We start from the raw sequence: 72,089 nt of genomic DNA, 5'->3' as shown, positions 1-72,089 counted from the left end.
GTATGCCATGTATGTGCACTGTGGACTGTTGTGTATACTTTGTATTCATACTGTGGACTGTTGTGTATACCGTGTATGTGGATTTATACCGTGGATTGTTATGTATATACCTTGTATTCATAATGTGAACTATTATGTGGACTGTTGTGTGCACTGGACTATTATGTGGACTGTGTGTGGACTGTTATGTATATTGTGGATGTATACCGTGGACTGCTGTGTGCACTGTTATGTATACTTTGTATTCATACTGTGGACTATTATGTATACCGTGTATGTGGATTTATACCGTGGACTGTTATGTATATACCTTGTATTAATACTGTGAACTATTATGTGGACTGTTGTGTATACTTTGTATTCCTACTGTGAACTATTATGTGGACTGTTATGTATGCCGTGTGTGCACTGTGGACTATTATGTAGACTGTGTGTGGACTATTATGTGGACTGTGTGTGGACTGTTGTGTATACTGTGGACTATTATATGGACTGTTGTGTATATTGTGGATTTATACCGTGGACTGTTATGTAGACTGTTGTGTGCACTGTTATGTATGCCATGTATGTGCACTGTGGACTGTTGTGTATACTTTGTATTCATACTGTGAACTATTATGTGGACTGTTATGTATGCCATGTGTGTGCACTGTGGACTGTTGTGTGCACTGTGGACTATTGTGTGCACTGTGTGTGGACTATTATGTGGACTGTGGACTGTGTGTGGACTGTTGTGTATACTGTGGACTATTATGTGGACTGTTGTGTATATTGTGGATTTATACCGTGCACTGTTATGTATGCGCACTGTGGACTGTTGTGTATACTTTATATTCATACTGTGAACTATTATGTGGACTGTTGTGTATACTTTGTATTCCTACTGTGAACTATTATGTGGACTTATGTATGCCATGTGTGTGCACTGTGGACTGTTATGTGGACTGTGGACTGGTGTGTATACTGTGGACTATTATGTGGACTATTGTGGATTTATACCGTGCACTGTTATGTATGCCATGTATGTGCACTGTGGACTGTTGTGTATACTTTGTATTCCTACTGTGAACTATTATGTGGACTGTTATGTATGCCATGTGTGTGCACTGTGGACTGTTGTGTGGACTATTGTGTGCACTGTGGACTATTGTGTATATTGTGGATTTATACCGTGGACTGTTGTGTAGACTGTTATGTATGCGCACTGTGGACTGTTGTGTATACTTTGTATTCATACTGTGGACTGTTGTATGCACTGTTATGTATGCCATGTATGTGCACTGTGGACTATTATGTAGACTGTGTGTGGACTATTATGTATACTGTGGACTGTTATGTGGACTATTGTGGATTTATACCGTGCACTGTTATGTATGCCATGTATGTGCACTGTGGACTGTTGTGTATACTTTGTATTCATACTGTGGACTGTTGTATGCACTCTTATGTATGCCATGTATGTGCACTGTTGTGTATACTTTGTATTCATACTGTGGACTATTATGTATAATGTGGATTTATACCGTGGACTGTTATGTATATACCTTGTATTCATACTGTGGACTATTATGTGGACTGTGTGTACCGTGGATTCATATTGTGGACTGTTATGTATATACCTTGTATTCATACCGTGGACTGTTATGTGCACTGTTGTGTATACTTTGTATTCATACTGTGGACTATTATGTGGACTGTGTGGACTGTTATGTATATTGTATGTGGACTGTTATGTATACCCTGTATGTGGATTTATACCGTGGACTGTTATGTATATACCTTGTATTCATACTGTGGACTGTTATGTATATTGTGGAGTTATACCGTGGACTGTTATGTATACTTTGTATTCATACTGTGCACTTTTGTGTATGTGGACTGTTGTGTATACTTTGTATTCATACTGTGGACTATTATGTGTACTGTGGATTCATATTGTGGACTGTTATGTATATACCTTGTATTCATACTGTGGACTGTTGTGTGCACGGTTATGTGTACCGTGTCTGTGCACTGTGGACTCTTGTGTATACCGTGGACTGTTATGTATATTGTGGATTTATACTGTGGACTGTATGTATTCTGTGGGCTGTTGTGTATACCGTGTATGTGCACTTCGGATTGATACGTATACCGTGGACTGTTTTGTATACCGTGGATTTTTACTGTGGTCTGTGTGTATGCTGTATACTATGTACTGTGGTCTGTGTACTCTATTCTGTGTATTCGGTGTACGTACTGTGGTCTGTGTATGCGGCATTTGTACTGGGTACTCGTTCTGTGGTCTGTGTATTTCACGCTGCAGGTCGTACTTTCGTCGCCGGCTTCCAGAGGGTCCGTGTCTTGGCCGCCGGCCTCCAGTGGGTTCCAGAGAGTTCTAGCCTTGGCCGCTGGCTTCCAGAGGTTTCTAGCCGCCCTCGCCGCCGGCTTCCAGAGGGTCCAAGCCTTCGCCGTCGGCCTCCAGTGGGTTCCAGCTGCCTTCACCGCCGGCTCCTAGAGAGTCCGATCATTGGCCGCCGGCTTCCAGAGGGTTCTAGCCGCCCTTGCCGCCAGCTTCCAGTGGGTTCCAGCCGCCCTTGCTGCCAGCTTCCATTGGGTTCCAGCCCCCTTCACCGCCGGCTTCCAGAGGGTCCAAGCCTTCGCCGTCGGCCTCCAGTGGGTTCCAGCTGCCTTCACCGCCGGCTCCCAGAGAGTCTGAGCCTTGGCTGCCGACCTCCAGCCGCCTTTCGCTGCCGGCTTCCAGAGGGTTCTAGCCACCTTCGCCTCCGGCTTCAGAGGGTCCGAGCCTTCGCCGCCGGCGGTCCGTGCCTTTGCCGGGGGCTTCCAGATGGTCAAAGCCTTCGCTATTATTTCTGTTGTTTATTTCCTTTTATAGGAAAACCACACCTAATTAAGTTTGCAATCATGCTCAATCACCAATAAAGAATTTAATTGAAACTGAAATACTGGACTATGAATCTGACGGATCATCTATGGTGGGTTCGTTTCCCCACACCGGCAACAGTCTCTTCAGGATAGCCACAGTCAGCCAATCCTTCTTTTCATATCCTGTGGACTGTATACGTATACTGTGTATGTGGACTGTGTGTATACAGTTTATATATACAAAGAGTGCTGTGGGTGGGACATTTAGGGAGACTTTATAGGTATATATCATTGCTTGTATGTATTACAGTATACTATACAGTATAGTGCAGCGAGCAACATCTACAGATTAAAGTTAATTTGTGTGTATCTGTATCTGACCCAACACATGAAAAGGGACACACACTGGACCTCATATTGTCATTCGGTCTGGAGTTAAATGTCATTGAGATTGTTGACACACACATCTCCGACCACTTTGCTGTTTTATTCAATATCACACTGCCTCATCCCCCGGTTAAATTGTGCACCACGGAGCTCCGTGTGCGCACAATTAACCCTTACAACTGCCTGCGAATTCTCTGCAGCCTTTTGCGACTCTGTACTGCAGGATCACGACTGTGGTCTCACTCTTAATGAGCTCTTGGACATGTTTAATGGTACCTGTATTGACATATTGGAGTCAGTGGCTCCCTTTAGGTGCAAACGCTCTAAGCGAGTAGGAGAGCCTTGGCTTAATGACACCACTCGCACGTTAAGACGCACATGCAGACCTGCTGAGAGAAAGTGGAAAAAAGATCATCTACAAGTTTCCATAGAAATCTTAAATGAGTGTCTGATCAAATATCAAAATGCTGTCAAATTTGCTAAAAGTCAGTTTCTATCCAATCTTGTGTCAGCTAACAACCATAAGCCTCAGTTTCTCTTTAGTACTTTGAATAATATTTTGAACCCCTGTGATCACAGTGCTATTATTCCTTCATCCAAACTGTGTGAAGATTTCTTGAATTTCTTTATTGATAAAATTTTCTGTTATTAGGTCCTCTCTTTTGCCGTCTGCATCAGATCCTGCTGTCCCTCCTATATGCCCTGCTGTCTTTGAGAATTTTGAGCAAGTCTCCCTCCCATCTTTAACTGATATTGTACAGCACCTCAGGCCTTCCTATTGTCCTCTTGACAGCACCCCCCCCCCCCCCCCCCCGCCTTTTTAAGGAGGTTTTCCATATCATTGGCCCTCGTGTTATGGACCTGATGAATTTATCTTTGATGACCGGCTGTGTTCCAGCTGCTTTAAAACATGCTGTGGTCCAGCCCCTCATCAAAAAGCATAACCTTGACCAAACAGTTTTATCAAACTTTAGGGCCCATCTCCAAGCTTCCTTTTCTTTCTAAGGTCTTGGAGAAGGTGGTATATGAACAGCTTCAGTCTTTTATTGATCAAAATGGTATCTCAGAGAAGTTCCAGTCTGGGTTTAAGTCACGCCACAGCACAGAAACAGCGCTTTTAAAAATGTTTAATGACCTCCTTTTGACAGCTGACTCTGGTAACTCTGCTGTCCTGGTCCTTTTAGATCTGACAGCTGCCTTTGACACAGTGGATCATAAAATTCTTCTGTCACGTTTGAACACCTGTGTGGGCATTAGGGGCACTGTTTTTAAGTGGTTTCAGTCCTACCTCTCAGACCGGAGCTTCTCTGTTCAGCTTGGCCAGCATTTTTCAGCCACTTCCCCTCTAAGTTGTGGAGTGCCCCAAGGTTCTGTTTTGGACCCACTCCTTTTCTCGATATATATGTTGCCTCTGGGATCCATATTTAGAAATTACAACATCTCTTTTCATTGTTTTGCCAATGATGTACAAATCTATTTACCCCTAAAGATAAATGGGCAAGCCTCTGTTCAGACTCTACTAGACTGCCTTAAAGATATCCAAACTTGGATGGAAGTTAATTTTCTGTCTTTAAACAAAAACAAAACTGAAATCATTTTATTTGGTCAACAAAATCTGCTTGATGGATGTGACGGCGCCATTGGCTCCCTTAAGTTTTACTGTCATCCTTTTGCAAGGAACCTTGGTGTTATTTTAGAGAGTGACTTTAGGTTTGACAAGCAGATATCCTCCATAGTCAAAACAAAGCTTCTTCCAACTAAGGCTGTTGGCAAAAGCAAATGTTTATCTCCCAAAAAATGTATTTGAGAGATTAATTCACACCTTTATTACATCACGTTTAGATTATTGTAATTCCTTGTTTGTTGGCCTGGACCAGAAAGCACTGCGCCGCTTGCAGGTTGTTCAAAATGCGGCTGCCCGCCTGCTGACTGGAAAGAAAAAACGCGAGCGCATTACTCCTGTCCTTGCATCTTTGCACTGGCTGCCTATTAATTTTAGGATTCAGTTTAAAATTTTATTAATTGCTTTTAAATGTATGAATGGTCTGGCACCACCTTATTTATCTGAGCTTTTACAGTTGCACACCACTGCTAGGGCACTTAGGTGCTCCTGGCAGTACCCAGGTCCAGACTCTCCACTCGTGGAGACAGAGCCTTCTCAGTCGCGGCTCCTAAGCTGTGGAACAGCCTACCTCTCCATGTTAGAGCTGCACAGTCCGTTGAACATTTTAAAACACTCCTAAAAACGTATCTTTTCTCCTTGGCGTTCACTCCCAGCTAAGCAAGCAATCTTGGCTCTCTCTTTTTCTTTCCCTCTCTCTCTCTTTTTTACTCCTTTTTTATTCTCTCTTTTTAATCTAAATTTGTTTTAAATTGACTACTATCCCTTGTGTTGTTTTAATTATTTGTTGTAGTGTTTGTGATTAACTTTGTTGTGCTTTTGCAATTGTACAGCACTTTGGTCAACTGAGGTTGTTTTAAATGTGCTTTATAAATAAATTGTGACTTATCTTGTGACTTGACTTGACAATAAAACTGTGTACAGGAGAGTGAGAACAGAAGTATCGATAACAGCATTCAAAAATGACCTAATGGTGCAAAACTGGGATATTGTATACAATAGCAATAATATAAATAGTGCATATGATGAATTCTTAAAAATATTTAAAACACTATGATAAAAATTAATAGGAAACTAAAATATGCTGATCATCCTTGGATCACAAAGGGTTTGCAGAATGCCTGCAAAAAGAGAAATACACTGTACAGAGAAAGTATGAGACAGAGAATCAAGGAGGCAGAAAAAATATATAATATTAGTTAACTTGTTTTTATATTTTTTATAAGAATAGCTCCGAAAGAATAGTATACAAACTATTAGATGATAAGAATAACATTAAAGGTATATGGAACATACTGAAGACTGTAATAAAAAATAGCTCTAAACAATTAAGTTATCCTAAGTATTTTACGATATGAATGAAGTAGTTAACAGCTTTAATACATTTTTTGTTAGTGTTGGACCTGACCTAGCAGAACAAATCTTGACCCAGTGCAGGTGGTGGGAGACAGCAGGATGATGGCCAAGCTATCATCGCTGCTGGTGGAGGAGTCCCACCCCCTACAGGCCACTATCACAGCACTGGTCAGCTCCTTCAGTGACAGGCTGATACACCCCAAGTGTGTGAAGGAGAGGTATCGCAGGTCCTTCCTTCCTGCTGCTGTCAGAGTCTACAACCAGCACTGCTCCCAGTAGACCTCACTGTGCACTGTACAATAAAAAACTCTGCACATATCCACACACTTTCTGGTTTGCACAAATTGGACAATTTTTAATATCCATATTTATTATTTATTGTTTGTAAATAAAAATACCAACTGTTTAAACTTACACTGTCCATATTATAAATAATAAATACTATGTCATAATGTAAATACCAATTTCATATTGTAGATATTATGTATATACCAGTTAAATTCTATTTCTTATGTCTTATTATATTGTTTATGTTTTACTTTTATTACTGTTTAAGTGTGATACTGTCCTTTGGCTGCTGTGACAAAGAAATGTCCCCATTTGCGGGACAAATAAAGGAATTCTGATTCTGATTCTGATTCTGAAATCCCAGATCCAGACATTTCCAGACAAAATGACAATAGCAAAGATCATACCTCTGTACAAAACTGGGAACAAACACCAATTCACAAACTACAGACCTGTGTCATTACTATAGATTCTCTTAAATTCTAGAAAAACATTTCAATAACCGACTGGACAGTTTCATAAATAACACAAATTACTCACTAAAAGTCAATATGGATTTAGATCGAACAGAGCAACATCACTGGCATTAATCGATTCAGTTGAGGAACTAACAAATTCAATAGACCAAAAAGAGTATACAGTTGAGATATTCATAGACCTAAAAAAAAAAAGCTTTTGACACAATAAACCATGATATATTATTCAAGAAACTAGAACGGTATGGAACAGTCTGGAGGGGACGCTCAGGGAATGTCCAAACATAAACCAGTTTTTAAAAAAAAATAAGGAGATGATTTTTACAAGGTACAGAAATGAGGCAGGTGTTTGATAATCAATAGGGGTATATTGTTTTTAAGTATTTCAGTGGTATTATTTATTAAAAGGGGGTGGAATAAAATAAGTTTATCCTTCCTCCCATTCCTTTTCGGATATGTAAACAGAATTTATAGTTTTCAGTTTATGTTTACTTTGTACATGATAATTTTGGTTTTTACATGTTCGAAATAAACTATCTATCTACACGGTACACTGTGGTCTGTGTGTGTATGCTGTGTACTGTATACTGTGCTCTCGTTCTGTGGTCTGTCCACTCGTACTGTGGTCTGTGTATTTCGTGCTGCGTGCTTGGTGCTGTGGTCCGTGCCTTCAAACGTAAATAAGTGTACATCATGCATGGTGTTACGGCCCCGCATGTGTGTGTATGTTATGTCTTTTTTTTGGTCTCCCTCTCCTGCTCAGTCGCTCCCCGGCACCGGATCAGGCTCCTCCGTTCTCCCCGATTTCAATTCATATTCGTACAGCTGCCATTCCGTCAAATTAATATCCGAGTAATTATAATGTAAACTAACGTCAGTTCAAGAGATTATACTTAGCCTAGCCAAATGTTTAACGACCTGTATTTTGGTTGATTTTTGTATTGTTTTAACTTCAATCAAGGGACAACTGACGAAACCGCAGCTCTCATAAAATGGAGAGCCGCTAACGAAGCCCTCTTCACCAGATGGAGGAATTCGTCTAAAACCGGATGGGAGTGAGTAAGCTTTTTATGTGTTTTTATACGAGGAGCAGTGGTCCGGTGGTGTGTTTGTTTGTGCCAGACTTCACAGCCTCTTAAAATAGTTTGATGCAACCTAAATGAATAAAAGGAAAATATAGTATAAAGCTAAACTAAATGTTTATAATACTACAAATCAAATAAGTAGTGTGAATTGTAACCTGGTGAACAAAAATGACTTAAAGTGCCACAAAGTACAAGTGAAGGGCAACAGCAATAGTACAGGTGTAGTTATCAACCTAAGTGATATACTAGTTTGTACTAACAATATTAACTATATATTATCAATATAACTATTGATGAAGTATTTGTATTTACACAGACATTCACTATATAATATGATTGCACTTACATGCATGCAAGGAAGAGAATAGAGAATCCCTATTCTACATCACATTCAGTAGTCTCTGTCAGCTTGTGTGTTAGTCACTGTAATATCTTTGATAACGTGTTCTCAATGTGTAATAAATAATAAATGTTTAAGTTGTCCTTTTTTGTGTGAATGTGTGTGCTTTATCCAGAGTCTTTGTGAGAGACAGTGCTGTGCCTGTCACCCCCAAACAGGCGCAAAAGAAGTGGAATAACCTGAAAGAAAAGTACAAGGTACCACCATTCTATCTACTTTTCAGTAAACAAGTTGGACATGGCAACATTCATTCAGTGAATTTTTATTTTTTTAGGAGCTTAGGGACCCACCAACGGGGAAAGGGGTGGAGGCAGGAGGGGTGACAGCTGCCACCTGGCCATGGTATGGTCAGATGGATGCCGCACTCCAGGGGCAGCACTCCATTAGTCCGCCCCTGGTAGTTGCGGCCAATCTGACCCCCGCTACAGGTGGTGTTGTCACCCTCCCGTCCTCTGCCCCTCCCAGAGAAGGGGAAAAGCCACCAGGTCCCAAGAGGGCCAGGGCCAGTGGGCAGCTGATGGACTTTCTGAGAGAGCAGGCAGAAAAAGAGGAAGAGAGGGAGAAGAGGGCAGAGGCGAGGGAAGAAGAGAGGGAGAGGGCAGCAAGTCAGAGAGCTGACAAGTATTTGTCTCTCTTTGAGAGGCTTGTGGAGAAAATGTAAATAGTGTATATACGTAGTAGTTGTAGGTAATTTTTAAATGTAGTTCTTTGTTGTTGTTTTATTGTTATTCTGTCAATTAAATAGTGTGAGTATTGAGTTGTGAATGAAGTGGTCTCAAAGAAATTCGAAACGCAACTGGACTTGGTTATCTGTCAGTTATTTGCCAGTTCATGTTCGCATCTGACCAGGCTGAGACTGGTCCTCGGACCTTGGACCAGTCTCAGCCTGGTCAGCGAACATGAACTGATGAAGCCTCTTGGATGAGAGGTAAAACGTCTTCCTAGACAAATCGAGGCACCAAGGCTTGTAACGGTGGTCACAACAAACGCTTCTGAAACTGAAATCTGATTGGGAGGTTGACTTTACTTACAGGTGTTTTTTCAAACCATTGTTATATGTTTAACTATACACATAATATAATCATTTTTAATTGAGATAAACTATACAATCATTTTTAATTAATCAACAAAACAATATTTACAATTAACCATTGTTATATGTTTAACTAACTGTTATATGTTTAATTAATCAACAAAACAATATTTACAATTAACCATTGTTATATGTTTAATTAATCAGCAAAACAATATTTACAATTAACATTAATTAAAATTACAAATAATTATTGAACTGATTATGAATTTGGGGTTTTTCTTTAGTAATCATGCTCCCTCAGAAATGCCGGGAGCTCTTGAGGGGCAGACTCTTCGGCAGCAAGTCTGCCTCTGAGATTGACTCCCGACAGCTCCTGACCTTGGGCAGCATTCCCCCCAGCTTCCTCATCCTCCCAGTCATCCTCCTCTGCCTCCTCCTCTTCCTGGATGTCACCAGCTAACAGGCAAAGGTTGTGGAGGATGCAGCATGCTCCAACAACCTTGGGGGCGAACAGAGCCCGGATCTCCAAAGCCCGGAGGAAGATGGCTCTCCAGCGGGTTTTGAGCAACCCGAAGGTGCGCTCAATAATGTTGCGGGCCTTGGCGTGATGCCTGTTGAAACGGGCCTCAACTTGGCCTGTTGATTAAAATACAGGTAATGTAGAATACATCCAGGAATTCAAATTCAAAGTAACAACTGTAATAAATAATTTATTCTCTCACCTGCTACAGGTTGACGGTAGGGAGTCATGAGGGCCACCGGATGCTGCAGGCAAGGGTACCCCCCGTCTCACAGGAGGAAGAAGCCAGCTGGTGAGTAGAGGGACTGTTTGTACATAGGAGACCTCTGGAGGACAAGGGCATCGTGGACTGACCCCGTGTTGCCGATGTAAACATCCAAAAATGCAAAAATCCCCTGTTGCTCTTCTTCTGCTCCGCAGGTGGGACAAGCCGGATGTGGCATCCATCTATGGCTCCAACTGCACGCCGGAAAAGCCTCATGCCCAGCCAGCCGAGCAAAACCTGCTCCCACCTCCTCCATCTCCTCAGGCTTGGGGAAATGGATAGCCTTGTGGAGGATGCCCATCATGGCCTCCAAATATGTCTGCCGTGACCCTGTAGGAAGTGCCACATGCCAGCCAGTACAGAGAGACAGCCACCTCAATTTCGTGGCTCCAGCCATGTGGCTTTAGCCGGGGCAACATCTGGACCAACAGATTGATGGTCTCCCTTGACAGCCTGAAGGCTGGTTTGAGGTCAGCCTCCTCAGAGAAGAAGGCGCAGAGGATGGGCACAGTGTTGTTAACTTGTGCATACATTCGAGGAGAATGATCCTGTAGTAAAATAAAAAATATTTTTTAATTAGTAAAACTATGAAATAATATTTGAATTTATTTATTTATTTATTACTTTATGAAATAATATTTGAATGTATTTATTTATTTATTAATGACTTGCTTTTAACTATCAACTATGAATATTTGAATAGACTGATGAATTTAAACACATGCTGTAAAAATGTATTTATAGTTCTCTCATGAAACTTAATGTATGTTTTGTGTTCTATACAAATGAGCTTCACTTGATTCATTACACAAGACTTATCAGACTTGTATCAGATATCAGAAATAAAGAAATTATACAACTTAATATGCTCCTCTATTTCACCTGTAATTGTTGGGTCCCCCCATGATTTCACCAGTAGGTGGTGATAGGTATCACATATCAAGTATAGTAGCATAGTAGGAAATTTATGAATGAAAGGGGTGGGTCTATAGCGTTACTATTACTAAACAGTTTGGGGCGGACCCTGTTAATCCTGTTTCATACATTAATATTTATAATAATACTTCTAAACCGTACCATATTTATTTTGTTAACTTTAATATGAATGGAAAACCAAGTGCTCCCGAAGAAAAGATAACTTACGAATCCAGCAAAGGCTAGGATAGCGCGAGGTCTCTCCAGACTCCTCCTCCTCATCCTGGCTCTCCTCCGCTGAAGACGCCCCCTCAGCTCAGCAGCTTCCCCCTCAGCCTCCCAGTAAAGAATACCGACCGCGACAGCTAGCAACACTTGCCGGTCCATATTTAACGGTGGTAATACTCTACTAACTACACAATCCACAAATCCACAATGGCGATCATCTACAAACAACAGCCTTTTCGCGGGTTTTTTTTCCCGCTGTTGGCTCGTGAGATTGAGAAGCACTTAAAAATAAAATAACATACTTATGTACAACGAATGAAGGTTGTTGCTGCTTTATGTACGTGTGTATTTATTTATTTACATGTCACATACACGAGAGAGAGAGAGAGAGAGAGAGAGAGAGAGCACTTGTTTTGGATGATAACGCCCAGCTGTTTAATCAGTGCAGGCTGCATTTGGCTCCACAAGAATGCATCGTCTCAAAACTGAAAACGGAGCATTCTGTATTCTTGTGATCTCCGGAGTTCATTCTTCGGAGAACGACTAGCAAGAACATTCTCCTCAAGAACACAAGTCCATTCTTTGCATTCTTGGTATTGAGAAATGCTCATAGTCTGTTAGAAAAGAATGTTACAACAAAACTGTTAATAATGAAGTAACACTGGATATTGGAGTGGGGCTTTAAAAGTAACACTGCTCGTAGTATCTGCTACTAGGGATGTACATTTTAAACAATTTCTTTAATTGATACTTTGCTGATTATCAATTAATCATTAATAATATATGAAATATGAACATTGTTTTATGGAAAACACTTTAAACATAAGTGTTGTGCTCACAACACACGAGCCACCATAATGTAGTGCTTCATGCAACAGTAATAGGGAGTTTGGGGTTAAATTTGGCTATCAATAATAATTAATGATTATCAGGGATAATTATAAATTATGATTACTAATAAGTTCCAATTTACATTAGATCACCTCGGGGCACCACCCTTGAAGAAGGGAAAAAAAGCCAATTCACCAAATCAGTCTCAGAAAAGGTACTAAACTGTTTGTAACTCTGATTAATAATGAACTTAATAACTACAACCAATTACCATAACAGCTAGTAATGGTTGAAGGATTTTGGAGCTCTTGACAAAGTAGAAGTTGGCAACAATCACTCTTGTACAATATTAAATAGACAACATGTGGGTTCAAAAGTATTTTATTTACAAAGATGAAACACACTAACTTCCATGTACTATATACAGGTTTGTGTGTGTATGTGTGTGTGTGTGTGTGTGTGAGTGTGTGTCTGGCAGAACAAAGAAACAATGGTGGTCACTGATATCACATGTGGGTTTGATATGCTCCAGGAATGTGTGTGTGTGTGTGTGTGTGTGTGTGTGTGACGGGATGCCAGGTTATAGAAGATGGTTAGTTGCATGCAAAGACCCTGAGTCTGTGTGAAGCATCAATCGACTAATGTAGAATTAGCCGTCTAGGAAAGCAAACTACCAATAACCTGACCTGAGATTACAATAACACTCAAACAGTGGACACACATAAATTGAACACACATGCATTACATCAATCAGAGTTTAAAGTCCTGTGCTTAGCTGTGCTATGCTATGCTATCTAAGCCCAGTTCAATGTTACCAGTCTTTAAGGAAAAGGTGTCGGTGGTTGCAGGAGAACGTTGGGATTCCAATGAATGCTGTTCTTGCTGTGCAAGGACCGATGAAAGTCAGCAGAGGAGGAAAAGGTTCGCTCCTGTCCTTTGCGAGGGTAGCAGCTCAGTGCTAACCTGCTTGGTGTTCCTCAGATGGTGAAGTTAGCTGGCAAGCTTTGTGTCGCAGCTGCTGGTGCTAACTGATCAGGAATACTGGCAGGACCTCGTGCCGCTGCAGTGAGGAGAAGTTCTTTGGGCCTGCTGCAAATGAAGCTTGCAGCTCTCCGCAGCTGTTAAGCCCGGAAGAAGAGATCTTGAGGGCAGGCAGCCCGGTGGGGGGGGGATGGAGAGGAGCCCTTGAGGATAAGAAGTCAAAGGAGCGGAGAGGCTTGAGGAGAAGAGAGAGAACAAAGGAAGGCGCTGGAGTTTTGACTCTCTGATCAGAGGGGGGTTTGTCACCCTGACCAATAGTAGCTCAAAGCTAAATATTGCACCTAGGTGTGAAGAATGGGGAATTCTGGGACACTGAGTTCAGTTCAGAGTCCATTTTGAAATCCACAATGAATGACTTCATCTGTGGGTCCCAACATAAGGCTACATTATGAGTTAAAGGAACAGACAAGGTATACACCAAGTTACATGAAAAATAAACTAAATACGACAAAAAATTCTTAACGGTGTTTCGATCAGTGATTGATAATCAGCATCCCTATCTGCTATCCTACCGCTCAATATCCCTTGCTAGCCTACTGTATGTTGGTAAGGTAATTGTTTGTGTATCAACTTTAGCATGTAACCACCTTCTCAAATAGCTCTTAAGTTGTCAGTTGTAAATTCAAAGCTGGGAGTTTTTCCTTATCCAAATCGTATCTTCCTTATCCTCTACTGTATCTTGAGGGAAATTGTGATTTGTGTATTTTGAACACATCTATTAAGGCAATCATCAGACTGTTAATGAAATTTCTTGTCACGATCCTGTGATTTTAGTTTTATTGTGTGTGTTTATGTTTTTTAAACCATATTTATTTATTGTGAATTACCTTCACAGCCCACCAGGGGCCACAGCCTGCTGCTGCCCACACTTTGGGAATCACTGTACAATGGGATAGAGGGGTAACTACAGTGTCGTACTCAGAAGCATAGGACAACTGACCAGGCTGCTGTATTTGACTCACTGGTAGTGAGAACGGCACAACATACCTGGAATATATCAAACTTAGAAAAGTATCAGTAAAATATCTTTACTTACTTTTAGCTAGCGCTAATTTCAAAATTTATTTTGGTCACTACTATTATATTATATTATATTATATTATTTAGACTATCATAATTTATCGAAATGGTCCCCCAAAACTATGAAAATTAAACATTCATTCACAGATATTTTCCTTTGAATCCCAGCATTAGATTTACTAAATCCTCTTACTAATGATAGCAAAGTCAGCTGGGATGCAGATGTTCGAGCTGCGGATAGCATTATGGCTCCGCACTGTCTTTACTGGGCGTCTGCATCACCTGCAATGAAGGAAGATTGATTAGTAAAATTGAACGGGATACATTGCATAATGCAGATACAAAATAGAAATGCCCCGTACCTGAATCCTGGGGAAGGATGATTGGAACCGAGATGGAGGGACGGTTGAACTGCGCCTCGGCAAGCGCCAGCTGTCTCCGGTGCAGCTCCAACCTCTCCTGCTTTATCCGGACCATCTCTTCCTGCAGGGCAGTTTGTCGTTCGAGTCGGCCCTCTATCCCCCGTAGCACCACCAGCTTCTCCACCAGCATCTCGCTGCAGGCGCAGGTCGTTATTGTGGGCTGCCCTGTTAAGCCTCCCCGCATGCAGACAGCAGGCCCTGCTGGTTGGCGCAGGGACAGGGCACTGTTGTGGGGGTCGTCCTCTCCTGGGGGCGGGCACACCCCTGCTCCGCTCCCGGATGGCTCCTCTTCATCCTCACTTTCTGAGAGCCCCTCGTCCCCCTGAACATCGATGCCCCCACTAATGCATTCAGAGGCCGTCTTCTCGATGATGGAGAGGACTTTCACGCAGGCCACATGGGCTGGAGGGGGAGATCTTTTCGGCTATGGCCTGCCAAACACTGTTCTTCACTGTGATGTTCTTTTTGCCCCTTGTTCCCCCGAATAAAACATCACGGTGCTGCCAGACCTCGTCCACTAAGACGCCCGCTTGTTTCTTTTGCTGCCAGTTTCTTCCATTCTCACGTGTGTGGCTATATCCACAGGGGTATATATGCGCTAATGGGCTTGATTACTACTTGGATACACCTGTTGGCACACACACACACCCGCAACCCCCCCCCCCCCCACACACACACACACGATACATGCGTAGCCTAATTGCACTGTGTGGGGGGACCACGGGGCGCTGTGTGTGACTTTTGTGCTGATAAAGAGGTGGGTGATCAATTTGCCTGGCATCGATTGATTCAGTTTCAGCACCACTGCGGTGGACAGCTCCCACTAAGAGCTTCTTTTGCTTGATCTTAAGGTTCTCCTAAGAAGGCAGTTCAGAACGCGTCTGGGAAACACCCGTGTATTAGCGCTCCTTCTTAGCCGAACCCTTCTGAAGAGCCTTGTAGCATCCCCGGCTAAATGATGGTCGAACTCTCAAACTTATGGTTCACAATGATTTACTCCTTGGACCATATTCAATGTAAACACACCGTAAGAGCTATGAAAGAAGAAAACAAAATACAGTTACCTTTAAATGAAATTACTTTTAACTGCTTTTATCCCATAAACAATCATGTAAGTTGACTCTCCTTTTAACTATTTTAATAAACTCATTGTAGACTCACAGGTTTTACTCCATGAATTTAAATATATATTTTAACTGCTACGATTGATGTAACAATCATGAAGGAAAATTCATATTTTAACTGAAGGACAACCTCCCATAGAGTGAAATATAAAACAATATTTAACATGAAATTAGCATTTTTAACCGTTCGTTTCTAACTAAAAAAAAACAGTTTTTAACCTTAGCAGATCTCACATAAAACAGACAAAATACATCCTGTTGCACTAATAAAACAACCTACGAGTTAGCTTATAGCTTCATCTCATTTCCAATACAGACCGACACGACAGCTTGGCCGTTGCTAATAGTAGCTACCGTTAACCACAACACGTTCTATACATGAAAATATCCACGGCAACCAAACTCGAGCCGGACATAAATATGGCATGAAAAGGTAACAAAACAAACCTTGTGCCCCTTATTAGCCAGGTGCTAGGGCGTTTCATGTGAGTTAGGCACACTTTAGCATAGAAGACAAACTCTTAGCCTTGCAGACACACTTTTCCTACTGCAGGTAATGTCCGAAGCACCGGATGTGTACGAGGTCTCGGCGAGACGCTTTCAAAATAAAAGCACTGAATGTAACGTCTGCTTAATATATAAAAAATAAAAGCCTGGCTTTAAAGAATGTTAATAAGTAAACATAAAAACACATTTATAGAAATACTATGCTCATATTAAAGGTCATTTACAAGCCTTCTTAAGTCCTTAAGAATTATGGTATCTGGGAAACGCGGCCAATATCTGTGTGGCTACAACAAAATATGCAGATATGAGTTTTGAGCTCAGTGCACATCTTTAGGTGGCATTAAAGAAAAAAAGAAGCAATTTTTAGGGTCTATTGGGGTGCAGTTTACTGTGGAGTGTGCACCTCATAATCTTTTGTCCAGTAAGTAAGTGTATACTTTACATTAAAAAAAATTAAATTACTGTGGTACATTAAAAAAATGCTGAGGATGAGTCAGTGGGTGTAAAGGCTGGGTGCTTCAATTGTTTTGAAAAATGTTCGAGAACAATGGCCATTGGACTGACAGTACCCTGATGCTTTGTTGTTTGTGATCTTTGTCTCCGTGATCAAGAACAGCTGTCTATGGTTTCAGATTATATACAGCAACACTCAAAGCAATCCCAGTAGTACAAGTGCAGCTTCAGGTTAGGGTTGTTTACAAAATGTGTATCTTGATGATTCAGCTTGCCCATTTGAATCCATATTAACAAGTCATATAAAGTATGTGTTTGGCATAGGGCTGTCAGCTTTTCACTGCATGATTTACTGTGTGTTTTTCTCTTTTATGTCAAATGAATAACAAACGAAATACAAGAGTGGGAGGGTGGAAAAAGGGTATGTGTAACCATAACTGCACAAAAGTGTACAAAAACAACAATTACACTTAATGGGAGTGTAGTCATTCCCTACTTTAAGAATGACGCGACCCTATTGGTATTTGGAAATCATCTGGGGCCCGCCCTTATTTTTAATCACAACTCTGATCAGCACATGAGACTTGAAGTATGAAGTATTTCCCAAACTTTTTCTTATTTCATAAACGTAACAATTCTATGTGAACTTGAGCCTAAAGCAATGCAGTGCAAAATACTAATCCATCCACATACACATAACAATTTGTAATCTTGCACGCCTTTCAACACATGCCAACACATGCAGTTACAACCCCCTGTCACTAATATAAGATACATTACAGTGTTATGTTGAAGTCAATTCTGCATTCATAATAATCAGAATCAGAAACAGATTTATTGCCAAGAGGGATTTTACACAGACAAGGAATTTTTCTTGGTGAATAAGGTGCATGCATTGAAGACAATAAACAATAAACAAACAAACAGTGACTATAACATATACAATATAAACAATATAAACGCTATCAACACACAGAGGCAAAAAGTGTGGGATGGCTAATAAATAAAGACGGAAGATAAAATATAGAAGATATTAAAAATACAGGATGTACAAATTCTGCATTAATGTAATGCACAGATTCAAGGGCAGAGGAAGGTTTGAGTGCAGGAGTGAAAGAGTCAGTGTCAGTGGGGGTGGGGGACCCGGGACTTGTTGAGGATCCCAACTGCAGAGGGGAAAAAACTGTTCATGTGGCGGGCGGTTTTGGTCCTGATGGACCGCAGCCTCCTGCCAGAGGGTAGAGTGTCAAATAGTCTGTGACCGGGATGGGAGGGGTCGGCCACAGTCCTACCTGAACGCCTCAGAGCCCTGGAGCTGTGCAGGTCTTGAAGGGATGGAAGGTTGCAGCCAATCACCTTCTCGACAGAACGTACGATACACTGTAGTCTGCTCTTGTCCTTAGCAGTGGCAGCAGCGTACCAGATGGTGATGGAGGAGGTGAGGATGGACTCGATGATGGCAGTGTAGAAGTGCACCATCATCGTCTTTGGCAGGTTGAACTTCTTCAGCTGCCGCAGGAAGAACATCCTCTGTTGGGCTTGTTGTGGAAATTTGTCTTATTTGTGAGATATCTGAAACAAACTTGTAAGAAATACCAGTTGTCTTTTAAGGATTTTATTCTTTATAAAGAAGGTTCATCAGTCAACAGAGTGGCATGCGGTCTGCAGAAAGAAGAACAAGATGAGACAGTTGAGAACCCTTTTTGTTAAAGGAAAGGAATGCCCTGTTGTAGGAACACATGTCCATCGCCTCTACATTCCATTGAGGTTCTGCTCTTGCATTAATTACTCCTCTCATCTGCAAGCTGACTGTTTTCAGGAAAGAGACGCTATGAAGTCTCTCACCTCTTCACCTGACTTGTTTTGCTTCCAATGAAACCGTCAGATTGACGCATCACAGGAAAAAACCCTCTTCTTTATTTACAGCTTGAATAACCCTTTTTGCCCTCTTCCCCCACTCAAGATGAACACTCCTTTCTCTCAGGTAGGTCGAGTTCATCATCAAATGAATCTCCTTTCAGAGATGAAGAGGAACAGAACTGTCATAATCATGTGTTATAACTTATTTCTTTGCAATTGTAAATTAGGTAACGACTCTGATGTTCTGTGTCTTCTTGTCTTCTTGTGACAAGAATTATCAAGTACACCCTCCAGAGTAAAAGCACTCTGGGCCTCTCCTCTGTTTTCCTAGCCCTCCTGCCCAAATGGTTTAGGACTATGCCTCTCTTATCACACATTCCATCCTATAATGGTTTCTGCACTCATCCAGATTTTAAGCAAGTTCTAATTGTCATTAAACCAGGAACTTATGCTCTTAATGTTAACAGATTAAGAAACAGCTAAAGAAGTTGATAACACTGAACTTTTCCCCGTGTCTCTGTGATGAAATTTGATTAAAATCAATTTTAATGTTTAATGTGTCCTGTGTTCGGTGAAACCACAGCACCTCCTGATGATAAGCCCTGGTACGATTGGGACAGACCTTCAGGAGATCTTTTGTGTAATAAGTTCCTTGATAACCAGTAAATGTTTCTGATATGTTTTGTTTTAACAAGTATTAAGCTAGAACCAGGAGGAATAAGTAAGTGATCAATTCTACTAGTTCTACGGTATATTCAAGTGTGTTTTTATTTTGATCCTGTTTTAATTTCCTTTAATTGTTCAGTGATTTTTAATCATGACATAATCCTTTTTCATGATAGACAAAGTTCATCTATTGAGCCATGGTGAGATTCTGTGAAAGGTGAAGTACGGTTTTGAAACGTTTAAAACTATAGTTTAGTTTAAGTGAGTTCCTGTGAAAGACAGCACACTCTCAAGCGGTAACTCCCCGCTGGGCAGTGAGCCAGAATCGTCACCGGCTCAGTACTGGACCAGCCACACTCTTCCTAAGACATCGGACCGTGGTCCCCAACCGGCTGATTCCCGATGAGCTGACACTCGGCCATTGGACCGGGACTTCCGGCTAGAGTCGCAAACCACCGGAAAGAAACCCTCCGCCGCTGACTCCGCCACTCTGCTAAGAAAGTAGGCTCTCCATCACCCATAACAGCTGGATTCACACATGATAAATGAGTGGTGTCTTAGGGTTCTGATCTTTTAGTTTAAGAGAAATTTGGTAACATTTCCTGTTACCTGTTGCTATTCATTTAAATTGCCATTTCATTTATTTAATCTGAATTATTTAGTCAATAAACCTATTTAACCGTATGTCGTTGTCTGTGCAGGTTTGTTTTTAATGTGGAGAACCGATGGAAACTGTGTAGAATTCACTACTTCATTTATGAGATTGAATAAATTGATTTAAAATTGATTAGAATCGATACAAGTTAACCTTGTTTAGTCGGATTTGATTAATTACCTCCGGATTATTCAAATAGACAAAACATCGGCGGTGGTGCCCCATTAACGAGTGTTTTATTAATCGCCAGTGATTAATAAATTACAATTATTACTAGTGTATCTCCTACACTGTGTCCTTCTCATGTCTGTACCAGGCTCCGTTCCCATAACAAGAAGCACATATCTCTCTTTGTGCAGACAGTACAAACATTCAAGGATGTGGGAAGAACACAGTGAAGACAATGTAAGACATAATAATGAATAAAAATGGTATAGTAATACAATTTCCCATTACACTCCTCCCTTTTGATCATTTATTGATCACTTTAAGTATATACAAACTACACACTAGACATCAAACTTAAAAATTCACTCAGGATTCAATTTAAGTTATCACATATTGTATAGTTGAAAATCAATAATAGCTGTGTTTGTGGAACATAGACATTACTAGTATTCATTGCAAGCTGGGAGGAGGCAAAACACATGTGAATTACTGATCATGTCATGTGATTATTTCTAACAAAAATATAGAACACTGCATATATTTGATTCTTAAGCAAACATCCACTAATAAAATAGACCAACACATCTTAATCATCTATGTGTCTTAAAGAATATTTTTCAATTTATCATGCTAAAATGGATTCAGGGATGCAGGCTTGCTCCTCTCCAGCCCCTGTGTTTTGCAAGCGTAGAGGGGGCCACTACCTTGGAGAGGTTACGAGCACGATCACAAGGTAGTATGATGTCGTCTTCTGCTGCAAATCCCTGATCTTTATTCATCACATATTTTATGACTAGAAATGGGTAAACAATAATCATAAAAGTATAGCTGTAAACATTTGAGAAAAAATGATTAGTGAACTTGTTACTAAATGTCAAAACTTTTCATAATAGTATAAGCTTGAGAAAAATAATACTGATATCACACACAGTGACTTCATTAGTCTCTGTGTGTTCTTTCAACTCACCACACCTTACACGTCTTCATCGTCAGAGTCAGGATAAGGAGGAGGGGACCAACCAGGGTGAGGGAACAGATCAAGGGAATTATCTTCTGAATATGGAGGTGGTTCAAGTGATGCCATTCCAGTTGACGTTGAGATGGACCTATCTATGGCTCCAACAATTAAGACTCTAATGCAATTACGTCTCTGGAATCAGCTACCCGACTATCTGAAAAAAATTATTCATTTATCGTCATTTAAAAAGGCTCTCAAAAAGTACCTAATCAGTCAAACCATGTACCATCAAACATAAGACAATTATTGTCATGATTTTCCTTCGTCTCTCTCTCTCTCTCACACTTCTTATTCTTTCCTTATCATCTCATTCATTATTTCTGTTTTGTATTATTCATTTATGTATGTATTTTTTCCCCTTACTTCCTTACATTTACTGTTTAATCACTTACTTTTCTACTTATTTTTCATTATTGTTTAATTATTTTCCTATGTTATTGTTTTTAAACTGTATTAAATTTGATCTTTGAATATGTGGGTGAGGTTTTCATATAAGCCCTTTTGGGTTTCATACCTCCCCTTTGCACATCCCTGTCATGTTGATTGTTCATGTTGGTTTTTTTCTTTATATGATATTGTTTGTGCTAAATAAATAAAAAAAAAAAAAAAATGCAAGGAATGATGCAACAACCACACAGTCCCATGCAGCGCTGCCCCTCCCTAAACGCAGAACACGCGCTGTGCGTAGGGCCCCACGATCCGTGGGGGGGGCCCATTTTGCGCAAGGGGACGCTTTCTCTGCAAATGCGCAAAGGATGCGCATCGCTGCCGTGAGGCGCGCGTAGAGCACCAAGTCAGTCCGAGGCAGGAGAGAAAAAAAAGAGACGAGTAATCTGACACCGCACACGTTGCCGCAACAACTGACAGCACGCAATATCTGACCAATCAGCGGTCAGATGCGCCAACAGGCAGTTGGATGCAGGTGGAGAGATGGCCTCTAAACGGCAACATGAATCAGGAGCAAGCAAAAGAAAGACAAAGTGAAAACAAGAGGAGGCTCGTGCTTCACTTGAAGGTGGGTATGTTGTTGAAATAAAAAAGCAAACTTTGTGGCATAAACACCCCAGCTGCTAGCCTGCTAATCATGAGACAGAAGAGAGGATAATTCTGTCTAGATGTGGACTGGAGATCAAATTTTCCAGCGGCCCTGATTATCATTTATTGAATGTCTTGTTAACTGCATATACATTCACCTCTGTTGAAAAAGGAGCGGTTAATTGACCAGTTGGTGGTCGTATGTTGGCTCAGGTTTATAGCCTATCAATCTATGCTATCAGTAGAAGTTTTGGGCTGTTTTTATGGAGGTAAAATATCGCCATCTCTTGGTGAATTTAATTCATAACAGTCATATAAGATAAAATAAAATAAGATAAATTAAGATAATCCTTTATTTGACCCACAATGGAGAAATTTAAAGCGTTGCAGCAGCAAACAGCAGTGTGAATATAGAACGTAATTACTAAATGTATAAATAAGTATATAAAAAATATTTAAATATAGAAATATCATCAAATCAAATCATAATGCATATTATTATTAGTTGTAGTCGTATTTGCATTAATTGCATTTTAATCTTTGTGAGGAGGCTAGCACCATTGCAGGAACTCTCCCTGTTACAGTTGCCTTTGCTGAGCAAAAACTGAAGCTCATCAATGGCGCAAGAACGCTTTAGTGGCCTGGCTATCATAAGCATCAACTCAGAAGTGGCACAGCAGCTGTCATATGATGACCTCATTGATGACTTTGCATCCAGAAAATGCAGACGTGTGCATCTGTAAAAGGCTTGTTCCATTGTTGAAAGAGTCATGTTGTAATGGGGGGGGGGCCTCAAAATAAAACTCTGCTTAGGGCCCCAATTTGGCCAGGGGCGGCCCTGGTCCCATGAGAGTTAATGCTACAATGAGCCCAGTGAGCAGAGACAAGATCAGTGCTTTCCATTTACCAAACATTGTATCAAACCAGCCAAAGGTGCTGTTAATACCAGAAAGTTCTCCACGAAGAGACCTCAGTCTCTCAAGAGCCTGGGCGACAGATCCGTCTGGGGCTGTGTTATTGGGAATGAAAGTACAGCAAGAGTCACCAAACATTACACAGACGCCCCCCTTGTCAGCCAGCAGCATGTCAAGCGCCATTCTGTTTTGCCAAGACATCAGAGATGTTGCTGACATCTGCTCAGCTAGTCCAGTGAGGGCATCATGTGTGTAGTTATGAACCTCTGTTGGTTGTAATAGATGTAATTAATCCAGTCCACATTTTTATTCAGTGTACACCACCAGCAAAAAGCTGTTTCAAAGCCTGCAAGAACCTGATTTCTAGCTTTGAATTCATCAGGGACACCACAAGGCACCCCTATAGCATCGATGTACACTGTTTTGTCAAAACTGCCAAGTGGGTTAGAGAAACGTTTCACCCTGTAATTTTGGGAGTGATGGTATTCTCCAACCGGCCACAGGTGTACCTGCGAAGCAAACATGGTTACTGCACACAAACCAGTCGAATTAGCAGGTAGAGATTTTCGCATTCTACCACAATCCCAGTAGATGTCTGGGTATGGCTCTATCTTATAGTCAAACGCATCACGCTTCCAGCGCCGACCATAAGAGCCATCCTCGATTAGTTCTTTGCCTGCTGCTGTCAGGAGGATACAGGATATGAGTTTTTGCACATTTAAGACGTGTCTGTCCAACACTGATACTGCCATAGGTGCGGTTGAAACAAATAAAGGTAGCACCCGATGCTACTTCAACTTGTCCTGCAACTGGTAATGGTGGTGAAGGAACTGAGAAACGGGGCAGCGGAGGGCAAGATTTGAACAGTGAGTGGCTGTACCTCCAGTGAGGTTGTGTAGATATTCTAGTGAGCAAACAGTCCACCAGACACACTACAAAGGGACCCACTCTTGGTTTGGGTTCAGTGCGACAATGAGGATTTCCAGGCAGACTGACCAGTGACAGGTTTGCTGTGTAGCCTTGACAGATGAGGCATGATGAGTTTGTCATTGTGCGTGCAGTATAATTGACATACTGCATCCACAGATTCTTCAGGGGCCCTGTCTGGTCCATAGGGGTCAGAGGTCAGGTGTCTTTTGGTTCTGTGTAGAAGTGCAGTGTTGTTGTGAGTGGTAGTGTTTTGTGAGACACTTTTGCTGGGATGAGTCGAAGGCCATAATATGGGTACCACTATGATGACAGCGATCCCCACAAGACAGCACAAGGTGCCTCGGAGACCGCACATGCCTGGCTGCCTGAATGGATGCCACGGACGTTGACGTCTTTCCATGTTGCACACAGGTGAATCAGTGCTTTGATCAATCGGCGCTCCGAAAGTTGTTTCCTCCCACAGTATGTCAATACTGTGACCGTCTGCTTCTCTTCCTGGCGTTATGAACACTCCTGGTCCTCAGCGTGTTGTGGAGTTGGGACCTTCCTGCAGTGGCTGGCGTGTGCCCAGGTGGCTCTCTCAGCGATTTTGACGGCAGTGTGGGTGGTGAGGAGGACCTGGAACGGGCCGCTCCACTTTTTGGACCTCCAGTGTTTTTGCCTGAGGTCACGAATCACGATGTAGTCGCCTGGAGTAAGGCTGTGGAGAGGATGGTTGGCCGGAGCAGGAAGGGCGTCCTTTACCAGTCTGTGGATTTGAGATAAAGCAGAGGACAACGTCTGGCAATATTGCAACATATCATTTTCATAGAAACAGGTCTCAGGGAGTGGTCTATTAACAGGCCCTACTCCCAGTTCGGGAGGCCTGCCAAGGAGGATTTCAAAGGGACTTAGATTTGCGCGCGCTCTTTTTCTCATTCTCATGTACATTAGCACAATCGGCAGGGCTTTAGTCCATGAGAAACCTGTTTCTTCACAACACTTTGCAAGTTTTGATTTCAAAGTGCAATTTTCTCTTTCCACTGCACCCCCACTCGCTGGATGGTAGGAGCAGTGTTGTCTCAAGTCAATCCCAAGAAAACCTCCTAGCTGTTTAATAGCTTCACTCACAAATGGTGTACCATTATCACTACTTATTTTCCTGGGGATACCCCATCGTGGTATCACACACGTCATCAGGGCCTTGGCCACAGCAGCGCTGTCCTGCTTTGAGGTGGGAAACACCTCAACCCATTTGGAAAACATGTCAACCATCACAAGGCAATATTTCTTGCCTTCACTTGGGGTTAGTTCAATGAAATCCATCATGACATGTTCAAAAGGTCCCTCTGGTTGTGGATGTGCTGCTTGTGGCTGTCGTGTAGTTTTACCTGCATTATGTGTAGTGCAGATATGACAGGATTGGCAAAATCTTTGAGAATAGGCTGTAAAGCCTTTTGTGAACCAATGTTTTTTTATCAGATCAAACATTCCCCCATTCCCCCCCAAATTTGGCAAAATGTGGAAAAAAGTGTTTTGGTAAACATGGTTTACTGTCAGGTCCGTGCCAGATGCCGTTAGTGTATGTGCAGTCGAGTGATCGCCAGATTCCTTTTTCATCAGCAGAAGCGCTAATATCTGTGTGTGTGAGTCAGAGTTGGAAGCACTAGTGTCTGTGTGTTTTTCAGGGTCAGAGTGAAGCAGGGTGTGGGTGTGTCTTACTCCATGTTTTCCAGCAGCAGCTTTAGCAGCTGCGTCTGCTCGTGCATTTCCAGAGTGGTATTCCAGAAAGGAGGTTCAACAAACTCTGAGTCTATCCCTGAACTCTGAGTTGACTTACCCTGTGAAGTGAAACTCTGAGTTTTCAGTTCCAGGATAGCTGATCTGAGTTAGGTAAGTCGACTCTGAGTACGTTAACTCTGAGTTGAGCTCGTGCCTGACGACTAGTAAAAAGCCATCATCAATGGAGCTCCGATACTGTGATTCACCATGGCAACAGGGGAGAAAACAGGAAGCAGACATTTTCTGTGGGGAAAAAAAGTAACACGGCTGCAGCCGTAATAAAAATCACTGACAGAGTTTTAGATGCGGCCGTCTTTTCATTTTGAATTTAACATCACTTTCTTTTATATTAGCCTTTGAGGAAGTGGTTGAATGTTGTTCAGTGTTTTATTTTATTTTAGGCTATTTTATTTAATTCAAATCGGCTGAAAATATAAAAACAGTCTCACGATGGCTCCTCACTTTGGTTTTATTTCACATATTAAACAAAGTAAAAGTTTATTCAGTGGATATTTTAACTTGTAGTAGCTTTTACCACCAACAGATGCTGTTTAACACACATCTGTGTCCTAACATCCTGCTGAGTAGATGAACATGAAGTGGTGCTCACCTCCACCACGTCCGCCAGAGACAGAGGAGCTGGTCCTGAGTCAGGTCGCTGGGTGACCAGAGGCTGAGGGCGTCACTCTCCCCCAGTACCCAACATTGGAGTCAGACACACACGTAGCCTACTGTCTACAGATTTAACTAGAAGTCATTTAATCTTATACTCAATGCGGCTGCAAACTAGAAACACGGACATTGAAATTACGTTGTTGGAAAAAATACAATAGGCTCTACTGATGGTTACTTTTGTAGCTATCTGTGGGAAATAAAGAAAGTCAAATGAAATGTGAGTTATTTCTCTTTTTCTGGTTGCTGAAGGTGATTGATTAACCTGCGAAGTGATTAAAAACAAACAAACAAAAAAAACAAACAAAGAGGATTGTTCAGATCTGAGAGCACGTCAGCGATGTGTAGCCTGATATTCGCTGTGCGGCCGGAGAATATAAATGACGGACTGATGAGAAGCGGTCTACTGTTCGGTTCAGTCCTCGTCGGGGAGTGAGAGCTCATCTAAATGAATCTAAATTCTCCTCCTGGTGTAAAACTATGTGAATTATTTCTGCTTCAACATGATCGGACTGAAGGAAAGGACAGCTGCTGTCAGACAGCTCCGTCAGACTCAGGGTTTCTTCAGGTAAACCTGCCAGTGAGCAGGTTATGTTCACAGAGTCAGTTACCGCAGTAACAGACTCAGAGTTTAAGTTACCTCTCTTTCTGGAACTAAAAACTCAGAGTTTCTCTCATCTCAGGGTTAACAAACTCAGAGTTTTCACAAAACCCACTTTCTGAAATACCCCCCTGTAGAAACTGAATCACTGTTGTTAGTGTGAGCCTGACATTTACACACAGCAATGGCTCTGGGCAATAACGCAGCATCCAATAATGCAGAAACTTTGTCACCATTCAGAATAGGCTTTCCATCAGATTTTATGAATTTCCTGTGCTTCCATAGAGCACCAAAATCATGCAAAACGCTTAAAGCATAACGACTATCGGTCCAGATCGTTACTGATTTATCTTCTGCTAGTTTACAGGTCTCTGTGAGAGCAACTAACTCTGCAGCTTGAGCAGAGTAGTGAGGCGGCAAAGAACCTGATTTCAAAGTCTCATGTAGTGAGACTACAGCATAACCAACCTGTTTTTTTACCGGTTTCTGGGTTACGGGATGCTGAGCCATCAACAAACAAAACAAAGTGAGGATTAATCAGTGGAGTTTCAGACAAATCGGTGCAATGGGTGCACACCTCGTCCAACACAGCAACACAGTTGTGATCTTCACCCTCCCCCTGAATGGGAAGCAATGTAGCAGGGTTAAGAACAGTACATCTTTTGATCTTGATGTTAGGCATGTCAAGCAAAACAGTATTGTGTCTTAGCCATCGTGCTGTGGAGAGATGTGAGGTTTTCTGTTCAAGCAAAATTAGAGAAACAGCATGAGGAACAAGGAGAGTCAGATCTGAATAACCTACAGTATCCCTTGAAGCCATAACAGCTTTCTCAGCTGCTGCTACAGCCCGGAGACAACGTGGCAACCCAGCAGCTACAGGGTCGAGTTTAGCAGAGAAATAAGCCACAGGTCTAAGTTTCCCCCCATGATCTTGGAGCAGCACTGATGTCATACATGCATTCCTCTCATCAACAGTCTGTGTGAATGGTCTGCTCGGGTCAGGTCGCCCTAAAGTAGGTGTTGTCTGTAGAGCTAGTTTCAGGTCAGTGAAGGCCTTTTCAGCCTCAGGAGTCCATGTCACTAAATCATGTGATTGTGGGCTTTTACCATGCACCGTGGCACCAAGTGGTGCTTCTAACACTGCATAGAACACATTCCCAGGAACGAAAGAACTTGTTTTTTGGTTCTAGGCCTGGGAATGTTCTGAATTGCCTCAACACGATTGGGTGAAAGGGATTTCCCGTCGCTGGAAATCTCATGACCCAAAAATGTGACCTTTTGTCGGACATGTTTTAGGAGTCGGATCGTATCGCGTTCGCATTGTTCTTTTGTTGGCGCACAAATCACAAGGTCGTCCACATACTGCAAAAGTGCAGAGCCCTCGGACAAAGCCAGAGGCTCTAGACTTTTCCGCAACGCGTCGTAAACAGTACGGGACTCGCAAACCAGAACTGACTATCTGGATGAACAGGAACACTGAAAAATGCATTGGCCAGGTCCACCACCGAAAACCACTTGTGACAAAATTGTGTAAGGATTAGGAACTTGAGGAGCTCTCGGCTGTACAGCATCATTTACGACTTGCAAGTCTTGTACAAAACGCCATTCAGTTGGTTGACCTTTGTCTCTTATTTTCTTCACAGGAAAAAATAGGAGTCCTCACAGGAGAAGTGTCACAAGGCACAATTACTCCTGCCTTTTTCAGGGACTCAAAAACCTTCAATAGCCTCAGGTTTGGCAAGGTGTTGGCAAGGTCTGTAATCAGATTTGGGGGTGATCACCACTGGTTCTGCTGTTTTAATTAGACCAACATCATGTTTTCCTCGAGCCCACAGAGTCTTAGGACTTCCTGGAGGGCTGGGATGGCTGCAGCCTCAGTCTCTGACAGAAAAATGTGCGAGGATGTTATAGGTGGAACTAACTGAACTGTTCGTTGTGTGTGAGTGGTTGCAGAAAAACCTTTCTAAATGCATGCAGTTTTGGATTGTAAAACACATGTGGGTCATCTGTGGGGTCCCACTTAGTGGTTGATCTACATGCACGTGCAAAAAGACCCAAATCCTCCCATTTATCAGTGTTTGCTTTTTCAAGTGCAATGTGCGGCGCAGAGTTATTTACATAGTACTGATGTTTTTGAGTGGGTGTAAGTTGCACAGATGCAATGCATTTGTTTTCTGTCCAACATAGGTGTGTGATACACAACCGTTCATTTTTGTATTTGTCATCATACCATTTCTTTTCATACTGTCTATCTGGACCCACTGAAACAAAAGATGTACACTGAAGTGAGTCATTTGGCATGCACTGCACGTGCGTGTGTGGTGGGCCAGGGGGTGTGTGTTTTCTGGCCTCTTCCAAAAATAGACTGCAGATATCGCTCTACGGTAGCTTCCACTGATAAGCATACAACAGCTGATCAGGGCAATATTTCACAAACAACTGTGCATTTTCATGAGGTTTTATGACTTGAACACCATCTGGTGTGGGAATAAGAGTTATTCCCAGTTTGCACATGAGATCTCTGCCCAATAAATTTATAGGGCAGCAGTCTGACAACAGAAATGCATGTTTGAAGTTGGTGCTGTTATCATCGGAACATTTAAGAGGAACAGTAAAATGTTCACGTACTACTACACCAGAAGCACTTGCAGAGTTGACAAAGCAGACTGACATTTTAGGAGAGCTCAGAAAGTCCTTTCCTTTGATCACTGAGTGTGTGGCACCAGAGACAACAAGGAAAGAAACCATTCTGTCATTCACAGATAGAGAATATGTTGGCATTTTCTTAAAGGCATTGTTTTCATATTTCACATATGTACCAGCTGGAGGTGAACATTTTGTTTCAAGGAAGGTTATTGCATCACATAACAATTCAAACGTGTGATCTGTAGTGTGCGATGTGGGTGTGTTACCAGGCTCCAGATGCGTCGGGTGAGTCAGAGTAGAGAATGAGCTGTCCGGCCGCACCCCCCTTCCCTTCTCTCAGTCCGCCTGGCTGGAGGTCGCAGCTAGAGTCTTGGTGCAATCCTTGGCCCAATGTCCTTTTTGTTCACATCGGAGACACACTTCTGGATCACAATAAGAGCGTCTCCAGTCACCGTATCCTCTGTGACCTCGTCCTCGATATGCAGCCTCAGTTTCACCTTTCGCCTGTACGCAGTCAGAGATCTTAGCAGAGTTCATCCGAGGTGGGAAGGCAGCTGTAATTACTGTATACAGCGCGGTAACAGCATGTCTATAGTCTTCATTTTCCACGTCGTCCCAGTCATGATGTGAGCAGCACGTGTCGCCACTTGGAAACTTTTCTGAAAGCTTTGACCAATCTGCTGCTCCCATTTTCAGGATTAGCAGGCGTTTCAGTTCAGGAAGGGTTGGGCTGAATTCTCGACAGAAAAGTTCTAAGTCCTCATCAAATTTCTTTCCACATGTACTCGGCTGTGGCAGGTGTGCCATGGCCTCTTTCACATCAGTATCAGACCTGGGGCGGAAAACCATTTGGACGCCCCGGGCTCCTGCCACCTCCACCATGGGATAGGTGCCGGTGGCTCCTGTATTATCTTCCTTGTTGGCCTTGCTTCTGGTGTAAGGTCGAGGAGTAAGAGGGGAATGTTCTCCAAAGTTTGCAGCAACATGTGTGATGTGGTTTTGGGTTGCTGTCCTTTGTTGGCACTGAGCTTCGCATCCCCTTGTTTGTGTCCCGCTGCGCTCATATCTGGTTGGGAAGCAGACGATGACGGTTTCTGGTCGTCCGGGTATGGCGGTGGTGCTGGAGACCGTAGTGGCGGTGGTGGTCTCGGCGGTGCTATGGGTTGAACAGGAGGGACGCGTCGAGGTCATAGTCCACTCTGAGACACTGAGGCATAGGACCTGGAAGTGGGGGATACAGAGAAGAAACCCGATTCTGAGAAGACAACTCTGTTCTTTTCTCATCACTTGCACTCTTCTTTTCCTTCTCATTTTGACTAGCACATTTACGTCTCTCCCTGCATCCACTTTCCACATCCTAAAGGCTTTCAAATGCCTTTCAACCTCCCCAAGTTTTTTTATGTGACACTTTTCTTTTTGCTTTTATCTCTTTTATTCTAAAATTAATCTTCTCCTCCAACAGATTCAGCTGTCTCATGCTGAATGTCCCTCCGCAGGGAAAACCAAACTCTCTCACCCAGACATGTAAAGGCTCTATAGCCTCATTACCATCATTAACCTTTATGTAATTTATGTTTGGGGCAGCCAGGTCTGGTCCTACGCCAGCTTCCTGTTTTTTTGCTGGATTTGCCTCCCATTGTTCTACTTGTCACTTGTCCCAGTGCACTTTATATTTATCCTTAAGACCCGGTCATTACCATGAATTCAGTTTAATTACGCTACAAATTCTGAAAAAAAGCAGCCAACCAGCGGTGATAACCTTAAGAGACCCCTTGTCTCTGCTTGGTTTCACTCGGCCCTGATTTGGCCCCCAATCCAGCGGTAAAACAGCTTAATAGGATAAACACCTTTTCTTCCTATTAGCGCCGGTGTTCCCAGAACCCGGTATTACTCTGCCCTGAATTGGTTCGAGTCGCCCAACTATCACAATGATCAACAGAAATCCAGCAAAAATTACTAATTTACTTAATTATTTTTTTTTTTTTCCAAAACATAATTATAATTATTTATTCATTTATTTTCCCTCTTAAAGAAGTTTCGTTTCTTTCAGTATCTCACCGTTTGTTAAGCAACGTGGTCCTTTTTCCCTCAATAAGGATTCCAGTGATGACGGTCCGGGGCCGCAGCGGTCAGTCCTCTCGTCTCTTAAGATTTTTTCTCGAGGTAGAGGCTGGACGAAGTTTTCCTCCAGGCTGGCCGGTCACAGTCCGCTGCAGGCTCCAGATCCTGTCACACAAGGAATCCCACTTCTGACACCAAATTGTTGTGGAAATTTGTCTTATTTGTGAGATATCTGAAACAAACTTGTAAGAAATACCAGTTGTCTTTTAAGGATTTTATTCTTTATAAAAAAGGTTCATCAATCAACAGAGTGGCATGCGGTCTGCAGAAAGAAGAACAAGATGAGACAGTTGAGAACCCTTTTTGTTAAAGGAAAGGAATGCCCTGTGTCCTTCTCATGTCTGTACCAGGCTCCGTTCCCATAACAAGAAGCACATATCTCTCTTTGTGCTGACAGTACAAACATTCGAGGATGTGGGAAGAACACAGTGAAGACAATGTAAGACGACATAATGAATAAAAATGGTATAGTAATGCAATTTCCCATTCCAGGCTTTTATGGTGAGGGATCTGATGTTCGGCTCCCATTTTAGGTCCTGGGTGATAATGGTGCCCAGGAAACGGCAGGACTCCACAGAGTTGACTGGGGAGCCACACAGGTTGAAGGAGGCGGGTGGGGCTGGGTTCTTTCTGAAGTCCACTACTATCTCCACTGTCTTTAGAGCATTAAGCTCCAGGTTGTTCTGGCTGCACCAGGTCACCAAATGGTCAATCTCTCACCTGTAGGCGTACAGGTTTCCAGATGTTACCAGTTCTGGTCCCAAAGCAATTTTTTCAACAACTCAACCTTTGCATCACACAGTTTATATGGAGAAACAAACCACCCAGGATAAAGATGACAATATTGCAAAACCCTCTAGAAAAAGGTGGACTGAAAAGTCCCCAATTTTGAGCATTTCTATTGGGCAGCACAAATTACAGCAATGTGGGTCTGGCAAACAGTGCAAATCCCATTCACCTAAGTGGAAACAAATTGAACAGAACCATTTAACAGAGTTCAAACTGGAATCAGTTCAATATAACAGCTCGCTTAGCTCTCTTTTGGTTACAACAACAAACCCAGTTATTGTCCATACTTATAAGATATGGCAGCAAATTTGGAAGAAAACGGGCTGTATTCAACCTATTTATGACAAATCCCCTTTCCACTCCAATCCCTCTTTACCTAAAGCCCTTAGAGATGGTATTACAAACCTATGGTTTACAAGAGGTATTACAACTTTTGGGAATTTGTTCAAAGATGGAACCCTTCAGACTTTTGAAGAGCTCTCATCTCAGTATGGACTACTCCACACCCATTATTTCAAATACCTCCAGGTTAGGCACTTTGTTATCTCCGAACAGGGTGGCCATCTTCAACCATTAAAAGAGCAGCCTCTAGATAAACTTGTGCGTAGTAAACAGGGAGTGGGGGGGGGTTTATCAAATCAAATCAAATCAAATTTTATTTATATAGCCCAAAATCACAATTCATTCTTTATTCTTCATTTTATCTTGAACAACAAGTAGCCATCAAAATGATATGTCAGACAAACAAAATAATCTGTTCGAGAGGGAACAGGAGGAAGCAGAAAGCTTATTTAGTCCTGTCCCTTCTTCACAACTTCCTCACATCATAAAATAAATACAACAAAAAAGAAATATATAAAAGTAAAATACAAAGTAATGACAAAATGATAAATACAACAAAACAATTAACAAAAAATCAAGGCATACTTAAACTAGCCTCCTACAATATCCTAAACTCGAAAAAGTTAATTCCCCAGTCACTCCCCATATACCACCAAAGTGAAGTACTGTATTCCATAACCCAGCCGTGATTGCAATTAGTTATATTTATATTATACATATTGCTTCGTATAAGGAACAGAAATGTAATAGAATAATTACATCCAGAAAATAGATAGTTTTGAGGTCTTATTTTTTTATTATATTTGTCAAGAATTGCTTTCTTGTATCTGTTTTTAAACTGTATAGAGCTAGTACTTTGATTTCTTCTTCAAGACCATTCCACAATGTTACCCCATAGACTGATATGCACATGCTTTTAAAAGCAGTACGTACACAAGGTTTTTTAAAATTTAATTTTCCTCTTAGATGATATTTACCTTCTCTATCTTGAAACATTTTTTTAAATGTTTTCAGGCAGTGCATTATTTCTTGCTTTAAACATTATTATTGCTGTTCTAACTTTCACTAAGTCCATAAATTTCAAAGTCTGTAATTTAAAAAATAGAGGATTCGTATGATCAAGATACCCAGCATGATTTATTATCCTTACTGCTCTTTTTTGCAATGTGCATATCCTTTTTAAGGTACTCTTGTAAGTATTACCCCAGATTTCAACACAATAGATCAGATATGGTAATATGTGTAATAGCGGATAAGGTCTAACGTCTCATTTGGAAAAGTCGGCGAACCCCTGGGTATCCCACACACTCAGAGTCTGGCAGAAGGTAATTAATATTTGTGAGATGCATAGAATGTTGAGAATTTTCAGATGGTTTGCCTATGACTCAGATTTTATTCCCAATAGGCACAACTCTAGTTTTAAATCATGGACATTGTATGGTCTCACAACACTCCTTTCACTTACTCGAAGAAAGCCTGTGCACAGCTTTGAGACCTTGCGGGATAATCACGGCTTGGCACGAAACAAATTTCATAGATACCTGCAATTACGATCATATATTGCTTATGGATGTAAATTGACCGACCTTACAGAACGTGAATCAGAATTTTTCCACACATATGGCATGCTGGAGACAATGTGGTTCAACTGTTGCTAACCACTATCATATCTTCTGGGATTGTCCCAAGTTAAATGATTTCTGGAGGGGTATCCAGGCTTCCTTAAGCACGTTTTTTAACACTCAAATACCTCTGGTTTTTGATGTTCTGTACCTGGGTCTTGTCTCTTTTTTGAAATGCAGGACCGAGATAAAGCTGCTGCAATTACTTTTGGTGGCTAGTAAGAAAACAATTACAAGGAGATGGTTAAGCCCGATTCAGCCTACCCTGGATGATTGGATTGGAATTACCCTAGAGATATTTAGGATGGAAAAATTGAGCTATCAATTAAGAATCCAAAAGGACAAATTTTACCAAATCTGGAACAACTGGATTTCATTCATAACCCCCACGAGAGCAGATTTCATTTGATCTCACTGGTAATATTACTTCCTAGATTACTTACTTAATTTCTGACTGGTTATTGTTAATTATTTCTATGACAGCAGCAGCGGGCGACCACCCTGGTTCCTGTACATAGTTCCATTTAAACTGTGAGATGAGAGATGAGATCTACAAGTAAGTTGTACCAGAGTTCTCTCTAAGTGAGCATGTAAATCTCATCTGGCTTTGTGTACCTCACGCAAATTATCAGTACTGTCTTTTAAGAGGATAACCTGTATCCACTGATATTATTCCATTACAATTGCTGTGTAATTTAAGTTATTAGAGGAAAGTGGGTACTACAAAGGCCGAACGTAATTTAATCCACGACCCATGACTATACCTTTTTTGGACTCGCATGCCTGGACGGCTGGTGATGCGTTTTTCCTGGACTCAAACAAACAAAACCGGAAGGACACTTGTTTTCACTCTTACCAATGTTGATATGCTGGTGTATTTATGTCCATTCCAAATAAAGATATAATAAAAAAAATAAAAAAAAAGATATTGTAATGAGTGCACAGTACAGAAAGTGTAGTGTTGCTTGATTCAAGATATATCTACATGTACTCAGCACTCCAATGCTCTTTGCCATCTTAGTACACAGATACTTAATGTGGGCCTTCCAGCAAAACTAAATTAATAAATTAAAAATTAAAACACTCCAAAATTTGTTTTCATAAACTCTTTCTATTGCAACATTATTCATTTCTACGTGAACATCTTCATTCATTTTACGATGTCCAAAATTTATAAATTTAGTTTTGTTCAGGTTCAATCAGCGCTGCCCCTCCTTAGACGCAGAACACGCGTTGTGCGTAGGGCCCCACGATCCGTGGGGGGCCCCATTTTGCACAAGGGGACGCATTCTCCGCAAATGCGCAAAGGATGCGCATCGCTGCCGTGAGGCACGCTTAGAGCACCAAGTCAGCCAAAGGCAGGAGAGAAAAAAAAAGAGACGAGTAATCTGACGCCGCACACGTTGCCGCAATGATTGACAGCACGCAGCATCTGACCAATCAGCGGTCAGATGCGCCGACAGGCAGTTGGATGCAGGTGGAGAGATGGCCTCCCAACGGCAATATGAATCGGGAGCAAGCAAAAGAAAGACAAAGTCTAAACAAGAGGAGGCTCGTGCTTCACTTGAAGGTGGGTATGTTGTTGAAATAAAAAAGAAAACTTTGTGGCATAAACACCCCAGCTGCTAGCATGCTAATCATGAGACAGGAGAGAGGATAATTCTGTCTAGATGTGGACTGGAGATGAAATTTTCCAGCGGCCCTGATTATCATTTATTGAATGTCTTGTTAACTGCATATACATTCAGCTCTGTTGAAAAAGGAGCGGTTAATTGACCAGTTGGTGGTCGTATGTTGGCTCAGGTTTATAGCCTATCAATCTATGCTATCAATAGAAGTTTTGGGCTATTTTTATGGAGGTAAAATGTCGCCATCTCTTGGTGAATTTAATTTATAACAGTCATATAAGATTAGATAAGAAAAATTAAGATAATCCTTGACCCACAATGGAGAAATGTAAAGCGTTACAGCAGCAAACAGCAGTGTAGGAATATAGAACCTAAGCACTAAATGTAAAAATAAGTATTTAAAAATATTTAGATATAGAAATATCATCAAATCAAATCATAATGAATATTATTAGCTGTAGTCGTATTTGCATTAATTGCATTTTAATCTTTGTGAGGCTAGTATTTACATTAATTTCATTGTGTAATTTACCATTAAGACCAAAACAAAAATTAATAATCTGCTTGTATGGTGGATTTCTTGTCATAACAGGGTCAATGCTGAAGTTTGTTACTAAGGGTGACACGGAGCCAGCACCCAGTATGTCACAAGGGCCATCAGGCACCATGTCTACTGAAGCAGCCTGCATCTGTAAAAGGCTTGTTCCATTGTTGAAAGAGGCTGTTCATTTGATTTGTTCCTACTTATAAAAGGTTGTAAACCTAAATGGCATTCCGTGATACAGTCATTTTGTAAAGGGGGGGGGGCCTCAAAATAAAATTCTGCTTAGGGCCCCAATTTTGCCAGGGGCGGCCCTGGGTTCAATGATAATTTATTTATATCAAACCAACTTTTTAATTTATACATTTCTTCCGTGACCACTTCCAAGAGCTGCTGCAAGTCTTCCCCAGAACAAAAAATATTTGTGTCATCCGCAAAGACAACAAACTTCAGTACATTTGAAACTCTACAAATGTCATTAATGTACAAAATAACTAGCTTCGGCCCCAAGACTGACCCCTGTGGGACACCACAGGTAATGTTCAGGTTCTTTGACTTGTGAAGACCCATCTGCACAAATTGAAGCCTGTTTTTAATGTAACTCTTTATCCAATCCAATGCAACCCCTCTGATGCCATACCTCTCCAGTTTTTTAAGTAGCATCCCATGATCAATTGTGTCGAATGCTTTTTTTAGGTCAACAAATATGTAGAAGTTAATCTGCCTGATCTGAACCCATACTGACTGTCCATGAATATATTATTTTTTTTAATGAAATTATCCAGTCTTGTAACAAAAAGTTTTTCAATAATTTTTGAGAACTGAGAAAGCAAGGATACAGGTCTATAGTTGGTGAAAAGGTGTTTATCACCATCTTTATACAATTACTTTAGCAACTTTAATTTTATCTGGAAATGTTCCCGTTATGAATGATAAATTACATATATGTGTTAACAGACCCACAATTCCATTTATTATTTTCTTTAGAAGACTCATATCGATATCATTCTAATCTTTTGACGTTTTACTTATACACTTATTTACAATATCAATAATTTCCTTACTTTTCAGTTCCCAATATGACTGAATTTGGATTTCTCTCCACACATTTTTCCTCAACACATTTCTTCTCGGATTTATTTCTTTGGCCAGATTAGGACCCATCCATTAACAAAAAAACTGTTAAATTTGTCAACCACTTCATTCCTATCAGTAATTGTTATGCCATTGTCCGTAAACAATTCAGGGTAATCTGGTTTGGTTTGTCTTTTTCTAATTATATTATTTAAGGGAATAGTTGTCCAGTCCATCAGCAGGGCAGAGGAGAGCCATTAGCATTGGGCTAAGACAAGCGACAAAAGTAGCTAATTTGGCTAACGTTACATATTTCATGAAAATAACAAATCCCCGAAGCAAAACAACTAATTACCTGTCCAACAGAAAGACAGCAACCTCTGCATCACTTCTGGAAGTGCTACTTTTGGCTGCATTTTCTCTGCCATTGTTCTCTCTTGGTAACTCTGCTGCTTCTTCTTCTGCTGCTGTTTTATGGCTGTTGGCAAACAACTTTAGGTGTGCATTACCGCCACCTTCTGAACTGGAGTGTGGATCTCCTGCTAACTCCATAGCTGTGTCCAAATTCAGGGGCCGCATCCTTCGAAGGCCGGGTCCTTCGGAGAGTCCTTTGACGGTTGCGTCAACCATAGTTAAATTGGACGGTCCAGCCTTCGGCGTATTTCCTGGTTTGCGTCACCAGATGTTCCCGCCCTTACGGTTATGTCATGATTGATGCCGCCCAGGCCCGCGAAAGAGTTTTGACTGAATGGATTTTATGGTTTTCTGAACGTCTAACATTTTGAAAGCGAAGGCTTTTATAGCTTTACTTCCAACGGCATAATGCTAATTTATGCCGTATGCTAATGCATTACCAGGGTCACGTATTTTAACTGAAAGTCCGCTGAAGTTTAACATATCTGGCAATGGATGATCAAATGAGTAAAAACCGAGTATAAACCCAAAACTTACATTTAAATGTCAAGTCCGCGCCACTTGATGTCGCCATTGTTCAGTTTTCCCTCTTCTTTTTCGTGACTGAGCAGCGGCGCACAAAGGATCTTGGGATATGGGAGGCCGCGAAGGATAGTAGCGGTCCGTCCTCCAAAAAGCGGGAGAAGCAGGCTGCATTTGTGGGCTGCATTTGGAGGAGCCTTCGAATTTGGACATCCTTCGCGCAGCGTTGTGATTGGCCTTCAAATCCGCACTTTGAAGGATGCTGCCCCTGAATTTGGACACAGCTCATGTGGACTGTGTTGAATATATCCGGCAACGGTTCTTTAAACTCTGACTGAGAGGGAGGGATTGGTCAGAGATTTTACAGGCCTGCAGCTGCCACAGAGGTATGATTTATTTTGTTTATTTTTCTGAACACATTATGTATGGACTACTCTCAGGATGGAAAGGCCATTTCACCCAGTATAACAAAAAGTGTTTCTGAACAGGATTACCAACTATACCTTTAATATATTCCATATACTTTTTACATTGTTTTTATTATTCTCTAATATTTTATTATAATAACCCTTCTTACATACTCTCATAATATTAGTTAATGCCTTTTTGTATTTCTTATATTTAATCTCCGCCTCTTTTGTTCTATATTTTATGAAGTGCCTATACAGAGTATTCTTTTTCTTACAGGCATTTTGCAGTCCCTTAGTCATCCAGGGGTTTTCAGAATACTTATTCTTGTTACATTGTTTGCATATATATATACATATGACAGCTTTTGTCATACTCATTTTTGAATATGTCTAAAAATAATTATCAGTGTCTTCACAAACTTTCCAATCATAATTAATTAAATCATTCCTAAATGCAGCTATAGTTTCCTCAGATCTTACTCTCCTGTATTTAACTTCTTTACACCCCCAGTTCCTATTGTAGTTACATTCATGAATCGCAAAGACAGGCAGGTGATCACTAATGTCATTAAATAATAATGCACTAACAGTACTACTCTCCATATTGTTTGTAAAAATATTGTCAATCAGAGTGACAGTGAGATGTTATTCTGGTTGGTTTTGTAATCGTTGGAAATAAACTCATACTATACATTGCTTCCACAAATGCATCCGTCATTTTATGGTTGTTGGGATTCAACAAGGCTATGTTAAAATCCCCACAGACATAATTGACTTTTTTGCTTTTCTTTAGCGAATACCCTTTCCATATTTTCTATAAAGATTTCAATGTTTGAACCAGGTTTCCTATACACACAACTGACAATGACATTTTTCTTTTTTTCCAATACATATTTCAATAGTAACACACTCCATTACATCATCCATGATTACTGACATATTGTCCACAACCTTGTGAGGCCTTTGTCAACAAATAGAGCCACGTCTCCTCCAGTTTTGCTCCCTCTATTAATGCAATTAAGTTCCTATCCCTGCAAAACAAAATCTGTACCTCTCTCTTCGTCAAGCCATGTTTCTAAGATGGCTTTAATGTTAAAAGGCTTTTTGAACTGCATTAGATATTCTTTTATACTTTGGAAGTTTGCATATAAATTCTACTGTTAAAATGAATAATATTTATCCCATGTTCAACAGTAATATTGTTAAACTGTTTTCTGTATAACAACAGCAACTGGTGTTTGTTTTTAAAAAGATTATGTTCCGGATCTATAACCTGTTCATATTCTATTAAGTTTTGTTCCAAGTTATCACATTGCCTCAATGGGCTTTACAGTCTGTAAAGTGAACGACATCCTCTGTCCTTAGACCCTCGATTCGAGTGAGGAAAAACTTGCCATCTTGATGGGGAAAAAAAAAAAAAAAAGACCCTTTTAACCAGAAAAAAAAGACGACGGAAGAAACCTCAGGGAGAGCCACAGAGGAGGGATCTCTCTTCCAGGACGGACAGTCATGCAATAGATGTCGCATGTACAGAAAGAACAGCAATCACAGTTTACAGGTTGCATTGACAGAAAATCTGATAAAAATTATATATGTAAAGTATGTGGATCCAGGAGACGACTGAGCAGGACAAGGCATCGTCAGGGGGTGCCCGAGCCACACGACCTCCTGTCCACCGTGGTGACCTGGAAGAGGGCAGGCCACACAGGATAATTAGTAGTAGAGAGAGAGATCAGAATGAGGAGGCCTCAAAATTTACAGGAATACAGTTATAAGGAGATAGCGAAACAAGGAGAGGAACGATCCAACGGAGCCCGGGTGTGACAATCCAGATCTGACAGTATGTGGGGCTGTAGGAGCCAGGAGAGGTAGATGGTCTCTGGGGCCTGAGTTCATCAGAAGGGAGCCTGAATGAAAAGAGAGTAGGAGGAGAAAGAGGGGGAGAAAGTGACACAGCTTGCACCTTGTGGGAACAGAAAGAAAAACAAGGTTATAGAAATGCAATGTTAATCAGAATAAGCAGATTATTACTCGTCGGCAGGACAATGTGGCGTCTAATACTATAGCTTACTCACTGAGACTGAGTTGACCCACCGAAGAAGCTAGCAGTCGATGTCAAGGACTAATTAAAGGCCAAGTCAGAAAAAGTGAGTTTTGAGTTTAGATTTAAAGGCGTCAATAGAGCCAGATTGTCTAATATCAGCTGGGAGTTTATTCCAGAGGAAGGGGGCCTGATAGGAGAAAGCCCTGCAGCCAGCTGACTTCTTCTTAACCCTGGGAACCATCAGGAGCCCTGAATTTTGAGAGCGTAGTGCACGAGTTGGAGAATACAGTATAATAAGATCTGACATGTACGACGGGGCAAGGCTGTGTACAGTTTTGTATGTCATCAGCAGCACCTTAAAGTCTGATCTCATATGTATTGGGAGCCAGTGCAGTGAGGCTAAGATTGGTGTAATATGATCAAATTTTCTTGTACATGTTAAGACTCTAGCTGCAGCATTTTGAACCATCTGAAGACCTTTAGTGCTCCCATGTTGAAGACCCGAAAATAAGGCATTGCAGTAATCCAGCCTAGACGAAACAAAGGCCGTGGACAGGAAGGACCTAATTTTGGCCATATTGCGCAGGTGGTAAAAAGCGATCTTGGTAATTTCTTTTATGTGCTGATGGAAAGAGAGGCTAGAGTCAAAAGTAACACCTAAATTCTTAACAGTTGAACTTTGATCACGTGACAGTAACTCTCGACAGTTGTGTTATTTCTCAAAGGGGTGTCTCTGTCGAGGGGGAGCAATGACCAGCATCTCAGTTTTATCCGAATTTAGGAGCAGGAAATTTTCTGACATCCAGCTCTTCACGGCACACAGGCAGGTCTCCAATTTGGCGATTTGAGATTTATCATCAGCTTTGATGGGCACATACAGCTGAGTGTCGTCCACATAGTTCCACATAGTGGAAATGTATTCCCTAACTCTGTATTCCCAAACTCCGAGTATGGAACACCATACTTCACATCAGTAAATATCGATGTAGTACTTTTATATATACAATATAACAATATGCCGTGACCTGTGGTGTCAAATGCAGCACTGAGATCTAGTAACAGAAGCACTGAGGTAGAGTCTAAATCTAAATTAAGTAAGTAAGATGTCCTTTACCACTTTAGTAAGGGCAGTTTCGGTGGAGTGACAGGCTCTGAAAGCTGATTGAAAAGGTTCCAGGAGATTGTTATTAGTTAGGTAGCCTGAAAGTTGCTGGGACACAACTCTTTCTAAGATTTTGGAGAAGAAGGGAAGGTTGGATACTGGCCTATAATTATTTAGAGATCCTGGGTCAAGGTGGGGTTTCTTAAGTAGAGGCTTAACCACAGCAGACTTAAAACTAGCAGGGACAACACCTGTCATGAGCGATAAGTTAACAATATTTAACATTGTAGGTCCCAGTGCTGGCCATAGATCCTTAAACAGTTTTGCCAGAAGGGTGTCCAGGATGCAGGTAGTTGGCTTTGAGGATGAGACAATTTTAGACAATATCTCAGGGGAGATATCTTCAAAATTGTTTAGAGCCGGGGCTAACTGAGAATCGGCAGAAGGCTGTTTTATAATCAACTTTGACGAGGAAGCCAGAGATGATGAATTAATTTTGGCTCTAATATCATCAATTTTATTGCAAAAGAAATCTAAGAAATCATTTGCATTAAAGGATGTACAGCTCACAGACTGTGGTTTTTTGATTAAGTTTAGCCACAGTGTCAAAGAGAAATCTAGGATTGTGTTTATTATTGTTTATTAGGCCAGATAAATATGCTGTTCTAGTGGCATTAAGAGCACGCTTGTAATTAAGTACACTATGACAGCATGCAAGATGAAAAACGACTAATTTAGATTTTCGCCATGCACGTTCCATTTTCCTGCAGGCCTGTTTGAGATCTCGGGTTTCATTAGTAAACCAGGGAGAAGATTTCTTTGGTCGTCTTGTCTTGGTAGAGACCGGTGCCACAGAATCGAGGAGAGAAACGATTACCGAGTTAACTTAATTGGTGAATTTTTCCACAGGCTTTGTCGCAATCGCAAAAGGGGCCAGGACCCCAGCCAATTTATCACAGAGTGTCGCTATGATTGCCGGGCTGATATGACGAGAGGTGGAAACATTTGTGTCATTGATACAGGGACAGGCTAATGACGCTTCAAATGTAATAAGAGAGTGGTCCGACACAGCAGAGGAGACGGAAGCAACATTCAGGGCTGACGCATCTAAACCATGGGAAAGAATCAAATCCAGAGTGTTACCACTGGAATGAGTAGGTTCATGAACGAGCTGAGTAAAGCTAGACATATCGAGCAGACCCAAAAAAGCTTTACTTAGAGCAGTGGTTCTCAACTATTTTCTGTCATGCCCCCCCTAGAGGACAGAAATTTTTTCACACCCCCCCTGAATTGAAATATTATTGAGAACCTGATAATAATTATTCATTTATCTGTATAAACCACTGTATGAGTTGCTGGCACCAGCATTCTGCATACAATCACCTGATTATCAAAATAGATTAAAAACATCTGCATCTCATCTCATCTGTTAACATCTGCAACAACTTCAAACAATTTCCAAGTTTAGTTTATTAACTCAATTTGTAACATTTAAACAAGACTGTGATTCTCAAAACAGAGAAAAAAGCGCAAATGATTCACTGGGATGTGCATTTTTATAGACTTAACACATTAACATTCAAAACTTTAAACTGTAAACATTGGTCACTTGTCAGCTTCATCAGCTTATTCCTTTTCAAAAAGGACTTTTTAATTTTTTTTGTGCAACATTTGCAACAATATTGCTTTTTTTTAAACGTTATTTTACTACGCACTGACAAATCTAAACATGTACACACTTATCATCATATGGATGCAGTTAATGTGGGATCCTGACCCACCAAACATCCTGGAAAATGACAAAGTTACATTTTTCTCTTAATTACATAATCACCATCAGTAAACGGGACGCCGTCTGTCACTCGCAGGGAGGGAGGCTGTTTTATGGAGGAAAGATCACTGAAGTCTCGGTCAGTAGGGCTGACTTAGCAGTGATGTTTTTCACCGCGACAAACACTTGCCGAGTTAAAGTTTTTTGCCGGGGACAGACGCCGTTTTTCGGGCAGAAATGTGACAAAGAGTCGGTTGGACCGACAGGCTGACAGACACTTTTCCACATATAATTGCTGTATTTTTTTCCTCATAAGTTGCCAAAGACACGACCAGTTACCACGTTACTGTTGTTTGGTCCTGTAACATTGCTTTGTGGGACATTTCTCTATATTTTATTGAGTGTCGGACCTGTTTAGTTATCACACAGTGAACACCATCAGATCGACAACCCCCCGCTCCCCACCGTCAGCTTATCTGCTCACACTGGTTCGGTTCGCCAATACTGTGCCTCTGATACCTCCGTAGGAGCATCAGAGGCAGAGGGAAATTTCACCCCTCGCCGCATCTGAAACTTTCACACAGAGGCAGATGGGGAGAATTGGCGCAGGATCCCCGCATGCAAACAGCAGTGTGAATGGGGCTACTAATAATGACAGTGGAAAATGAAAATGAAATGAAAGTCCTGACCTGCCTCTCACGCCCCCCCGACACCTCACCGCGCCCCCCACCATTTGAGAAGTACTGACTAGGAGAGTCAGGAGGCTTATTTAAGTGGATATTGAAATCCCCAATAATTAGGATCTTATCTGAACTAGTTACAAGATCTGCAATAAATTCACCGAATTCTTCTAGGAACTGGGAATAAGGCCCTGGAGGTCTGTAGATTACCACCAGGGGAAAGCCTGTTACTACTTGATGGAGATGGTTTTAACACCAGGGCCTCAAAAGAAGTAAATTTAATTTCCTGGTTGGAGCTTAAACTGAAAATAGATAGATGTAGATTAGAGCAACGCCTCCTCCCTGTTTAGAGGCCCGAGCAACATGGGCATAGTTATAATCAGGAGGGGAGGCTTCATTTAATGGCAGAAAAGTATTAGATTTCAGCCATGTTTCACATAAGCCAATCATGTCCAGCTTATGATCAGTAATCAAATCATTAATCAGTAAGGCTTTGGTTGACAGTGATCTAATATTAATAAAGCCAAGGAATTGGAACAAGGTACCTTTTAGTAGTTAGATTTGGCTGCCTATGCAGGTAGGGATGACGGGATGCCGGGATGCCATTGTGATTAGCTTTGGTATTTTATTATGCGAGACTGTGTAAGGTGCTTGCTAAGACATTTCCCCACTGTCAGAGGTGGAGATCAAGATTAAATTATTGTGGTTTATAGGGGTGTCAACATCTACACGTGTAAACGGGTACGCGGATAATAAATCATAACCGTTTAGAAAAGTTTACGCGTCATTTTTCCTCCTCGTTTATTTCTCACCAATATATAGGCCTATAGTATTTTTAGGGGTGATAATGTTGCCTAAAAGCTTCAGATAAAAACATTAACTAACTATACAATTAAATGTTCCCACTAGTGCAGTTATCCGCATACACAATAGATGCATAGGGCACAATGTTCTGTGATATATAAAAAAAACCCGCGGCCACAGCTATTTGTGTTTTTCAGACCAGCGAGACCACTTAAAGGCAAGACAGCTGCTGTGTAGAATAGGCTGCGGAGGACTTGAGAAGAGCGCGGCGCTCATCTTCTCCATGCGCAAATGTCGTCCTGCTGAAAACAAAAACTGTTAGTTTTTTTCGATTGCTAAGATGCATTGGTCGAAACTGAAGCGACATGTTCAAAACTCTTAACACAGTCTGCAAAACAGAAATGCATGTGGGCTTAACTGTCTCACTGCGTTTGGCCTCATTAGAAAGCATATGTTGGAGCCTATTGATTCTTTGAATTAATTATTTGGAAAATGGTATATGGTAATGGTATAAAATAATGCTAATGATAAGGATGACTATTCAGGATATATATTGTACATGAACTATTATTTATGATCGTTTTGCTGCTCAGGTCCCTCCTCCTAGTCAGGCCATCCTCCTCCTGTGATTAGGGAGAGAGGACAGCTGGTTTGTGCTTTTGTCTGTTTTTTGTGTTGAAGGAGTGAGGAGTGAAACAGTTTATCAACCACTAAATTACGTTTTTTATTTGCTCATTGTCTGAAGTCAACCCGGAGAATATTTCTGTTTATGTAAATAAATTCAAAACTTTTTGTTGAAACTGGAAACATCTCCGCGAGTGCTTATTATTAAGTGAGTCGTGGACCTCCTCCTCAGAAACTAGGGTTTTTTTTACCTTTTTTGAATGCAAGGAAGGAAAGTGGAAAGTCGGCGGATCACTCGCCGACAGATGAAGAAAGCAGCCGGCGGGCCGTGACTAAAATCAGCTGATCGACTCTATGAACGAATGCGCCGTTGCGCTACAAAGAAACAATCGAACACTATGGAAGGCAAAGTTGTGGATTGTGGATGTGGATTGCAATAAAACGGGGACGTTGGAATGATGTTTAAGAATGAACTTAACGGAAATTAAAGGAATTTGTGTGGTTATTTGTGATGATGTCTGACACACCTGAGACCGCAACTGAGTCTGAGGACATGTTGAAATCGCGCATTGCTTCGCGCAGAGGCAGATTGGGAGCATGCACGAGGAGGACAAATGAAATAAAGGCTTTGATGACTGACGTTGGAAATGTTGATAAAGTCAATGACACATTTGAAGCGTTTAAAGGAGCTGTGGATGAATTTAAAAATGCTCACAAATCTGTGCAAGAGCTCTTATCAGAGGAGGAAAAGGAAAATGATTATTATGACTGGTATGAACCCAGAATAACTAACCTGAATTACTTCATGAAAGATGTTGAAACATGGAAAAGAGAAATTGCACAATCAAAAGTTGGACCACTGGACAGCATATCAAATGTGTCACACAAATCAAAGTCTTCCACTTCCACTGGATCATCAACCTCCAGATCTTCCTCAGTCTCCTCAGAGTTAAAAAAGGCCAAAGCGGAACAAGCTGCTGTGATGGCTCGAGCTGCTGCATTGAAAGAAAAACACACTTTGCAACTGGAGGAAACAAAACTGAAATCAAAGATGGAGCAAATGGAGCTGGAAGCATACCTCGCAGCATCAACTGCTAAAATAAAAATCCTTCAAAGTGATGAGGTGGATCAGGAAGCTCTGGGTGATGGCATGAAGGAGTATTATGACTCTCACCATGAACCAGAAACAATGGAGAGCAATGTAGAATTTGCACAGTTAGGTGCAATACCCAAAACTCCACTTCACCAAACCATCTTAAGTCTCCACAGACCTCCACCTACAAGGGGTACCAACACACCAGAAAATAAACCTCAAAACAAGAATGTAACTGAAAAACATAAAAACGAAACTGCAAATCATAATCACACCATAACTAATGCTGCTCATGATAACTTGGATGTGGTTATTCAAAGACAAAGACAAATGACTTAGCAGAACTCATTGTCTCACAGCAAAACCTGTCTGTTACCTGCAAGAGAGATTTCTGTGTTTGATGGTAACCCATTGGCATATCAGTCTTTTATCCATGCATTTGAACACTTGGATTGAAGACAAGACTAAAAATAATCAGGACAGACTCTACTATCTTGAGCAGTTTATCTCTGGTTTACCAAGAGACTTGCACATGGATGGGAGCAGGGGCTATAGTGAAGCAAGACACCTCTTAAAAGAGCACTTTGGGAATGAAATGAAAGTTTCTGGAGCTTACCTGGAAAAAGCCTTGAACTGGACAGCGATTAAAGCCGAGGAGGGGAAAACGCTGCATGCATATGCAATGTATTTGAGAGCATGTTGTAATGTAATGCAAGATTTACAGTATTTAGAGGAACTCGAGATCCCATCAAACCTAAGGCGAATAGCATCCAAACTACCCTACAAACTCCGGGAAAGGTGGCGAACCACAGCCTATGAGACACAACAGAGAACTGGCAGGAGAATCAGATTTCAGCACCTTGTGGATTTTGTGGAAAAACATTCTAAGATGCTTTTGGATCCGTTGTTCGGGGACATTCAAGACCAAATGACAACAAAAAAGTCTATCCCAAGAAGTAAAAATGAACCAAAATTAATAAGAGGCAAAAACAGCAGCTTCGCTACTTCAGTAGCAGTGAATACAGAGAAAGCAGGATGCGCTGTAAAACGCACTCTGATCGACCGCCCACAATTCAAAACACAGTCACATGACAACAAGGTTGAATTCTTAAGAAGCCATGGATACTGCTTTGGTTGCCTACTAAAAGGTCATCTAAGCAAAAAAGAAGATTAATGTGTCAAGTTTGTCAAATGAAACATCCTACTGTACTTCATATTCAAAGTGCAAAAGGCCCAAAACAGGAAAATCAACCAAAAGCCACTGCCGAGACAGAAGATAACCCCATAAGCAGTGCTCGTTTCAGCAGGTGATGGAACTGGGGCCGGGAGAGACTGTGCACTTGCGATTGTTCCAGTCAGAGTTAAGGTGGCAAAAGGGAGCAGGTATATTCAGACCTATGCCTTCCTCGATCCAGGCAGCACAGCAACATTTTGCACAGAAAATCTAATGAACCTGTTGAATGCGAAAGGACGCAAAACAGAGATACTTTTGCGAACAATGGGACAGGAAAACCCTGCAGGGACCTATGAGGTCAGAGGACTGGAGGTGGGAGACTTGGAGGGCTGCACATATCTGGACCTGCCGAAAGTTTACACGCAGAACAAAATCCCTGTCTCAAAGGAAAACATAATCACAGAAGCTGATTTGGAGAGGTGGCCTTATCTCAGTTAAAGGAAATTGAGGCAGACATTGAACTCCTCATTGGGACTGATGTTCCTCGAGCAATGGAGCCATGGAAAATAATAAACAGTCATGATAATGGACCATATGCAGTCCAAACCTTACTGGGATGGGTGGTAACTGGACCACTCAGTGTTAATAGTCCTGCAGAACGTGCTGGGCCCATTGCAGTGTCAAGTAACAGAATCTCTGTTGTTGAGTTGAAGGATCTACTCATCAGACAATATAACCAGGATTTCTCTGAGAACATGTATGAGGAGAAAATTGAGATGTCAGTTGAGGATAAACGTTTTATGGAGATTGATTCCAGCTCAGCATTCCTTAAAGATGGCCACTGTCATTTACCACTGCCTTTCAGGGATAAAGACAAGGTCATGCCTGATAACTATGATACGGTAAAGGAACGCACACTGCACCTTATGAAAAAATTTAAGAAGGATAAGACGTATGCCGAGGAATACACCTCCTTCATGGAGGACATTCTCAAAAAGGGTTATGGAGAGAAGGTTCCACCTCAGCAGCTTCGCAGAGGGGATGGACGGGTCTGGTATATCCCACATGATGGCATCTACCACAAGCGAAAACTCAAACTGAGGGTGGTGTTTGACTGTACATCCTCATTTCAAGGAACGTCTCTGAATAAGGAGCTCCTCCAAGGTCCAGACTTAACAAACGCCCTCATCGGAGTGCTATTAAGGTTTCGCCAAGAACAAACTGCAGTTATGGCAGACATTGAGGCAATGTTTTATCAAGTACATGTTGATGAAAAGGACAGAGACTTTCTGAGGTTTTTGTGGTGGCCAGAGGGTGATATCAGCAAACCGCTTGATGTTTACAGGATGAAAGTTCACCTCTTTGGCGCTGTATCATCCCCGAGCATTGCTAATTTTGCCCTGCGTCAAACTGCTGATGACAACCAGAAGCATTACTCTGATGAAGTTATGAAAACCATCAAAACTAACTTATGTGGGTGATTGCCTCCGATCTGTGGCAACAGCAGACCGAGCCATAAAGCTTGTCAAAGATCTCACTAAAGCCTGCGATCAGTGAGGTTTCACATTGACAAAATGGGTCAGCAATAACTGTGAGGTGTTAGCAAGCATTCCTGAGCATCACAGAGCAAAGGCAGTCAAGGAACTGGACCTGGGTAAAGAAAAGCTGAAAGAACAAATCACAGTCGAGCCTGCACTTGGAATCCACTGGAACACCCACAGTGACACCTTCAGCTTTAAAGTAACTGTCAACAGCCGGCCTGCAACCAGAAGAGGTATACTCTCCACAGTAAGTTCAGTTTATGACCCATTAGGTTTTCTCTCTCCTTTCATCCTGAAAGCCAAACAACTACTGCAAGAGCTCTGCAAATCCAGGTATGGATGGGATCAAGTTATTCCACAGGAATTTGCAATGCCCTGGCAGAGATGGATCGGGGAATTAATTCAGTTACGTGGGTTTCAAGCAGCAAGATGTATAAAGCCTGAGAACTACGACCCAGTGGCGACCGCTGAGCTGCATCACTTCTGCGATGCAAGTGAGTCAGGTTATGGTACAGTAAGCTACCTTAGACTAACAAATCACCAAGGCAAAATCCATATCTCCTTTATATTTGGAAAAGCCAGACTCTCACCTCTCAAGCAGATCACCATACCCAGGCTTGAACTCACTGCAGCAACATTGGCTGTAAAAGTGGATCGGATGCTGAGGAAGGAGCTGCATTTACCACTCACAGATTCAACTTTCTGGACAGATAGTACACCTGTATTGAAGTATATTCACAATCAAACAAAGAGATTTCATACATTTGTATCCAACAGAGTTGCAATGATCCATGATCTCTCTCACACAAGCCAGTGGAGATACATAAATTCAAGAGACAATCCAGCTGACGACGCATCACGAGGATTGCACGTGGAATCTTTCTTAAGATCAAGATGGCTGAGAGGTCCTGAATACCTGGTCAGAGGAAAAAAAGACATGGCCAAAGATCACACAAGGTCTAGGAGAGATATCAGCAAATGACCCTGAGGTGAAAAAGGAGGTCACAGTTAACAGTGTGGAAAAGGAGATCACAGTTAACTGTGAGGATTGAAAACCAACATCCGATATGCACATTAATCAAGTATCACTCATCATGGAACCGACTTCAGAGGTCTGTAGCCTGGATATTGAAGGTGAAAAAACTACTTAAATTGCTAAGTCAGCTAAGAAGGAGTCAGACACACTGCCTGGTGAGTCAGCTATCCACCTGGAGATGGCAAACTTCCTAACCACAGACTCATGCATAAATGCTATACGCAGATTCATCTGCAGGAGAGGAGCAGTTATAAGTATCAGGACGGACTGTGGGACAAACTTTGTCGGGGCCCAAAGGGAACTACAAGAAGCTTTGAAAGAGCTGAATCATCAGAAGATTCAAAACACCCTTTTAACAGAGGGAGTAAAATGGACTTAACCCTCCTTTGTGAGCCCACCACGGCGGAGTCTGGGAAAGACTGATCAGACTAGTCAAAAAGATCCTCACATCTGTTCTAAAACAACAAACGCTGGACGATGAAACTCTATCAACAGCACTGTGTGAGGTAGAAGCCATCCTGAATGACCGACCGATAACTACAGTGTCAAGTGAACCCAATGATTTGGAACCACCAACCCCAAACCATTTGCTCCAACTGAAAGCGAAACAACTATGCCACCAGGAGATCATTATTCAAGGAAGAGGTGGAGACAAGCACAGTACCTTACAGATCTCTTCTGGAGATGGTGGACAAAAGAGTATCTTCCTCTCATGCAAGAAAGAAGTAAGTGGAAGAGCATAAAAAGGAACTTGAGTCCTGGAGATCTGGTCATCATTGTTGATAACACAGCACCAAGGAACTCATGGATTATGGGCCGTGTTGTAAAGACATTTCCAGATGCCAAGGGCTGTGTGAGAAGTGTTTTGGTTAAAACCAAAAGCAGTGCGATTCAACGACCAATAGATAAGCTCTGTCTTCTAATGGAGGCAGCAGGATAAATGGAGAGAGGCCGTGATTTTCCAGCCTTCACTATGGACCGTTTCAGATATTCTGACACGATTATGAACTTTGAGAAGACAGATAGTCATCATCAAGTAACTGAATGGACTTTGAATTTAAAGAGCATAATTAATTTCCCTTGTGTAATTGTTCAATTTTGGCTCCTTTTGAATCTTATTTATGTAATTGTTTTGCTAAAGCCAACAATTAGGGGCCGGGATGTTGGAGCCTATTGATTCTTTGTATTAATTATTTGGAAAATGGTATATGGTAATGGTATAAAATAATGCTAATGATAAGGATGACTTTTCAGGATATATATATTATATTTGACCTTTTTTGAATGCAAGAGTAGCCATAACAGCATATACAAAAGGAGTGGCTTCTGATTCTTTTTCCTGTGCAAGTATGGATCAAAGAGCAGCGGGCAAAGTTGGTAGAGAGAGAAGAGCAGCCAGGAGAGGAAGGAGTTTAGTTTTATCTCTTACTGTAATTTGTATTCTACCCCTGGAATTCTGAGATTCTGCATTATTCTGTTTACGTAATCTTTATTTTTTGTATGGTCCTGAAGTACTTATGCAAAAGCACAAATGTTCTTGAATAAATCTCTGCATTCCTGATTCAGTGTTGTTGCAATATATTACAGCATATACTATAATTTAGAACCATTAAAGTGCAAAAGATCCTATATAAAATACTGATTTACCTGACAAAAATCATTCAAACTTGAAATATAAGATGTATTTGATGTAATGTTCTTTGTTGTTAGTATTTTGCCGTTCCGTTTGTTAAGAGTGATTGTGTGTGTTGTGAGACACACTTTTGGGCATGAGATTAACTGTTGAGCTGAGCTGCAAGATGGAAATGCAGACTGTGTTAAGAGTTTTGAACATGTCGCTTCAGTTTCGACCAATGCTCCTTAGCAATCGAAAAAAAATTGTAATGGCTTTTTATTTTAGCCTTTATTGTTACGTGTTGTTGTATACATTATATTGTTGGTTGGTGTTCTGTGTCGGCTTTTTACGACCTGATCACATATCCTCGCGTCTAAAGAGGAGGAAAAAAACACCCCCCCCCCCCCCCCCGGACAGTTTTAGTGAATAATTGTGAGATTCCCCCTCTACTTTTTTAGCTTTGTGGATATAAAGGTGAAGTTTTTTCCTCTCACTTCAGCATACTTTGGCTTCTTTTTTAGTTTCTTTCTATCGCCAATTCCAGATTACTTTTACTATGAGACGTATTAAAATTCAGAGGCAGCTTCCGTTGCGAGAGAGGGATGCAGTTTGAACTATAAGTTTAAAAACAAATTGTACAACTGTGAGAAATAGTTAAAACAATGATTAAAGAAGAAGGTTAAACCTTTTTCAGCTTTCACTCACGTTTTCTTTTCTGTCAAAATGATAGATTTTATTTTCAACTCATTTTACTTTCTGTCATAAGTAGGCCTAAGCCTTAAAATGTTAAATGAAGCTCTGTGATTTATCTGTTATGTTGGCTTTAATTTAGTACCTATTTGAAATAGGTCTACAAGAATCAAATCAAATCAAATTTTATTTGTATAGGCCAAATTCACAAATCACAGTTTGCCTCAGAGGGCTTTACAATCTGTACAGAGACGACACCCTCTGTCCTTCGACCCTCGATTCGAGTGAGGAAAAAGCTCTTTTAACAGGGTTAAGAATAACAGAATAACGTTGAATAAACGTTTTTGTCTGATAACTACTGGAATGGCTTTGATTTAATGGGATTAGGAGGCGGTTGAATGGAGGCAACTGCGATAGAAAGAGATCATAAATCTCAGACGTGTAACCGGGTACACGTCGGTTAGAAGCCCCGCGCATATTTAGAGCATGATTCAATGAGAGAGTGGCGGGGGAAGGTGACAGTCTCAATGTTGCAAACTAGGGTATCAGTCTGGTACTCTGCACTACAATACCATGTTAACTAGACTCCACACCAGCATTGACTGTATCGCTAGCAGGCTCTCTAGTCACCTGTGACCTGCCAAATGCTACATCCCTGATGTCAAACCTGCATCAAACACCTGTCTATATTGCTAGACAAAGCAGCAGCGCCGACTCCAGTAGGATGAAGGCCATCTGCTCTCAGACCACACAACCAGTGGCTTGCTCCCGCGCCTTCCACGCCGCGACCGAGCAGGGACAAATTCCACAGCAGCTGCCGACGAGACTAAGCTAGTGCTAAGGCTAGCAGGCCTGCTATCAGGCCTGGGGCTAACACTATCTGCAGTGCCCGTGTTTCTAACTGAGAGAAGCTGTTCTAGCTCACGGACACGTCTCTCTAATAGAGACACCCTATCTGCAACTGCAGAACAGTCAGCACAAGCCATCGTAACACTTGTTTGTCGAGGCTGTGTCGACTGCGGTGAAAGGCAAAAAGCAGTGAGCTAGGCTAAGCCTAGGAAGCTAACCGGGCAGTAACAGACTACCCAGTAACAGAAAAGCGGTTCGACAAAGTACGTACAAGTTATAAAGTCTAACGTTAGCTGCAGTACAAAACCAGTTTGACTATGAAATACTCAGAAATCGAAGAAAAACAGCCAAGATGGATAGAGAAAGAGAGAGACACAGTAAACAACAGCTTTCGATCTCACAGAAGTCCCGGTATGCGTCACAGGCAGCGTAAATATACTACTCTTACTCAGGAATTTCTCAGATTAGAGGTTGGGAAGAGCTAAGAGTGAAATGTAAACAGGAAGAAGACCTGGAGTGTAATTTTGAAGAAGGGGATCATTGTGTACTAGTAGTCAGTGTTTTTCTTTTAACTCTAGACATAAAATTACACAATACAATCTTATTCATAGAACATACTATACCCCTGACAGACTACATAAAATGTCTATAGTCAAAGTGCTTAATGATATTACAGGACTAACCATCCCCGCAGAGCTAAGAGTAATTCTCCTGGGTGACACATCTATGTTGAAAGTCAATAAAAACCAACTCAAATTTATTAGAATTGCCCTTATTACAGCCAACAAATGTATAGCTATGCATTGGAAAGATGTATTAGCATCATGCATACCAGGTGAAAAGACTATGTATAATTTGAAGGGTAAACCTGGAGAGTTCCAAAAGATCTGGGGTGGTTTTCTACCATATGTGGACACGGAGTCCACAATACAGTAATCCTCTTATATTTAAACAATGTCATGTGATTGTTAAACATGCTTATTCATCATTTGGTGCTGTTTCTAGCTTTATTTTTTATTTGTCTTAATTTTTTTTTCTACCTCTCCCTGCCATTTAATCCCTCTCTGCAACAGTTGTGTTTTAGGCTATATATGTTTGTTTGTTTGTTTGTTTCTTTCTTTCTTTTATGATATACTGAAGGCTTGTATTTATTCTTACTAATCTGACTTGGTACACACTCTGTAGGAATGTATGGTCGGACCTGTGGGGATGGGCTGATCTGGTACCTATTTGTCATATTGTTGTACATTGCCCTTTCATTCAGCTCTAGGGTTGTTAAAAAATCTAATAAAGATATTGTTGAAGAAAAAATTTAACAATGTATATAACTATAAAGCAGTATAGTAACTGAAACTCTTACCACCATGTTTTCCCTCTCCACTTGAATGCAAACAAAAATGTAGAGCATGAGGGGTGGTAAGAGCTTCTTCCCCTCTGGGCTTCGTCATCATCAATCAAATCTCCACTGCATTCAACTACAAAGTATCCTTTGCAGAATGAAACTCGGGTGAATAAACCACGTCCTGTAAGAAAAAAATTAAGGACAAAAAAAACAAATTATGTCCACTACAATTGTTTTTTGATCTGTAGCTAAATGTATAAAAACACACACTGTAGATAAAGAACGAGAATTTATGAAAAAGTGGTAGTGGTGTGCTCATGCCCTGTCTTTATACTGTCAAACTAAATAAAATGCTGGAGCTCTTAAAGAATAGGGTCAACATGAGAAAAAAAAGCAATGGAGCAGGACAAAAATACTTGAGTTGGATTTAAATGCCTCTGTTCAAAACATGGCTACTTATGGAACGATAAAACACTGCCCTGTTTCAACCTAAAAGGCATTCATCAGGGTACAAAATGGTGAACAGAGGGCAAAAATGTTTATAACCTTGGTAAGGGGGGCCACCTAATCCTGACTGAGTGAATACCAGAGGTGGGAATTGTGGAGTCATCACATCATCTCCATGCCCTGTATTTGTTCTTTTCATGCACTAAACCAGCTGAGTCCAATCAGCACAGCTCTTCAGCCAGGAAGGTGAGCTAATTAGTGAATGCACCTGGTTCAGTGACTGAGCAGAACAAATACATGGCATGGAGATGACTTGATGACTCCACAATTCCCACCTCTGGTGAATACAGGAGGCTGACATCAGGACATCCCAATACAAGTCACGTTTAAGACGACACGCCTCCCCCACATGTTCTTCCTGTACAGTACATCCTACACTTATAAGAAATACCCAAACATTAAATTGCATCCATTATTATATCCATCACAAGAACACATTCCTGTACCTTGCCATGTTTTGAATAAAGGATTTTAAATCCATTTTTATCATTTTTATCTTCCACTTCCTGCTTTTTCCCTTTTCAACATTTAAGTTCACTTCATGGCTGCATGATTGAGATGTGCTGCCAACTGCCAGCTATTAAGGCGACCCTGCTGGTATACGGTTCAGCCACGCAGCTGCTGCTGAGGTGATACATGCAGGCAGTGCATCACCTCAGCAGAGGGAGGAGGACAGGATGAATGGCTGTTACTGTATGACGTCTGTATTCTGTATCCTTTCTAAACTTTACTCAATATTACGATTTCAAGAATATGTATTTATTTTACCGACATTTTGACTAATTTCTAGTGATATATTAGTTTATATAGTGGTTTTTCCTGCTGTTAGCTTTACTGTTGCTGCTCTAGAAACAACATAATGTAACATAAAAATTAATAAAAAATTATCATCATCTGTTTCTGAATCTATTCTTGGAAAAAGAAAATAGTAAGCAAAAGAACTGATAAGGAGTATATGTACTGATAAGAAATGTATCACCACTTGTCCATCTATACATCTAGATAGACAGCCAGATAAACAATAACACATTTAACACTAACAACAATAACATTTATTCTCAGCAACAGGCTGCTCCTCCCTAAGTGCAAAACAAACAGACTCAAAGACTCCTTTGTCCCACGAGCCATCAAACTCTATAACTCTGCACTTGGTGGGAGGGGGAGGAGTAGCAGGAGAGTGGGGGTGGGGAAGGTGCATTCAACATGACCTGAACACCTAGATCTGTAGTGCTGTAAATGTGCAGTAACTACAGTAACTGTACAATATCTCTGTGCAATAACAACAATAACTGTGCAATATCTACTGTGCAATGTACCATTTTTCTTACATTATATTTCTGTATTTATATTTTTATACTTGCACTGTACCTGTCCTACACACAACTGTGCTCTTTTTATGCTTTTACTTCTACCTTTGTCTATTTGAACTCTGTGTGCTTTTCTTTTCTTTTTACTTTTTTACTGTACTGTCGGTGTTTGTGATGCTGCTGGAACCTCAATTTCCCTGAGGGAACCTTCCCAAGGGATAAATAAAGTACAATCTAATGTAATCTAACACCATCTTACCTTTCACTGATGTGCTTCACCTCCAATCTCCATGTTTTGTCAGTCTTTAAAACAACATGGTGACAGGCATCTTTAAGAAGACTGATCCTTGGTGGCATTTCAAACTGCAAAGAAATTAATAAAAAATGAGATAGCTTAGGCATCAGTTCTAGTTACATTAGATTACACGGTTTTAAACAAAATGTTACCTGAGTAACATATGGACTCTTCCCCTTAGCAAACTGAAAAACAGGAAGTGCAAACATTCCATTTTTACCATCTCTCTCCACCTGCCACTTTTGAAGCATTTAAACAGATGACGAGACTCAAACAACAGAGTACTTGGTCTTCTGTTCTTTTTATTGTGCTATGCCAACTCAATTTTTGTTAAATCCAGCCTAAACTTAGTTGTGAAACATTGACTTTATTGTGTAATGAAATCAATCAGTACAGTCGAGTCTAGATCAGGGTAAACCTTTTCAGACGCACCTTCCAACAATCGCCCAGTAGTCTATCTTAATTTATCCAAAGCAATTTATTGCGATCCCAAACAAACTCCATAAATCAGGAAGCACAATTCCAAACGATCAACCAATGGATAATCTACAAATGAAACGAAACGAAACTGATAGTAAACTGATGGTATTCGGTGGTTTTCAGTTAAAAAACTGTATGATCACCCCGTCCATGTCCAAGCGAAAACACTTCCTGCTTTCCCGTTTAAACACACCTGACAATTAATCATCAAGCCACAGATGATACCATAAGCAAATCATAGGGGGAGCAATCATTCCAAATAACCAAGGCATAACACTGTTTCATGAAAATATGTAGCCTACAATAATATAATAATTCTAAACATAAAAATAAAACACATAAATACCAGTATTCAAACAGAAACATTTCATATATGAGCAATATGGCTCCAACAGTAGGTTCCCTAAATCCTTCATTTAACATATTGCTCGTTTATCATTTTCTTCTATGCTATAAAGATATATATTCTCTGAATTTGATTTCCACTGGAATGATGGATTTTAATTAATATTCCAAGCAAAGCCTGGCTTGCTACACTGCTTAATAACTATAACCAACCAACATTAAAATCGTTCGAAATTAACTGCGCCTTGTCTGAAAAGCATGGCTCTAAAAACTCTGCCTGCTTCAATATGGTTGGATTATCGTCGCCCACATAAGCATGACTTCAGGTTAAATTGTGATCGAGTCAAGTGCTGCGAAACCAATCACCCATCCCCCCACACCAGGTGTGATGGACTCGGTGAATATAGCCGCTATACTCCTACCCTGGCACAGATAAAAAAGAAAAATAAATAAAATAACTGACACCCGAACATGCAAATGACCTTAATTTTAACGAGTCAGTCCACCCTGCTACCCGAAAACTCTGATAACTGTCTTAATTAGCTGACTGTTAACTCTAGCCAGTGCTAATTAATGATACACCTGTGTTCGGCTAGCGACCTTTAAACAAGAAAGCCGACAGTTTTAGTAAATAAATAAATGGCTACACAACGCATCAAACTGTCATGGCATTACGCTACTGTATATCTCAACAAAATACTGAATACTTACTAAACACGCCGCTTGTTTACCCTGTTTCATCGACTTCAGCGGTGGCACGGAGCTGTTGCTGTGGCTCTGAGTTGTTACGCTGGCGGTTGTATGACAGACAACTTCCGGTCAAATTTCACATTAAAAGCATACCGGCGGAAGTCACAATGTAATGGCGATTTAACGAAGGAAAGGTAACGTGCTACTCAGCAAATTAAATGATTATTTTTTTATTCAAAGAAACTTCTTCCAGTTGACCCGCATGCCTTTGGGTGAACACTAGTTGAGATTAAATGAGCTTTCTTCAACAGTGGTTTTCTCTTTGCCACTCTACAATAAAGCTTTGACTGATGAAGAACCCAGGCAACAGTTGTTGTATACCGAATTTTCAGCTTTCCCCCATTACTGAAAATGTTTCTTTTTTTGTATATTTTTTATATATAAGAGGAAAACATCCAACATATTTATGTGCATAAGCGTGAGTTGAAACAAACAAAAGATCAAAAAACAAAATATAAAGGATTCATTTTACCACATTCTCTCAGACAAAGTACATACAGTATTACCTGATCCTTGATACTATCAATTAACAAGTATACATTAGGACAGACCTGGAATGTTAATGCTCAAGGAGAATTATAGTTGAATCTTAGCTTTATCATCTGTCTTTCTTATTAATTAACCTGATCAGGGCACAAGATGAAGAGTAACAATCCACAAAATTAAGCGTGTTTGGTGACTGAACTGTATCTTGTATTTATCCACTGTACAATAACACAATGCCATATACAGTCCTCTATATTTATTTTCATTTTCTTCTTATCTCTACTTTCTATTTTTAACCAAGAATTTATTGTTTACTTTTAGCTAAGAGTTTATTGTTCATTTTTTTTCTTATTTTTATATGTATATATATATTTATACACCCGTTTGCGAGTAGTTGTTGTTGTTGTTTGCAAACTGCCTTGTGTGCTGCTTCCTTACTTTGTAAGCAGCTGGAAATTCAATTTTCCTGAGGGAGTCATCTCAAAGGGATCAATAAAGTCAAGTCTTTTTTCATCTATATCCTTAATATTTCCTATATATCATTATCATGATCATGACATCTTTTGACTTCCAGGGGAGCTATTTTGCCCTCAATACTGTCTTGAAGGACAGCAAAGCCCTCCTCACTCATGGTGCTGTAAGTTCCTTCAGTTACTGTAGACTTTTATCCAATCACACCTCACCTCACATCAGTGAGGTACATTTTCTGTGTTTTCGGTTTGAATCCACGCCCTTTGAGTTCAGCCACAAACCTTGGTGAACATTTTTTTCAAGTTCATGTCTTTTATTTTAATTACACATCAATTCCAAGAGATAAATCTTTAAAAAATGTGTAGTCTTACTCTCGAACTCTTCCATAATTCTTCAGAAAGAGTAAATCCACATTTGGGATTTTTGAGTTGGCCATGAACCGCAAAAACTGAATGATGTGCATTGAACACTGTTTAGCGTTCTCCAGCATTTTCTTTGTGGGGTTGGCACCCGCAACGTGGCCTTGATAATCTCTGACCAATTTTTCTGAAGAGAAAGAATCCAGAAGCAAAATAATATCAGATAGTAGTTAACATCTAACACTGACATCTACACCACTGACTGTGCAATGGAAATATATTGAAATATGGTATATTTACCATAAGCAGGGGTTCGTTATGGCGAATATGTCTTTAGGCGTTTGTCCTTAACAGCCTGGAATAAAATAAAAGGAAAGAGGCATCCAAACTAGCGTCACAGCAAAAAGCCATTTATAATTTAGCAGTAAAATCAGACAAATACATAGTCAGCTATATTCCTGACGACCCCCCTACAACTCTTCACATCTGCTAAAATAAAAAGGTCAAAAAAGTTCCTATAGGTTTGTTATTTTTGTCAACACCATCATTTTCTCTGTCTGACAGTGGTGAAAGAAAGTAAAATTTACATGATAAGTTATTTGTTGTACCAAATTGTTTAATTAAGTGGATGAGCAAAGTTAAATGTATTTGAGTGGAGAAAATCTTTAGTATTTTGTATGTATTTTTGAATACTTTCAAACTGTTTCTCTAAAACAGCCAAATTATTAATGTAGTTGTTTCTTTAAATGAAATAATGTGTTCTTTTATGTCCAGAACTTTTATTCTTTGTATTAAATGCAAATGATAAGACTTTTGTGACGTAAGAGTTTTCAAAGAGCACATGTGACACAGCATAAAAATTTAATAAAAAGGAATATTCAACATTTAACATGTGTGTAGTCAAGGTGAAGACACAAGGGTTAAATCTATAGCAGACCAAACAAATAGGAATGATTAATTTTCTATTGTGTCTAACGTTGTTGACAAAAACTAAGTTATGACAGGAAAAACACATATTTTATGAACAAATGACATAAAACTTTACTTACATTACTGTACTTAATTGTTGAGAAATTGTTCTATAAACATGAGTATAGATTTCTTCTTGGGTTTTTTTTCAAAGTTTAAACCAGTTTTGTCCAAATTCTCAAGAATTTAATTCAAAAAGTGACAAAATAACAGAACACTAATGTCACTAAACGTCCTCTCAGAGAGCTCCTAACTTAACCTAAAAATTCCTAGCAAGGAGTCTTAGCTTAGGAGTGATTCCAGATTATTCTCAGACAATGCTGAGCAAGGAATGGACAGAAACTCCTATCTTAGTGAGGAGGTGTGGTTGACCCCGTTGCTAGGTATGAGTCATCATTACAAAAGCTGTGATTGGTTGATCCTAAAAGCTAGATAAAAAATATACTTTTGGTGATAATGGGCAAAGGATGGACCCTCAAATCGATAAACTTAATCATAGAATCTAATCTTTTGAAGACTGTGTAATTGTAAATATTATTTCACATAAAAGAAAATATCTGTTAAATGAATAGTAAGCTATACTTTAAAATTATCCTACAAAATGTGTGAAAACTTAGGCCCACTTGCACAGTATTCTTATATTTATTTGCTTCTATTAATTGCCATGCTGGTAATTTTTGCACTTTCAACATTTTAACTCAATTTGGTATTAACGAGGGTAATGTCTGTGATTGCTGACTGGCCTATAAGAAGCAGCGTTGGTTGGCTTTCATTTTGGGTGGTATTGCATTGTGGCGTTGGGTTGGAGATGTAAGTGCAATCACAAACATGATTCCTGCACCATCCAATCTGTAGCGTTTCATTAAAATTAAAATTAAAATTAAAATTAAAATTAAATTGTCCATCACACCCTCACAGATGAAAGTCTTGAAAATGTGAGAGTTGAACTTTTGAATGATGTCAGACAAAGAAACAGTGAGGTGGTGAAGCAAAACCCAGCAGCCAGAGAGTTTAAAGCCAGATGGTCTGCATTCTTTCATACTGATGAGGTAAATACATGCTTGCCTTTTCCTCTCTTCTTATTGTGCAATTTCAGTGTGCACCTGTTAAAATTTAAAGTCTGATACGGTAAAACAACCAACATTTGGAGAGAGAAAAATCTCCTGTAGAGGAAGCAGTTCTTTATTTTGGCCACTTGGGGGCAGAAGAACTCTATGGCAAGCTACTCTTCTAACTTCTACCAGATAAATGCCTAATTCCAGCAGATTACAACACTTCCACTTGAGACAAACTTCATGGTACAGTTGGACAATCTTTTACCCCAGTTGACATCTGTTTTCCAGAAGAAGGGAGATGTTTCTGGCCAGAAAATAGACAGATGTTAAAGTCACCCTTAAAACAGAACAGCATATTAAATATACAATGTTAATTGCAATCACTGTGTAATTGTATTGTCCATATGAAGCCCCAGTTTGCATCATCAGTAACAGCCTGGATTATTTGCAAGGTGCAAAAATAATTTCTAAAGAAATATTGTCTTTTTAAGGCAATAATACCATATGGGCGAGAGATGCAGCCATGTGATCAGACAGGTGCCAGTTCAATCCTGTTTTCTTAGGTGGTGATAAAAAGATCGGGCTGTAGATGTACTAAGCACCTATGTGTTAAGAGGACAGCATTGTTGTCGGTTGTACTGTATATCCCTTAATAGACAGGAGTTAAAACATGTTCATACCTCACTTTTTTTTTTTTGTTAAATAAAAACTAGGCCATGCTTCACAAATATTTTGTAATTAAAAAAGGATGACCTTTTACAGTATGTTTGACATAATTTTGAGCTATATAGATCAAACTTGACAAAGCTGATTGGAAGTCAGTGTTTGTAGGTTACCGCAGGTTGGATATTGGAACATTTCTTTGCAGTTATTTATGTGTTTCTGAATGTTTTAATCGGTGGAATCTCTTCACACAGGCTACAAGTGATGTTAATCTCAAAAAGGCAGCAGTTCTCAAGGCACTTTGCCTCTACCTCGGTGAGGATGATGGACTTGTAATTCGGGAGTATACAGTAAATCAGTGTAATTGCTTTTTTTCTCGTCAGATATATTGTAACAGTAACAAAAGTACATGCTTACAGTAAGATTCCAAAGTCACTCGCACCTTATTTGTTAAAACCCATTGACTGTTAAACCCATTGACTGTTTAACTGTTGTTAAAACCCATTTTGACTTCTTTGACTCCATGTCATCCTCTTCTCCTCGGACATCCCGCTTCTTCTCCACCTGTTCCTTTTCTCCTTGGATGCCCTCTCTCCACTTTGACTTCTTTGTCTCCATGATGTCCTCTTCTCCTCAGGCACCCTGCCCAATTCATCTGAGAGAAAAAAATCAAAAATAAACACTAACAGGTTCTCAAGTAAAATACACCAATACTGATTGTTAAAATAATTCTGCGTTCATTTAGAACTGGAGGAAGGAGATCGGAGTCAGCTCAAAGTTCAAACAAGGGTTTTAATCTTGTACAAGAGGAGCATTCACAGAGCAACACGCAGATCAGTTACAAAGTGAAGACTGGCTGTCTAAAGAGGGAGTCAGGGTATTTATCTCTCTCTGTCACTCTGGGTGTGTCATCACTATATTCAAGCCTTCCTACAGAGAGGAGGATGTTTCCCTTCAGTGTCTGTCGGTTCCTTACTGAGGTCATAAAACAAGTTTCAAAACAAGTAATAAAACAAGGTCATAGAAGAGGTCACAAGCTACAGGTCACAGTTCACACCCAACAGTCTCTCTCAAGAGGGCTGTGTAACATCAATTCACATTCTTCTACATGTAGTACAAAATTCTCATCACACTGATCTTCAGATTTGTTAGTGTCAAGTGCACAGGAACTTTAAACTCAGCTGTAAAACCTGCTGTATACCTGGACAGTTTTTCTCCAATCAAGCTTCAACAATTAACCTCAATGATCTCTTTGTCAAAACCATCGACTTGTCTCCTAGACCCCGTCCCAACCAGTCTGCTTAAAGAAGTTCTTAATAAAGGATTCTGATTCTGATTCTGTCTTAGACGTGATCAAACTGTCTCTAGTTACAGGTTATGTACCTCAGTCATTTAAATTAGCTGTAGTTAAACCTCTTCTTAAAAAGCCTACTCTAGATTCAGGTGTATTGGCGAACTGTAGACCCATTTCTAACCTCCCCTGTCAGTTGTGCAACTTTCTTCAAAACAATAGCTTGTTTCAGGACAATGTGGAATCTAATACTATAGCTTACTCATTGAGACTGAGACCGACCCACCGAGGAAGCTAGCAGTCGATGTCAAGGACTAATTAAAGCCTAAGTCAAAAAAGTGAGTTTTGAGTTTAGATTTAAAGGCGTCAATAGAGCCAGATTGTCTAATACAAGTACACCTACCCGGGAGGGACATACTATCAGAAACACAAAATAGTGAATGCCAAGTTTCTATGTATCAGTGGCTTCAATGTGGAAATTTTTTCAACCAAATTTAGGTTTACCAACACTTCCTCTCCCTAGCTCTGCTGTTGTTAGTTATCATACTTAAAAATGAAATGTTTATGTTGTTATCATATCATCATCATGAAATGCTATTGTCATGGCTATGGGCCATGACTGGGTGGATTAGAGAAATTCCAACTTTATTAAATTGGAGCTCTCACCGGACTGTTCCTGGGTGTGGGTGCAGGCCTTTTCTTTCGCAGCTGGGGAAGCCTTCGCTTCACACTGGCCTCCTCTTCCTCCTCCTCCTCTTCAGAATCCTCTTCTTCTGTTCCATTCTTTTGGGGCTGCCAATCACCTGACCCCTTATCTTCAGAGGAGATCAGCTCAGAGCTCTGTTTTAGATCAGAGAAAAAGTTATTTTTCTCAATTAAGACACAAACATTATTGTAAGCACAGAAACTACTTAAAGGGGAACTACAGTTTTTTTACAACCTGGACCGGACTGGACTGGAGTGTTCGGGGCACTGAAGCGCAGCCTCTATGAGCATTATCTGCCACAAAACTAGTTCATTTCACCAATATTTTGTTACTAGTGCTATTCCCCTCTGTCTGTTATCAACATCCGCGGTCTGTAGGTTGACCCACTACCTCCGACCTGGAAGATGTCATCTCTGAGCTGCGCGCGCACCCCCGACAGCCGGCTTGTTTACCTGTAGCTGCTACTGCTAGTTTGACCCCGTGTAAGTTTAAGTTTGAATGTATGTAAAACAATGGCAGTCAGAGCCCATCATTTTTCATCAATATCGCTGAGGTTCTTCTGCAACACAGGAATATATCTGTTATAGGGACTTCCTAACTCTGTTGTAGGCTACAATAACTAAGTAGTAACTGGTAGACAGAATAGAAACAAAAGTGCTACATAAATATATACATATACATACATCGGCCAAATATTACTGAAGCAATAATTCTGATTTCATAGAATTTCACTGTATTGTGTGTGGTGTCACAATTTTCAGAGGAGAATCTCGAATGTGTCAAAATTTCCCTTTAGATTTAGAACAGGGGTGTCAAACGTGTTTACGTGTTAACGTCATGAAGGTGTTAATTTCACATTTTCGTGACTCAGATTTGAAGGGCTAATTTGCCACAGCTGGCTTGGACATATTTTATCAGTATCTCTTGCCAGGTCACCCCAACTCGACAGCCCTTGCTGCAAAAGTGTTGAGCATGTTTGGAACCACATGTCTTTGTGAGCAAGTTTTCTCTGTAATGAGCATCAATAAAACAAAGCTGCGCTCAAGGCTCACGCACAAGCACTTGAATAACATCCTGAAATTGGCTGCCAGTCAGGATGTGACACCTGATATCGATGCACTTGCGAAAGCTAAAAGATGCCAGGTTTCAGGAGTAAAATAAACAATGGGTAACCCCGCTTAAAATGCTGCATGAGACACTGCAACCTGATATAGTTTTGTGAAAATTATTGTCTTCTGTGGAAATTTAAATTAAGTGAACAGTGTGTGATTTACTGTCAGTCACTTCAGTTCATCAGTTTGGTTTGTTGAAATTGAGCTTTTATTTTTCTATTAATAAATAGTGTAGCCTACAAGGCAGGGAGTAACTCAACCCTCTTGAATAGTTTCTACCTCAGTTTGTATGGTTTGTTGAGTTAGCACAGGATTAATATGTGGAAATGACAAAGAATTAGAAGCATAAGTATGTTTTTGGATTAAATGCATGCGTTTCATTAAGAGCCAGTTAACACAGATTTGGCAATAATTGCATGGAAATGATTTAAAACATGCCTTTAAGAAATGTGATGACGCTTCCCCTTTAAGACACTCGTTGCCCGTGTTTACGCATAGCGCTCAGCTCAGCTGAGCAGAGCCGAGAGCGAGGGGGGAGGGGAGAGAAGCAGAGAAATTAACGGTGAAATAGTTACAGAGACAGTTGGTTTAACGCCTGGAAAATAATACCCATGTACTTGGTGTTTCATGAGGACCATGTTTGAATAAGCCACAGCGGTTTTGGTGAGTTTCAGCTCGTTTTATTGATGCTTCGTTGTACTGTTTGCACTTGAAGGAGTGACTGGTCGCTAGCAAAGAGGTAATCGCCTTAGCTAAACCAGAGAGAGACACTCTTCCTCGGCGCGGGAGACAACACATACGCACGCGACCGTGGGACACAAGATCGCGAGCCAAACCCACAGACGTCGTCCCTAAAAGACATCTTCATCTTCACCTTCATATTCATCGCTTCAATGAGGATTTGCCAGCTGGATTACTGGTAAACTCGCTGCCAGAGAGGTAGGAGTGTTGGAGATATTTCACTGAACTTTAACTTTATTGAACTTGAACTGAAGTGTTACATGTTTACATTCTGTTTCATAATTGTCAATATTGTGATTTAAGGTGTAATATTGTTTTACTTTATTTGGATTTAGATGCTTTTAAATAGTGAAAAGGTTTTTCTACTTATGGAATTAATAGAAAAATAACGAAACCAAAATAGGTGCAACCTATTACCATAAATTGAGATAGTTGGTCACAGACCGGTCTAACATAATTTAAATCATCCTACCTGGATGAATTATTAAGGAAGAATATTTCTTATTCAGGAAAAGAAACCTGAAAAAGGGAAAGTGAATACCAACCCATACCTGCAGGATACGATAGACACTGTCTGAACACTGTTGTGTTTATTGTTCTTGTTTACTTTAAGTAAAGTACAGGCTTTAATTTTAAAGAACCTGGTCTCTGGTTTAATTTTAATCTGTCGCCCCACTCCATCAGAACCTAGAACTGGTCCAGTGGCTTTCACTGATTCTTGGGAATTTGAATAAAACGGGTTTTAATTTGGAAAATAAAAAGTTAGTTAAATAACAAAATCTGAAGGTATATCATTATAGACCAAGGTCTTGGCTGTTGAGCAATGTATCGGTGCAACCTCCTCATTTTGTATTTTCTTCATAAAATAGGCGTTCTTCCAGTTATTACTTTGTTTTTGTCCACACCGCAGACATGATAAAAAGCAAATACATTTTAATTCATTTGGTCTAATATGTATTTTGAGTTTTTAAATCATTATCTGGCATTGTTAGTAAACATATGCTGTTAAATGTCGAATATTCACTTTTTTTCATTTTTTATACTGTTTCATGTGTACTCCTTTTAAAAGATCTAACATTATACAACGTTTACTTACATACCATCAAATATCAAATCATCATAGTAAAAAATAAAGTAATTACGAGTAGGAATAATGTAAAATGCATCACTGACATCATCTTCAACTGTCATGTAGTGTCCCCTACTCATAAAATAATACATTATATTCTTCTGTAAACTGTATATTGGACATGAAGAACAGATAACAAATAACAATTGTAAGCAATGTGGCAAACATTCAATAAGAAACATGTTCAATTAGCAATAGGCTATCATTAATAAAAGTACCCCTTAATAATCATCATAAGTAAAAAAAAAAAAAAATCATTACCAGTAGCAATAAGATAGAATTCATCACTGACCTCATATTTAACTGTCATGTAATGCCCCCCACTCATAAAATAATATAGATCATATTCTTCTGTAAACTAGACTATAAACTGTATATTGGACGTGAAGAACAGATAAATGAATAACTGCGTCTTACAGTGTCTTTTCCATAAACTGAAATTTTTCAAATTAAAGAAAGCATTCGTGTAAATACCACAAAACACATCTGGCACAAAAATAACAATAATGATAATTCGTGAACTCCTGTGAGTATTCCCTGACTGTTTTACAACACTCCACCACTCATTTAGCTTTATTGGGAAGTATATGGTGTATATGTTTCTCCTCTATGAAATCCATGACTTCAGCAGACAGGTTGTATATCTCCCTCGTCCTGCTTACACGACCTGGTGATGACGGTTCCACAAGTTTGACCAGAATATGGTCAAATGGCATGAAGCACATATCCTTTCCACCTCCTTTTGGATAGAATCGTGTGCTGGGCCCATGAGGGTGGAAAAACTCCACTTCCGCATCTTGATGACGGGTCCACAGTGACAGCCTTTGCTAACCACCAGTTCTGGTCATAAATGACCGCAAGCCAATCTCCGCAATGAACTACATCAGCAGATAGATCTGTCACAGTCCCGTCAGGACCACTCTTGCTCCATTGGCTCTTGCTCACTTTCCTCCTGTTGCATTTCCTCCTGCTCACTTTCCTCCCGTTCCGTTTCTTCCATCAACATTGCCAAAGGACCTTTCCTCTTTTGCATTGGTATAGTCACCTGGAATATTGTTGGGCTGAAACACTCGCACATCTGTGGCTCACTGCACAAACAGGACAGTGATCTGCAATGGATTTTCCTTGTTGCAGTTGCAGGTTTTACTGTATGAGAAAGGAGTGCATCATATGACTGCATGTCAGCTTCAGTAATGATGTAGAGCTTAGTGCTGCAGTGGCTTCTGCCAACCATCTCAGTTGTTTTCACAGTTCCTCCAATGCCGTCTGGGGCTCCCTTCCCATGTGAGGTGGGGAAGAAGTTCCAGGTTGTTCTCTTGAAACACTGCAGAGGAGAGAAAAGTTCTTCTTGTTCTTGTATTGCTTGCTGGGGCCATCTGACCAAAAGTGAATAGTATCAACTTTTGGAAACTTTAAATGAATATCTGTCAGGACTGGTTCCAAGTGAGTCCAAATGGCAGACGCATCTTGTCGCTTGAATTCTGATACTGTGCAAAAGCCTGTCTTCTGTTCTTTTGTATAGTACATGCCAGTGTGCAGGTTGAGCTGTGGGAGATTCTGACCAGAATGGCATGACTGTACCTCAGAAGTATACTTGCATTTCCACGCCTCAGAAAAGTCAACATGCACACTTACTGTGGTATCGTTACACTTCTCGATCATGCTGCTGTACTCTCTGGTCTGGTTCTGAAATAAGCACACGTGTGTTGTTGTTTCTGTCTTCAGTTTGTCTTCATATCGTAGGAGAAGCTCTCCCAACAAGTCTTGTGTTGAAGTGGAGCCCATCTGCTGTTTGATCCTGAACTCGTTCCCATTGCTGGCATTCAACATTGGTCTGGTCTTGCTGTGGTGTGGGAAGTGTATGTTTGTGGAGACACCAGGTGCAGGAGCGCAGAAGACATGCCTCGCTTGTCTGTGAACAGCAGACAAGTTCAAAACTATCCTCCAGTTTGATAGGCTCGATGACACCATTTCTCTTCGGACTTCAAGCATCAGCTTAGCATTCTCACGGTACTTGGCGTGTCTTACGATCCGACGGTCTAGGTGCTGTGACATAGAATGGACGTAAGGCACAGAAGGATGAATAACTGAGCTTCACTCTTGGTTCCTTCTTGGTGAACTTCTTGTGGAGGTTCAATACTGTATCAGTCAGAATCATTCTCTGATGCTTTATTTCCTTCCGTGTGATTGTGTCCTGTTTGTCATTCGTGCTGCATTATGGTAGAAATCCTGAACCTTCTGAGTAGTGCTATATCGTTTGAACATCGCCATCGCGATGTGCGCGTGCGAGATAGTCACATCGCATGACATGCGATATTAAAAGTCCCCCCTTCAAAGTTCACTTGTGCTAAAACATTTCAACTTTGGAGCAACGTTTCACCCCTTTCCCAGTAAGCCAGCATGGTGTATTTGGTGTCAACGGATTCATTAAAATCTCTAGCTTAAAAGCTAAGTCCACTTCAGTGTCAAAAGTGTCACAGTTGCAATTTTTTTTCTCTTCTGTGCATCATCTTATTCTACCTATGATGCACTGCACAACAGGCTGGCTAAAGAGACTTCCATCCCTAATGCTCTATTTTGATCAGATGAACAGATGATATGCAGCCCATTGATTGGATGCTAGACTCCAGTTTCTTTCACAGATGTTAATTAACACTGTAGAACCAAAGTTCAGGTAAACAAAATAAAACAAAATTGCCTTGTCTGGTGAAGTAGCCAATATTTTTTCAGAACCTTGCCTGACAGCGTCAAGTTCTTGTTCTTGTGGGCAGACTTCATGAATGAGTGCATTGTGGAACAGCTGAATTTTCTTGATGGAGGGGTTTTTGAGTTGGCTTCCCCGCAGCAGCTGCTCTGTTTTTTTTCAGGGTGATTCTTGTATTTTTTTATTCCAAGTTTGTTCTTGTACCCAATGGTTTTTCATTCTGTTCCTATCCTTTGTTACCTCTTGAAGTTTATTTTTCATAGCTTTCATCTCTCTAGAGTATCTGTTAGAGCTGCACGATTCTGGAAAAAATGTGAATCACGATTTTTTTGCTTAGAATTGATATCACGATTCTCTGGCACGATTTTTTTCACAAAATGTTTCTTGCAGTGATGAACTTTAACAAAACAAAAAAAAACATTGCTTTGGCAGAGACATAGGAGTAGCCTAGTTCTATCATTGGAAGAGAAATGATTTTTACAAAAGTAAAAAAAAAAAAATGGAGACATGCGGCTGATAACAACTTCCCCTTATCATCATATGCACATCAAACAGTCTGATTTCCTTAGAACTTAGAGCATATGGCCCTGAACATAGCACTTCAGAATTGAACGCTCAACTCTTGAATCTTTCATTGTATCTCTACAAGGAAAATCTTTTTAAAAATGGACTTAATACCTCATCAACTTATTAGCCTTTTTAAAATTATTATTATTATTATTATTATTATTATTATTATTACAATAATTTTTGTTGTGGTGATACAAATACATTATTGTTTTTGTTGTTATGACTTTATAAAGGAGTGAAATCAGGCGCTATAAAATGAACCGTCAGGCTCAAATACGGCTCCATGATCCGACTGGACCATAAATCAGACTTAGCGGAAAAATGATCGATTTCCCGGAATTCTGCCTCGCGCTGCTTATTGTACATGTCAGGGAGCGCAACGTTTGAAAAGTAGCTGTGGGAGGGTATCGAGGACCGTTGGTCTAGAGTGTTTATCATCTTCCAAAATCCCTCACATTGTACAGTGTTTATTGGGGCCATATCTTTGGCTAGGTGATATGCGATAGCTGCTGTGATCTCCTTATGTCTACTGGAGTTTGGTGGGTATGGCGTTGC

The 72,089-nt window shown here is 40.6% G+C and overlaps 2 protein-coding genes and 1 long non-coding RNA gene across 4 annotated transcripts in view; 1 reads left to right on the top strand and 2 right to left on the bottom strand.

Moving 5' to 3' along the window:
* The window catches only part of LOC311253777 (uncharacterized protein), a gene marked incomplete at both ends in the record, with an annotated part of 9,070 nt that extends 6,573 nt beyond the window's left edge, over window positions 1-2,497 (top strand). Inside the window, one exon of the mRNA XM_084384252.1 lies at window positions 2,306-2,497. Within this exon, the coding sequence (XP_084240378.1) occupies window positions 2,306-2,497 (192 nt within the window). The remainder of the gene's footprint in view (window positions 1-2,305) is intronic.
* Window positions 2,498-9,681: 7,184 nt separating this feature from the next.
* LOC311253781 (uncharacterized protein) lies at window positions 9,682-11,483 on the bottom strand. Of its 2 annotated transcripts, XR_014621899.1 has the most exons (3): window positions 11,443-11,483; window positions 10,237-10,847; window positions 9,682-10,150 (listed from the first exon to the last, which is right to left on the bottom strand). XR_014621899.1 is itself a non-coding variant. In XM_084384262.1 (2 exons), exons 1-2 carry the CDS (start codon window positions 10,262-10,264, stop codon window positions 9,795-9,797), a joined length of 384 nt encoding a protein of 127 aa, XP_084240388.1. In that variant the 5' UTR covers window positions 10,265-10,897; the 3' UTR covers window positions 9,682-9,794. The 2 variants fall into 2 exon arrangements, 1 of the variants encoding a protein (XP_084240388.1); XM_084384262.1 differs by lacking the exon at window positions 11,443-11,483 and having other exon boundaries at window positions 10,237-10,897.
* A 27,821-nt stretch (window positions 11,484-39,304) lies between these two features.
* LOC311253784 lies at window positions 39,305-59,310 on the bottom strand. Its single transcript, XR_014621902.1, has 4 exons — window positions 59,240-59,310; window positions 57,668-57,771; window positions 55,613-55,775; window positions 39,305-41,522 (listed from the first exon to the last, which is right to left on the bottom strand). It is a non-coding gene; the product is annotated as an uncharacterized lncRNA (long non-coding RNA).
* Window positions 59,311-72,089: the final 12,779 nt, after the last annotated feature.

This window comes from Pagrus pagrus (genome assembly GCF_965226575.1).
Source record: "Pagrus pagrus genome assembly, contig: HAP1_SCAFFOLD_44, whole genome shotgun sequence".
Lineage (NCBI taxonomy): Eukaryota > Metazoa > Chordata > Actinopteri > Spariformes > Sparidae > Pagrus > Pagrus pagrus.
The sequence above is the reverse complement of the archived record's forward strand: the minus strand, read 5'-3'. Positions and strand labels throughout refer to the sequence as shown.

Bases quoted from the DNA above. Each gene is read 5' to 3' on its own strand.
- LOC311253781 (XM_084384262.1), bottom strand. From the start codon at position 10,264: ATGACTCCCTACCGTCAACCTGTAGCAG. The intron at 10,151-10,236 runs GTGAGAGAATAA...TTTAATCAACAG, and splicing joins CTACCGTCAACCTGTAGCAG to GCCAAGTTGAGGCCCGTTTC.